This window comes from Electrona antarctica, assembly GCF_951216825.1.
Source record: "Electrona antarctica genome assembly, chromosome: 4".
Lineage (NCBI taxonomy): Eukaryota > Metazoa > Chordata > Actinopteri > Myctophiformes > Myctophidae > Electrona > Electrona antarctica.
The window spans coordinates 43364834-43436583 of record NC_136809.1 but is presented as its reverse complement, the minus strand read 5'-3'; the positions used below and the strand labels follow the sequence as shown (position 1 = coordinate 43436583).

General features: G+C 41.6%; 7 protein-coding genes across 9 annotated transcripts in view; 5 read left to right on the top strand and 2 right to left on the bottom strand.

Moving 5' to 3' along the window:
* tecrb (trans-2,3-enoyl-CoA reductase b) overlaps positions 1-1830 on the bottom strand; it is a 14882-nt gene extending 13052 nt beyond the window's left edge. Inside the window, exon 1 of the mRNA XM_079499650.1 lies at positions 1728-1830. Coding sequence (XP_079355776.1) covers positions 1728-1769 — 42 coding nt within the window. The 5' untranslated portion in view covers positions 1770-1830. The remainder of the gene's footprint in view (positions 1-1727) is intronic.
* Positions 1831-2686: 856 nt separating this feature from the next.
* Positions 2687-6091, top strand: dnajb1b (DnaJ heat shock protein family (Hsp40) member B1b). The gene is made up of 3 exons (XM_079498098.1): positions 2687-3080; positions 3777-4372; positions 4965-6091. Exons 1-3 carry the CDS (start codon positions 2861-2863, stop codon positions 5190-5192), a joined length of 1044 nt encoding a protein of 347 aa, XP_079354224.1. The 5' UTR covers positions 2687-2860; the 3' UTR covers positions 5193-6091.
* Positions 6092-24308: 18217 nt separating this feature from the next.
* On the top strand, positions 24309-30918 carry LOC306921947 (uncharacterized protein). Its single transcript, XM_079499290.1, has 9 exons — positions 24309-24573; positions 25198-25245; positions 26851-27150; positions 27314-27574; positions 27823-27927; positions 28464-28479; positions 28732-28787; positions 28937-28987; positions 29230-30918. The coding sequence occupies exons 1-9, from the start codon at positions 24417-24419 to the stop codon at positions 29304-29306; spliced, it is 1071 nt and encodes a 356-aa protein (XP_079355416.1). The 5' UTR covers positions 24309-24416; the 3' UTR covers positions 29307-30918.
* A 4409-nt stretch (positions 30919-35327) lies between these two features.
* Positions 35328-50161, top strand: LOC306921522 (uncharacterized protein). Of its 3 annotated transcripts, none has more exons than XM_079498679.1 (6): positions 35328-35452; positions 35566-35883; positions 48897-48944; positions 49077-49112; positions 49337-49447; positions 49605-50161. In XM_079498679.1, exons 1-6 carry the CDS (start codon positions 35407-35409, stop codon positions 49919-49921), a joined length of 876 nt encoding a protein of 291 aa, XP_079354805.1. In that variant the 5' UTR covers positions 35328-35406; the 3' UTR covers positions 49922-50161. The 3 variants fall into 3 exon arrangements, with proteins under 3 accessions (XP_079354805.1, XP_079354807.1, XP_079354806.1); XM_079498681.1 differs by lacking the exons at positions 35328-35452; positions 35566-35883 and adding exons at positions 47723-47847; positions 47964-48272; XM_079498680.1 differs by lacking the exons at positions 35328-35452; positions 35566-35883 and adding exons at positions 47723-47847; positions 47964-48272 and having other exon boundaries at positions 49077-49118.
* LOC306922108 (uncharacterized protein) lies at positions 37426-39406 on the top strand (the record flags this gene model as incomplete). Its single annotated transcript, XM_079499501.1, has 5 exons — positions 37426-37714; positions 37878-38138; positions 38431-38550; positions 39087-39102; positions 39289-39406. The coding sequence occupies 5 exons, from the start codon at positions 37426-37428 to the stop codon at positions 39404-39406; spliced, it is 804 nt and encodes a 267-aa protein (XP_079355627.1).
* A 6401-nt stretch (positions 50162-56562) lies between the features above and the next one.
* Positions 56563-57823, bottom strand: LOC306921329 (uncharacterized protein; the record flags this gene model as incomplete). Its single annotated transcript, XM_079498438.1, has 3 exons — positions 57784-57823; positions 57245-57405; positions 56563-56690 (listed from the first exon to the last, which is right to left on the bottom strand). The coding sequence occupies exons 1-3, from the start codon at positions 57801-57803 to the stop codon at positions 56563-56565; spliced, it is 309 nt and encodes a 102-aa protein (XP_079354564.1). The 5' UTR covers positions 57804-57823.
* Positions 57824-63414: 5591 nt separating this feature from the next.
* LOC306921942 (T-complex protein 1 subunit zeta-like) lies at positions 63415-65010 on the top strand (the record flags this gene model as incomplete). Its single annotated transcript, XM_079499285.1, has 1 exon — positions 63415-65010. One exon carries the CDS (start codon positions 63415-63417, stop codon positions 65008-65010), a length of 1596 nt encoding a protein of 531 aa, XP_079355411.1.
* Positions 65011-71750: the final 6740 nt, after the last annotated feature.

The window sequence follows — 71750 nt, the reverse complement described above, 5'->3', positions numbered from 1 at the left end:
ACGGCACACAGTTCCCCAGAAAACATCCAAGGAGATCTGATATCAGACTCTTGAGCTCTTTATTGCCCGTTTGCATGTAATATTAATGATTAAGAAATGTAATCTAGAATGGCTGTAATTCCTTCTGGATAAGGGAAGGACACCAGCTAAACTATCTAAAAATCACACCCGTGTGAACTGAGTGGTGCAAGGTCTTATATAGTCTGATCAGCTATGTCAGTGACGTCACACACTAACCATAGCAACCATGCTCACCTGTGCACGGACACGTACAGGTACACAAACATACAGACAAAGCTGGTTGTTGGAGTGGTTTGCACCACTCAAAAATATCACACTACTGTGAAGTGAGAAATGGCATCACAAATGCCATTTCTCAAAAATGAAGTGAGCGGTGCCTTTTGGGGACCGCATGTAATTCATAATATGATGAAATAATATGATTATGATGTCTGAATGATGATGTATTGATCCACATGACGTGACATCACAGGGGGCGGAATAAAAAGGAATAGTCACATGTTGGAGCGGCTAGCACCGCGCAAACATGGTACATTTAAATGATAGCATTAAGCAATGGCGTCTACATCATGGTGAGGTGTTGGGGTCAGTGGTAGTGTTAAAGCCGAGCTGCTGGGTTAGTAGCAGCAGGTGTCACTTAAAGCCTTAGGCAGCTCTATGGTGACACCACATGTATAGATTGAGAAAATACAACTGGACTGGTCTGACTCTGAATATGAACAGAATACATACTGCCATCACAATTTCAGTAAGATCTTAAAATGTGTTGTTGGGGGCATTTGAAGAACGATGTGTATTCATAGTTTAATAATATAATAATGACAAGCTGTAGCAGCTTGATTTTTGCTATCACCGTATAGTAAAAGTCTACGGTGCTCTCTACTGGTATGCTGTCACTCACAACTATTCTACCAGAGTGGAAAGGCATGACAAGTGGTTGGGGCAGTTTCTGTCAGTTCCTCTGAAATGCTGTCTGGTGGGTTTTTCATCCGTATTAAACTACATTTGTTCCAGTTAAATCATTAATAGCATATCTACAAGCTATTTTCCAATAGCCAAAGTATAAAATAGGGCTTGAGTGGTGAAGAAGAAAGGTGAACAATGAACATCTCATCTTTGTGGAAGTTTATCACCCATTGGTTGCTCAACATGGCCTATTCGCAATCACAAATACACCCTGTTGGGATTGTGCAATGCAAATTTCAAAATCACACCTTTGAAAAGGTAACTATAGGCCTACTGGCTCAAATCAGCGACATGATGTTCAGTGGGGTTGAAGTTGAATCATTAGGCAATAAGTTATTGCTTAATCGTTCAACTTCAACCCCAATCTAAGGTAAGAGTTCATAGGCCGGGGACCGGCCGGGTGATTCACTCTAGCCATCACATAGATAGTGAGCAAAAGCTGCGCAAGTGACATAAACAGTGACTACAGCCTATACATTATTTAACAATTCGATGTATTGTACCATTGTACCGTACAGACAGTATGTCTAAAATTGCAACCATAACACAAAGGCCATAACCGACCATAGCATCCAGCCTGAAAACAGGCGAGGTGGTTATCGCATGACTCACAAGACCATTATCTTTTCATAATTCATAAACACATGTGCACCATACACTACTGATTATTTCGTATTGACAGAAGTAAAGGGAATGTTTATTCCCCATTGACGGTTTAGAGTTACACAGACAATGCTCACCTCGTAGTGCTTCATCTTGGCTGGCAGCTCTCTTCCTATCATCCGTGTTGAGTGACAGCTGGAGTATCCAATCGGAGGGGAGAAGGGGCGGTCACTTTAGCACGCGTGTTCTTAACCCAATCAAATGTCGCGTACCGTCGAAGGAAGCCTTCTTTTTCGCAGTTAAGTGAGCCTGGGACCGAGGCTAGCAAATAGGAACAGATCTACAAGCTGACAACGCGTCGCTATCCGGTCGCGATGCGAAGCTTACTCTTGTATATCTGTTCTTTTTGGATAAGACTTGTTGAAGGATGATGAACTCTTGATGATAGGCAGCATTATAAAAACGTGACTGATAACTGTGTTTTAGTATTTTTAATTTTGTGTGTGTGTGTGTGTGTGTGTGTGGGGGGGGGGGGGGTATTTTTGGATACCCCAGACAGCTGACTTTTTGCATGATGTCATGTCACCAATGACAACCATAATAATCATAATAATAATAGCCCCAGGAAGAATGTACTGTATAGCCCAGTCCTAGAAAGTGACGTTATTTGTCTCTTATTAAATACAATGACAACACTAACTGGATCAACTCGAGAAGGTTTAGAGTACTTTTCACAAAGTTCAAGTCAAGTCTGAACATGCATTAATTTGTAAACAAATCAGACCTGTTTTTTAAGGCAACTGTCAAATTCAATCCCATAGCCTGGAAGAGGGACAGAAACCTTGCTGCTGTGATTGGTTATTTAGTCCTCGCGTCACCAGACTTTCCACAAGTACCGTGTTAGTTCAACTTCAGCAGCAGCTTTAAAGCTAATACAAAAATAGTCTTTATAGTTTAGGGCAGGCCAAGGGTTCACAGAGCAGTAGCCTTAATATTATTATTATTATTATTATTAAACTAAACAATTATTCCCAATCCCTGGTATGTAGTCTAAAATAACCAATCACAGCGAGAGCGTCCCTCTGGCTAATGGGATGTGGACACTGAAGATAGAACCAGACTGTTCGTGGTGCTCATGGAACATGCTGGAACTTTCTACGGTGCGTTATAATAACATGGCCGATGAGCACCTACTGACACTATACATGCCTGCTGCTGAGAGATAGGTGCGCCTTTACAAAGTAACAACTAAACACAGACAGACAACTCGATGGTCAAGATGGGCAAAGACTACTACGTCATATTGGGCATTAAGAAAGGCGCGTCGGAGGACGACATAAAGAAAGCGTATCGCAAACAGGCTCTGCGGTTCCATCCCGACAAGAACAAGTCACCAGGAGCCGAGGAGAAGTTCAAGGAGATCGCAGAGGCTTACGATGTTCTGAGCGACCACAAGAAGAAAGATGTTTATGACCGCTTCGGTGAAGAAGGCAAGTGTTTACATTAGTTTACTGTAAAAGTATAGTAAATTGGAACTTGGACGTTTTAGTATAACTAACTCACTCCTGTTAACTTTTATGGATTGATTGGATACTTTATTAGCAGTTTGGAAAAAAGGCACAGGAAATATTACAAATTGAGTTTGAAATAACAGTCGTCAGTCGCCACTGTAATAGTCGAACAGAGTGACAGTGATACACAGGCTTTTCTGTTTCAACACATTGTAATAGAGACTGAGATCTTCTATAGTACATTATTATAATTTGTTTGAATTCCAAACAGCCAGATTATCAAAGCAAACATGAGATTGAGGGCGAGGCTTTTGGGGTGCGACGTGCGTTCATTCCGGACGGTTCTGCTGGGTGGAGCGGTGTGTCTTATCAAAAGTTTCCACAACAGTCGACTTAACGTGTGTGCATGACACAAAGAACCAATTTAGGCACAGAGATCCACAAGTCATGATTATGAAAGAAATGCCTTAATGTTTAGGGGTTTAAGTGCGTTATATGAATAGCCAATATATTCTTTCTAATCAGACTTAGCTAAATCAGACTTAGCCTCATATTCACATGTATTGCCTCGCAAATTGTGGCAATATAGTGTATTGTATAGGCCTATGCAGGCCTGTGATGTGGATAAGCTGCTTATCTCTCTCTCTTCCTCTCTCCTTCTCTCCCTAACTGCAGGTCTGAAGGGTGGAGGCCCCACAGGCGGTGGTCCCGGTGGTCCTGGCACTTTCAACTACTCTTTCCAGGGTGATCCTCATGTCATCTTTTCAGAGTTCTTTGGTGGCCGCAACCCCTTTGACCAGTTCTTTGGTAATGGGGGCATGGGCGAAAACATGGACACGGATGACCCATTTGCACGCTTTGGGATGGGAAGTGGTGGAATGGGGGGCTTACCCCGTTCATTCAGCACTGGGATGGGAGGTATGGGGGGTCATGGTGGTAGTAGTGTTGTGAAGCGCCAGGACCCTCCTGTGGTGCATGAACTGCGCGTGACCCTGGAAGAAGTGTTCTCGGGCTGCACCAAGAAGATGAAGATCTCCCACAAACGTCTGAATCCTGACAGGCAAACGATAAGAACAGAGGACAAGATCCTTGAGGTGGCGATAAAGAGGGGATGGAAGGAGGGGACCAAAATCACTTTCCCCAAAGAAGGTGACGAGACCCACTCCAACATTCCCGCTGATGTAGTGTTCGTTTTAAAGGACAAGCCTCACCCAGTGTTCCGACGCGACGGCTCCGACATCATTTACCCAGCCAAGGTCTCCCTTAAAGAAGTAAGTTATTATCACATCAGCTTTTCACATATTGTCATCATTCTGTATGCACTATATGCATGGCAAAAACCATGCATATAGTTCATAAATTCAAGCAAATGCTTTTTAGCTACATATTATTGCCCACTTAATTGACTTAAATCATATACTTCATTGATTTGGGTTCTCCAGGGCTGTATATCTATACTAGGTCTGCTATATGTCCTCTACAACAAAACTCTTTGCAGAAATTTGCAGATCTACAAGCTCACAACTGTTATTTTTGACAAATGTTCCCCCCGGAATTAGGACCACACTGTGGTTAAGATATCATTGGAGGCCTGGGCCATGGCTCAGTGGTCCAGGCACCTTGGCTGGTAATCCAGTCTGGCAGTGTGCCGCGGGTTCGGTTTACTGCATGTCTTCCCCCCCATCTCTCTCCCCATTTCCTGTCAGCCTACTGTCTGTCCCTCCATAAAAGATATAAAATAAAGGCGAAAGCCACAAAAAAAAAAAAAAAAAAAAAAGATATCATTGGAAATTGTAATTTGGAATGGATGATGTTACCAAAATGTGAATGAATAACTTTGCTCTTTTCTTTGGCTCCTTTTAGGCCTTGTGTGGCAGCACAGTCATTGCACCCACATTGGATGGCAGGACCATACCTGTGACAACCACTGACATTGTGCGGCCAGGGATGAAACGGCGCATCACAGGGGAAGGGCTGCCATTGTCCAAGTCCCCCAGTCGTCGCGGTGACCTCGTGGTGGAATACGAGGTGACATTTCCTGAGAAGCTTAGTCAGAATGCACGAGACAGGATCGCCCAGGTGCTGCCATAAATGTCAGGACAAGAAGCAACAAGGACTTGCTTATGGGGATTATTATTTAGCTCAATGCTGCCAAGACTTTGACTGAGCTGAAAGAGCCTGGCATGGCCAGAGTAATATCTCTATGTGTGGAACCTGCCTTTCCATGGGACGGATTTTCCCCACACAGTATTTGCATACTGGGCATATTGGTGCCCCATAACTTAGGGGGCAGGGAAATCCAATCACATCCGAGCGAGCGGGGCCAGACTAATCCGCCAAGGGCTTTATTTTTTTATTTCTTTTCCACTGGCAGATTCATATGGTTTCGGGCTGAACATCACATGGGAAAGATTATGAACTATAGGCTAAGGAATGAAAGTGATACTACTGTCAACTTTACTATGCAGCCAAACTGTACATGCTTGTGGCATTTCATAACTTTGGGTGGATGGATTTGGGGTGAATGTTCTATAATTTGAGTGGGGATTGTACTTCATTGCACTTGATCATTTAAAGTGACATCACTTTAAGAGTTTGTGATGTATAGTATGTCTGTATACATTATAAAACAACCTAAATATCCTGAGCATTTGAGACAGCTTGGAATGGTTTAGGAAAAAAATTACCTTTTTTATGGTTTTCTGTCGGTTTGTGTGGAGTGGAGTTTTTTTTGACAGGAGAAAGTTATTCACCAGCTATGTCAACATCTTTTGTAATAAATAAAACGTCTTACTCCAAATAATACAAAGTTAATATATTTTATGTACTGTATCACCATACCGTGTGTGTGTGTGTGTGTGTGTGTGTGTGTGTGCGCGCATATGACGTGGGTGAAAATGACCAGGGTGTTGGGTTTATTGTGTTGAACACAAATTATACTTGAATAAAAATAGTTTTTATAGACTGCCCTAATTGATGTCCCCTGCTGGTGGAGTATGCGGGTGAGATGTATAGATAAAACCTGTGTATAAAAACAACTATATGATTCAAATACATTATTATACCTATAATAGACCTATATATTTTATACTTTTAAATAAATATGAAATGACCATGAACATAATTGATGCAGTTTATTCTCTGGAAAATTAATTATGTCCCCCTTCTAAGCCAAATCTATTTCAGATTCATTGCCTGGACATTGTTCATCATCATAATGTATTTTCTATTCTAATCTATTATTATTGAAATGTCTATCCTTAGTATATGGATCTGTGTAATTGTATACAAATGAATGTACATTCCAATCACATTCCCATCACGGTTAACTAAGATAACTAAGATAATAACTTGGGAGGTTACCCCCTCTAGGGGCAGTGACCTGTTCTACACAGGGTTAACGGGAACCATATGGTTCTATCAAATCATATCATTTGCGCTTCAAGTTAGTGATTAGCCGTGGCATATTCAGCAATGCCTGTGCCTATTCCAGTTTTATGTTCAGAAATCTTTAATTTAAACATCTTTTTAGTTTGGCCAATGTATACCTTTCCACAGGGTAAGCATTCTTATGCTCATTTGGGAGCCCATGGATTACTGGTGTGGTGTGTAAAGCCCAAACCACACCAAAGGGTCACCATGCAACTCCTTGGGTCCAAACGGTTGCAAGGAGTTAACGCTAAAACCGTCTTGACCCTTTGGTGTGGTTTGGGCCATTGAATTCCATGCGTTGATGCGGTCAACGTGCAACAAGACATATCACACAGCAGGGACAACGCTAAAACCGTCTTGACCCTTTTAGTCCATGAGCCAGACCCCCCTAATTTGCGCGTTAATTACGAAATGGGTGGGCAAATTCTTGTTTGAATTTTTGACTAGTTGTACACCTCAACTTCACATTTTTGTATGATAACAATACATGCACCCCTATATTGCCACATGCAAATTGTGACAACACATATATGATCAACTTTTGAACCTTACTTTGTGCAGAGACCAATCAAACCACTTTTCTGCATAATTCAAATATGGGGAATTGATTGGAATGGTTATTTTACTTACACAAAACTTCCATATATGCTTAAATGGGCTTTTAATGCAGTATTTTGCACACACATTACACACAAATTTAAAATAAGGCTTGCAAATATCCCCATTTTGGAAGTGTGTGCTAAGAACCAACATGTTCCTAATGGCTATAGAAAACTGCTCACCATTCTAAGCTTTAATATGAGTGGTAACATGTGTTTGTACGTTTTGTAACTCTAGAGATACAATCAGAAACACTATTATAGTGTGATAACACGAGCCAGGGCCATAGCTATAGAATCAAATCGGTGGGCAAAGCTGGTGTGATTTTTTTGACTTGTTGTGCATCTCTACTTCACAGTTTGGCATGATAACCATCGCATACACATAACTTAGTGGTCGTTATCATGCATTGAATATGTGGCCCCCTATATTACCTGCACACACATTCTTACAAAAATATATGATAAACGTTTGAGCCATTATTGTGTAGAGACCTATAATCACACCATTCTGCATAATTCAAGTATGGGTAATTGATTGGAATAGTCATTTTACTTATTCAATACTTTCATATATGCTTAAATGGCTTTTTAATGCAAAATTCTGCACACAAATGATCCATGCAATAACCAACTCCAAGAAGAGGACCTGATTATCACAGAGGCAGCCTTGACTGACTCGGAAATAAAGGACTGAATTTACCAGTGCTCCCACGGGATCACTGGGCAGGGGCCCTGCCTAGAGCCCGGGCAGAGGACTTTTGTGGCGGTTCTGGACAACCGTGGGTCTGACCGACTCGACACCGGGCTGGCTGAAGAAGTTCCTCATGCAGAAGACCCCAACACGGTGTATGTCTGGCCCTGAGACTTATTGACAGTCATGCCGAAGCAGGGTCTCACTGGAAACTGTTGGTGGGGCAGAGTGAATGGATAGATGATGTTGGTTGGACACAGGGTGATGCGTGGCCGTGGACTGAGAGTGCATCCTGCATTGACACCAACCACAGATCTTGCAGCTTTAGTGCATCTCGTGCTTTGTCTGACCAGCGGATTCGACCGTTATCTCTCTGTGCACGTTGTTGTGCGTCACGCACATCCGGCATGTAAAAAAGGTGATCTGTAACTGCCATCTATTAGCCAATTCATCGTTCTGTTGAGCTGGTCAAGTCATGGTGATGTCAGAAGTGATGTCAGCAGTATCACCTTTTATGCCCATCTTTGTCAGGCATGGCCAAATATGGGGTCTATGCAGATGTCAGAAGTCGGTGGGACGAACCCGTATTTAGGCATGCCCAAATATGGAGTTGCAGAGGCAGAGGCCTTGTGATGTCAGCTGTGGCCCGGGCAGAGGTCTTTTGTGGCGGTTCTGGACAACCATGGGTCCGACCAACTCGACACCGGGCACTGCACTCCCTGTGGGGGTGTAGAACGCGTGTGTCGAATTTGAAGTAGGTGGGGCGAACAGTTTTCGTGTGACATGTATTACAGACGTACAGCTGTACAGACACAGAGACTTTGCATTTATAGTTAGATGATACATTGGCTACTATATGGACATTGAATATTCCCTCATTTAAAACCTTTGACTTTGACATGTTAACAAAATGAAATAAGAATGTTGACTCTGTCAATACAATATTCAATTGACAGAGTCAGGCAAAATCAGGCATATTTTCCTATATAATGCCTAATTTGCATATTTAAATATACAATTTCAGAAAACTTGTAATACAATAAATCATTGTTTTCATGTAATTAATCAACTAGGGAAGTTTCATGGTGATCACTAGTTCTTAATTTTTTTCATCCTATTCACCCTTCATGTATATAGGTGAAAATAACAAAATGTGTGATAAATATGAAAAAGCTGCTCCTGTGGAAGTGTTATCATATATTAATTTACTTATATTGACCTTCTAAACAATTTAATATAGGTATGGTTTTGCCCACTCATTTCGTAATGAAAACTTGTCTGGCTCATGGACTATTTGGTGTGGTTAGGGCTTGATATGTCTTGTTGCATGTTGACCCACATTTACCCACGTTGACCCTAGTGATTCAACGCATGGAATTCAGGGTTGATGTGTGTAGGCCGGTGGTTTTCAAACATTTTCATTGATGCGTTGTGAGCTTGTAGTTCTTCTATTTTCAAATAGCTAATGTTTGGGTTAAGTGGTTAAACTGATTGCCATATATTATATATATTAAACATTCAACATTGCTTTCCCTAGCTAACTCTTTTCACTGTTTTTGAGTGGTGTAAACCACTCCTACGACTGGCTTTGTTAGTTTACGTGTCTGTCTGTCTGTCTGTCTGTCTGTGCTCAAAAAATGAGCATGGTTGCTACGGTCACCCAGTTCACCCGGGTGTGATTTCATTACGTCAGACATTACGTCAGATCAGAGCTGATCAGGCTATATAATACCTTACACCACTCAGTTCACACGGGTGTGATTTTTAATGTATTTATAGCATTTAGTGTTTATTTCTTTTTTCTAATAAAGTTGTTTTAGCGTATTTGGGTACTCAGAAAAGCGCTATATAAGTTTGAGATATTATTATGTATTAACGTATATTAACACATTTTGCTGCAGACCCTCTGGAACCCCCTCAAGGACCCCTGGACACCACTTTGAGGACCACTGTGGTATGATGAAGCTAGATGGTTTAAACAAGCTTCTGTTGTTGTCCTGGATGGGGTGTAATTTCCACTGGTGATGGTGAACAATTAAGGGTCAGTCCACATTACTCTATTGACAGGAGAGAATAATTTCAAATATATCTGTCTCATGACTTTAAAGGTGAATCATGTTAACAATTTGGCATGCCTGCCAACATTTCAGAGACTCAAGGAGATTTGGGAGGTTATATATTATTATATATTGTATGCTTACCTTTATAGATAGTTGTTTGTTTGTTTGTTTGTTTGATTGATTGATTGATTGAATACATTATTAACAGATTGCAAATATAGCACAGAAGAGTAACTTTAAAAAGAAATACAATGCTAAAAGGATTGAACCCAAGAGAGAGCATATGGCTTGTTTCCATTGGGGTCAAATTCATTGAAACATTTTGTGACAGACAAATATACAACTAGAAAAAGTGCCCTTCTGGGCACAGGTCTCCACCAGGAGGATAGGAGTGTGTGTGTGATGTTTGGCAAAATGTTTAGGAGCAATATAAACGTGTGTGTGTGTGTGTGTGTGTGTGTGTGTGTGTGTGTGTGTGTGTGTGTGTGTGTGTGTGACGAGGCTTGGCCAGTTATAGCGCCACCATGAGGCTGAGTTGAAAATGTTCACGTGGCATTTCTTCCAAAGCCTAGTGGGAATATATGCACAGTTTCACCACAATCGGACGCTGCGTTGAGTAGTTGTGGCGATTTGTACAAAACGGGTACAAAGCGGGCTACTCCTGAAAAGTTTAGAAGCCATACAATGAGGGTGGATTATGAGAAATCAAACAAACCCGTCTTGATCACATGACTATGGAGAGCATGTGTACCGATTTGCGTGAAATTTGGATAAAATCTGAAGGAGTAATATTAGAAAATGTGTTTTACATATGTCGGCCTCCTGGTGGCGCTATAAAGAGCAGATGTGAAAAACTCCAGGCAAAGGTTTTTCCTTGGCCTCTAGGGAGTTGGCATACAAAGTTATAAAATGTTGAAAATGTTCATGTGGCATTTCTTCCTCGGCCTAGTGGGAATGTGCGTGCACAATTTCACGGAAATCACACAATGTGTTCATGATTTGCAGCATTTTGTTTGAAACTGAGCACTCCTGCGAACTTTGGAAGCCAATCTTAGCCAATCAGGATGGAGTCTGAGAAATCTGAAAGACCCGTTTCGTTGAATGGCTCTAGAGAGACTGTGTACCAATTTGCGTGATGTTTGGACAAAATCTGTAGGTGTACGGTCCAAAAACTTGTTTTGCACAAAGCGGCCTCCTGGTGGCGCTATAACAGGACGTTCTGGAAATTCTGGGGCAGAGGTTCATCGTTGGCATCCAGGGAGTGTGACGGACGGACGGACACACAGACACACGGACACACGGACACACGGACGGACGGACGGAGTGCAAAACATACTCTTTCCCCATGCCTTTGGCCTGGTAAAGACAACAAGGGGTGTAACTAGGGGACCTGCCAATACCCATGATGCTGTCAGGAGACTTATTTTTTCCTTATTTTTTGCAGATGCAGATGAGCATTCATACATTAGACTAGAGCCTTGTGCGCATGCAGACTGATTCTCAGTAAACTTGAGGAGAAGCAGCAGTGAATGAATCAACCTGAGGCCCGAACTGACCTGAATTAGAGATGGGGTTGGAGATAGGGAGAAAGCAGGATGTGTTCATGCTTATATCCTGAAGAAAACCGTTTAATATAGTGACTGCAGGGGAACGTTTAATGGTTAGATAGGGAGCCAGGGGAACGTTGAATAGTTTTCATTTCATGATCTAACCCCGAAAGGCAGGACGAATCCACTTCATTTGCTTCGTGTACAATCAGATTATTGTACTTGTGATATCTTTTATCAGATCACCCATCTTCTCCATGAAGCCCTGGAATTAAGTTCTTCTTAGAGCATTCTGTTTTCACTCTCTACTAAAAAACACACCACAGTCTTCTTCAGAATCGTAAATTGCTTTTCCATTTTCCTTGGGAGGTCTGCTGGTTTACAGGATAAAGCATGAGGATCCTACATACTGGCATCCTTTGCTTCTTCTTCTCAGGTTTTGTTGTATTTCACCTTTAACCATTCATGTCAAGTATTTTATGTTATTTTCAAATAACAAACGGAAAACAGTGATTTGGTTTCTGATGTGCTCTGTATTTGTTTTATTGATTGCCATTTGTATTGAGAAAATTGCATATACAGTAAATATTTGCCTTTAAATTGATCGAGCATCAGGGTGTAAACATGCCTCCTTGGCAAATATATTTTATTTTTATTTTTTAATACAATTTGAATTAAAGCATAATGTAATCATTAAGCATACTACATACAATGTATCCATTTGAAACTCCTAGAGTGTACATATCCTTCCTCTCAGTCTTTCCGACATGATTAGTCAAGAACATACAACAATTAAATGTGACAATGTCTTTGTTCTATAGCTGCGTGTGTGGAGGCCTCCACGGCGTTGGAAGCTAGTGGGTTTGTTGGAAGAGAGGTGTCCATCCAGTGTTTACATGAATGGACCACAAACACCAGCTATGACAACTACAATAAATACTTCTGTAGGGACATGTGCTCCAGCCAAGACATTCTTCTTCAGAGCGAGGGGAAGGAGTCCATTGTTACAGAGCAAGGGCGATACCGCATGGAACACAACAGAGGTGATGGAGTCTTCACTGTATCCATAAGGAGTCTGGAGAAGACGGATGCAGGGAGATATCACTGCGGAGTGGACACACTCTTTGACCAAGAGGTTCATCTCAAAGTTCTCCATGGTAATTTATTTATTTATCAAAGCTTAAACCTTTTTTCATTATTTTATTCAGTAGTTTCTATACCTCTAAAGTTTAAACTCAACTTACTCCTCCCCTTGCAGGTACAATCTAACACCAGCTGCCTGTTATCTTGAGGGCAGCAAAGTAATATAACACAAAACTATAACATAACTGTTCACTTAATTCAGGGGTGGGCAACTGGCGGCCCGGGGGCCACATGTGGCCCCCACCTTCACTTAATGTGGCCCTCAGGTTAATGTCAGCTGGATAATGATATAATATTGGTTTCAGCTGTTTACAATTCCACAACATGCAAACATGACCCGCTTTAATTACTTCAGTCTAAATTAGTAGCTCATTGCTCAACACAAGTATAATTAAAAGGCATTTGAAATTACATAAAAATGTTAATTTTCAGGATTCCAATTCAAAAATAGTAAAAAATAATTCAACATTTCAATTCGAATATAGCAAAAATAGCCGATCTACAAGCTCAAAACGCGTCGCAGCGCGACGCGTTTTGAGCTTGTAGATCGGCAATTTTTGCGACGACAGTAATATATGGCCCTAGGGAGTGAGTGTGGAAATATAGTGGCCCTCTCCATCGTCAAAGTTGCCCACCCCTGACTTAATTAGACTTTTATTAAATTCTTCAAAAGCATACCCTGTGCTGCAGCCTCTGAGCTGTTTGTGTTTCATCATGACTGATGACATGACATGATTCTATTTTGCGCGTCCAGGCTAGAGCACTAATCTAATCTAAGTATAATGTTGACCTGTCACAGCATCTATTCTAAAGGATCCAGATCATTTACTTAGTTAATGAAGCATGAGGCAGTTTTTCTTAAGCTATTCAAATAAAATGAAAAAATTACAACCAAATATTTAATAAAATAGGGATAGCAGTGACTTGTATAAAATCAAAATGTCAATAGTGGAAACACAAGGACAGGCTATGTATTGTAGATAATTTCACAGTAGCCTAACCAAACTTGATCTTGTGATGTCTCCCTCTTACATCAAACATTACAATGGTCGCACACTCGAGCGTCGCACACACACACACACGCACGCACGCACGCACGCACGCACGCACGCACGCACGCACGCACGCACACACACACACATGCTCTCCCTCATTCATTGGTACTAACTCTTTGTTGGTGCTTTCAAAGCTTCTTTCAGAGTTTCCCCTAGTCCACATTTCTTCAATGTAAGTCTGCAAACCACAACTGATGCAATGTACGCATGGAGCTATCTGTCAATGGGTGGATCGGCACCAGCAGCAGTAACAGTAACACATCCATCCACAAAACGCCCTAAATCAACGTACCTTACAGGTAAACTAGCTACAGCTTTCTTAGGACGTCTCAGAAAATGATTTAGTTGGAGCCCTGTTCCTGTTGAATACACTGATACAGCTAATTAATTCTATTGAAGATTTAACAGCCAACAACAGCCAATCATTCAGAAATTCAGATATTTGATGATAATAAATCAAAACTGTCCAAATAAAGTGTAACATATGTTTAATTTAACCACCATGTGTCCAGGCACCACAGTGATCTTCATTGTTTTTGTGAGTTTGGCTGCCCTGGTGTGTGCTCTCATCCCTTTTATATTCTGCATACGCTTGAAGAGCCATAACGGTATGTGACACATGAGGGCCCAGTATAGGGTTTCACTTTCAGGCTGTTCTGAACGTTCTTTGTAACTGTTTCCCAGGGAAATTACATCATACAAGCTGTTAGTTCACTTGTATTTCAGTATGCTTTGGGCATACCCCTTCTAAAGAGCAAGAGAAACAGTTATAAACATTAAACATGCATGCTCTTACAATAACGCCTTGTCTTTACTACAGGTCCATGTGGACTTGATGCAGAGAAAGGTGGAAAAGTGAGTAACCATCATCTACTACCTATTAAGTATAAATATGAACTGATTTATCTCAATTGTTATGACTTGTGTTCATCAACATTTAGGGTTAAAAAGGAATATGTCTTAGAGATAATTATTTGATTATAGGATGATTACAATGATGTCAGCGAAGAACAAGAAAGTGTCCCAACCCAACGTGCAGTAAGGCTACAGCGTGTTGTAACATATGTTGACTCCAAAGCCACGGATGCCAACCAGTATGACGCCATCTACCAGGCACTGGACCCCAAACCTCTGAAGTGAGGTTTGGGGTTTTGCTCTGAACAGTGTACAAAGACAAGATGATTATATTATACACACTGATATCATTCAGTTCTGATGTATGTTTCTTTATACTTACACATTTTATACTTATACTTACACTCCTGATGTCATTATCTTCCATGACAAGCAAGCATGTATAAAAAGAATACTGCTACTAGATATTTCATCCTCCTAATAGGAGTATGGGGTATCTTTTAGAATGATCATGATGATATTTGTTTTTGTAATAATCTAATAATGATTTAGAATGTATGGTTAGTTAAGACATTTATATTATTGACTTATTTACACATGATATAAGGCCCAGATGTGAGTTTATGATCATTTTTTAATCCTTTATTATGGGGTCAATAATTCTTGATTCCGCCTTGGCCAGTGTTTAGAGTGGTAGGGTCCATTGATCTATCATACAATGCTTACCAATAATGTTTAACACCTTAAAGGTTTGCCTTAAAGGGGGTCAAGGTGATATTCTTTCCTAAAATAAGCGTTAGATACTGTAGCTTAATATTCCGACATCATTGCTATACTGTAGTGTTTGTTCAGTAACAGGGGTCTCTCTGTCTCTCCAAATGCATCTCTGTCTCAGAAAATACTTTTTTAGGTCTGGACTCAGGACACCAATATTATCCAAACAGGAACTCTTTGCTACCTATCTAATATACAAAGTCAGTGGAAGTAATTAGGGAATTAAGAGAATGTAAATGTGAATCTCCGTCATGCCAGTGTGTTAGGTGTAGCCATGAGGTATTCAAGCCAGCAAACAGACCAGCACAGCATGTTATCTAATTTGGTGGCCAGGTTTGGGAAAGAATTTTGTACAACTACATTTTGTGCTCTGCTTAAAATAGTCAAACTACCCCAACTATATTGGAGATGACCATTCTCCCTGACCCTGTCCTCCTGTGGTGTGCATATAGTATGTTTGTGTTTTTCTTTTCTTTTTTTTATCCTATTGTCATTAGTTACTGCTATAGTACTGAATTCTGATTGGAAAAAGAAAACTCAGTATTTTGTGTTGCTCGCCAGTGTACAGCTGCGAAGAAAATCATTCTGGTTAACTGGAAATCTGAAAACTCACCTTCACAGAGGCACTGGCTGAATGAACTTTCATCATACTGTACTCCAGAAAAGATACTGTACAATGTAAGGAGAAAGCCTGCTACTTATGAAAAGATCTGGGGTAGGTTCTTTGAGGTTCTACCTTCAATATCTCCTCTGGGTTGATTTTACTATACAAGTTGATGTTGTGAAAGGGTCTTATGGACAATACGGAGTGTGTAGTTTACCTTTCTGGGGTTGGGGTGGGTGGGGGGGGGTCCCTTTTCCAGCTTTGTTTTTCCTGTTGCTGTTTGTTTTTGTTTTTCCTGTTGTTTGCTTTCTTGTTTTAGTTTGTCTTGTTTTTAAAAAAAAGTGATTCTGTAAAGTGATCTGATGATAATGTCTCCATTAATTGTCAATAAACAAATCTTTAAAAAAAAGAGGGAAAAGAAAGAAAAGAAAGAAAGAAAAAAAGTCTGCACAAGTCTAGGCTGGGGAATGGGGACACTGTTGAGGATTCATAAAGGTCTAGCTTTTAAGTTCCACTATACAACTAGAAAAAGTGCCCTTCTGGGCACAGGTCTCCACCAGGAGGATGTGGTGTGTGTGTGTGTGTGTGTGTGTGTGTGTGTGTGTGTGTGTGTGTGTGTGTGTGTGTGTGTGTGTGTGTGTGTGTGTGTGTGTGTGTGTGTGTGATGTTTGGCAAAATGTTTAGGAGCAATATAAACGACGCGGCTTGGCCTGTTGTAGCGCCACCATGAGGCTGATTTTAAAACTGTCAAGTGGCATTTCTTCCAAAGCCTAGTGGGAATATGCATGCACAGTTTCACCACAATCGGACGCTGCGTTGAGTAGTTGTGGCGATTTGTACAAAACGGGTACAAAGCGGGCTACTCCTGAAAAGTTTAGAAGCCAATTGTAGCCAATGAGGGTGGATTATGAGAAATCAAACAAACCCGTCTTGATCACATGACTATGGAGAGCATGTGTACCGATTTGCGGGAAATTTGGATAAAATCTGAAGGAGTAATATTAGAAAATGTGTTTTACATATGTCGGCCTCCTGGTGGCGCTATAAAGAGCAGATGTGAAAAATTCCAGGCAAAGGTTTTTCCTTGGCCTCTAGGGAGTTGGCATACAAAGTTATCCACAGATCCGTGCAGTTAGAGGTAAAAACACCTTTCGGCCAGTTATAGCGCCACCATGAGGCTGAGTTGAAAATGTTCATGTGGCATTTCTTCCTCGGCCTAGTGGGAATGTGCGTGCACAATTTCACGGAAATCACACGATGTGTTAATGATTTGCAGCATTTTGTTTGAAACTAAGCACTCCTGCGAACTTTGGAAGCCAATCTTAGCCAATCAGGATGGAGTCTGAGAAATCTGAAACACCCGTTTCGTTGAATGGCCCTAGAGAGACTGTGTACCAACTTGCGTGATGTTTGGACAAAATATGTAGGTGTACTGTCCAAAAACTTGTTTTGCACAAAGCGGCCTCCTGGTGGCGCTATAACAGGCCGTTCTGGAAATTGGGGCAGAGGTTCATCGTTGGCATCCAGGGAGTGTGTGTGTAAAATTTGGCATCGACCGGGTTAACAGTGCCGGAGATTAGCTGTTCACAGACGGAAGGACGGACGAACGGACGGACGGACACACGGACGGACGGAGTGCAAAACATATAGTCCATGAGCCAGACAAGTTTTCATTACGAAATGAGTGGGCAAAACCATACCTATATTAAATTGTTTAGAAGGTCAATATAAGTAAATTAATATATGATAACACTTCCACAGGAGCAGCTTTTTCATATTTATCACACATTTTGTTATTTTCACCTATATACATGATGGGTGAATAGGATGAAAAAAATTAAGAACTAGTGATCACCATGAAACTTCCCTAGTTGATTAATTACATGAAAACAATGATTTATTGTATTACAAGTTTTCTGAAATTGTATATTTAAATATGCAAATTAGGCATTATATAGGAGAATATGCCTGATTTTGCCTGACTCTGTCAATTGAATATTGTATTGACAGAGTCAACATTCTTATTTCATTTTGTTAACATGTCAAAGTCAAAGGTTTTAAATGAGGGAATATTCAATGTCCATATAGTAGCCAATGTATCATCTAACTATAAATGCAAAGTCTCTGTGTCTGTACAGCTGTACGTCTGTAATACATGTCACACGAAAACCGTTCGCCCCACTTACTTCAAATTCGACACACGCGTTCTACACCCCCACAGGGAGTGCAGTGCCCGGTGTCGAGTTGGTCGGACCCATGGTTGTCCAGAACCGCCACAAAAGGCCTCTGCCCGGGCCACAGCTGACATCACAAGGCCTCTGCCTCTGCAACTCCATATTTGGGCATGCCTAAATACGGGTTCGTCCCACCGACTTCTGACATCTGCATAGACCCCATATTTGGCCATGCCTGACAAAGATGGGCATAAAAGGTGATACTGCTGACATCACTTCTGACATCACCATGACTTGACCAGCTCAACAGAACGATGAATTGGCTAATAGATGGCAGTTACAGATCACCTTTTTTACATGCCGGATGTGCGTGACGCACAACAACGTGCACAGAGAGATAACGGTCGAATCCGCTGGTCAGACAAAGCACGAGATCTGTGGTTGGTGTCAATGCAGGGTGCACTCTCAGTCCACGGCCACGCATCACCCTGTGTCCAACCAACATCATCTATCCATTCACTCTGCCCCACCAACAGTTTCCAGTGAGACCCTGCTTCGGCATGACTGTCAATAAGTCTCAGGGCCAGACACTACACCGTGTTGGGGTCTTCTGCATGTGGAACTTCTTCAGCCAGCCCGGTGTCGAGTCGGTCAGACCCACGGTTGTCCAGAACCGCCACAAAAGTCCTCTGCCCGGGCTAGGCAGGGCCCCTGCCCAGTGATCCCCGTGGGAGCACTGGTAAATTCAGTCCTTTATTTCCGAGTCAGTCAAGGCTGCCTCTGTGATAATCAGGTCCTCTTCTTGGGGTTGGTTATTGCATGGATCATTTGTGTGCAGAATTTTGCATTAAAAATCCATTTAAGCATATATGAAAGTATTGAATAAGTAAAATCACCCATACTTGAATTATGCAGAAAGGTGTGATTATAGGTCTCTACACAATAATGGCTCAAACGTTTATCATATATTTTTGTAAGAATGTGTGTGCAGGTAATATAGGGGGCCACATATTCAATGCATGATAACGACCACTAAGCTATGTGTATGCAATGGTTATCATGCCAAACTGTGAAGTAGAGATGCACAACAAGTCAAAAAAATCACACCAGCTTTGCCCACCGATTTGATTCTATAGCTATGGCCCTGGCTCGTGTTATCACACTATAATAGTGTTTCTGATTGTATCTCTAGAGTTACAAAACGTACAAACACATGTTACCACTCATATTAAAGCTTAGAATGGTGAGCAGTTTTCTATAGCCATTAGGAACATGTTGGTTCTTAGCACACACTTCCAAAATGGGGATATTTGCAAGCCTTATTTTAAATTTGTGTGTAATGTGTGTGCAAAATACTGCATTAAAAGCCCATTTAAGCATATATGGAAGTTTTGTGGAAGTAAAATAACCATTCCAATCAATTCCCCATATTTGAATTATGCAGAAAAGTGGTTTGATTGGTCTCTGCACAAAGTAAGGTTCAAAAGTTGATCATATATGTGTTCACAATTTGCATGTGGCAATATAGAGGTGCATGTACTCAATGCATGATAACTACCACTAAGCTGCTAGTCTGCGATTGTGAAGTAGAGATGTACAGCTAGTCAAAAATTCAAACAAGAATTTGCCCACCCATTTCGTAATTAACGCGCAAATTAGGGGGGTCTGGCTCATGGACTAATACTCTCTCCCCATGCCTTCGGCCTGGTGGAGACAATAAAAGAAATCCAAAGAAAAACAGCTTGACAAACAGTACAAGGCAAGGCAGGGAACAGCAGGAGACATGACTCATAATATACAGCAGATATATAACATTAATTGTCACAAGCCCGGCCTGCATCCAGCCCTTGCTCGCACCCCGAGGAGACAGAAGCTCCGGTGACTCCCAGCCCGCCACCAAGTGACTGGCCAGAGGCCCCCGGATCCCCCGCCCCCCAGCCCACGGCCGGCTACAGACCGGGCACCTGCAACTTCTTCAAAGCATTTTTATAGACACAACAACCACTACTCGGCACTTTTAGACCTCTACACATAGGCTACACTGAAAGTAAATTTCTTATATGAGGTTTGTGATTTACTAACTGATGAAAGAGGAAGAGGTTTACATGAAATGTTGTGCACGCACACATTCACACGCACACTAACCCATTTAAGACGAAACCTTTACTACTGAAGGTCACAGATTCATGCTGCCGCTGCAACGTTTACACTGTGTGGATTAATAGTAGTGGCTGGGAGTGATGGGAACAAACTGGAATTACCTCAAGATTTTCATTATCACTATAATAAATATCACAGGTAAGCATAAGTGCTATTATAGAACTATTGTGACTGTGAGCAATCAGACATGACCCAAGCTAAACTGTCCTGCGAGTCACCTATACTCTGTAAAGGGTTTTACAGTATATTTGATGGCCACTGTAGGGGCGGCGGTGGCTGGATGGACTGGATGGATGGTGGCTGGATGGTAACCGCAAGGTAGCCAGTTCGAACCCGGGCTCCCCCAGAGTTAGTGTCGAAGTGTCCTTGAGCAAGACACTGAACCCCTAATTGCTCCTGATGTGCTGGTTGGTGCCTTGCATGGTTTCCGCCGCCATCAGTGTATGAATGTGTGTGTGTGTGAATGGGTGAATGTAATGCACAATCTATGTAAAGCACCTTGGATAAAGGCGCTATATAAATGCACCATTTACCACTTTCATCTACGTCATGCTTAGCATTATGATGCGCTCTCTGATCCAACACAGCATTGTTATTTTCTACATGATTAGGCAGGCTGCTTAATGTGTCGTTCTGTCTGACAGCTCTGAGTCATGGTACAGTTGTGACAGGGGCAGAAGACCAGCGTTTAGAGTTCAGATGTGAGTACCCGCCAAGCCAGCGGAACAACACCAAGTACTTATGCCGTGTAGACGACCGTCTGTCCTGCGAGCATCTGATCAGCACCAATAAACATGACCAGTGGGTGAAAGAGGGACGACTTTCACTGTACGACGACATCACCGGAGGGTTCTTCATCATCAGTGTGGATAGACTCACTCCAAAGGACAGTGGGAGGTACTGGTGTGGGGTGGATATCCCCTCCGACGCTGATTACCTTCGTGAGATACAGCTGCATGTTTCCCCTGGTAGGGGTCCAGTTTTCATTCATTCAAATCTTTATTTATTCTAGAAGGGATACTGAGGTTGCCCTTGGTACTTGTTCAGCTTATAAGACAGAATATAAATAACTGTACCATTCCTTAGTTTATACATACAGTACATGGATTCATATAATGCTACATAAGGTACATATTACTTCTAGTTAAAATGTCTGTGTGGTGGTCACTATGGTGTTCTTTTCTTGTAAATGCACGTGAGAGCACTTTTGCTAAAAGAGAACCGTGTATAGTTTACTGTCCTCATGGCTGTTCCTCTTTACAGAACTTTCTGTTCATAGACAACTGAACTGTGCTATAATATGTAGGCCTACTGTACATAAATATCACCATTTCTATTTTTGTTACCTCTGACTACCAACTAACTAATTCACATTTTGCTGCATTTACCTAGAAACTACAACTCCAATAGCTGTGTCACTGTCTACAGTGGACGTCACACGTGAGAGTGAGTAGTGAATGTGTGGAGTGTGTGTGTTTGTGTTTTTTTGCCATGGGTGTATTTATTTGTGTACATGTGGGTAGGTTTATGGCCATGTGTATGTGCCTGCGTGGTGTCTTACAGTGTATATGCATGCATGCTTGTGTATCTGTGTGTGAAAATCAGAAATGCCAGGTGGACTGAAGTTGTTGCTCTCTTTTCCAGAGTCTCTGCTGCCACTGGTCCTTGTCGCAGTGATGTGTGCGGCTGCACTGCTGTTTGTGTGTGTTTTCACACTCTCTCTCCAGCAGGTTTTCAAACACAGAAACTCAGGTGTACACCACAATAAGGAGGTTAGTTTCGTTTGTTTTCTCCATGTGCCAGATTCCCCCCACCCCATTGTGAAGGTAAAATCTCCTCACTTTGAAAACAGAAGAATTATTACATGTGCCATATTAGCCATAGGTGTGTAAATATACCTGAGAGGATATTTAGTTTTTTACTTTGATAATGGATAGGATGATGATGCCGCCCACACTGGCAGCACAGAAGTAGGCCCTAGCTGCCCTACCCATATGAAGGCTTAGACAGTGAATGTGACGTACACCGTTGAAAGTAAAAGGGACTTACCTCTCAACATCTCTGGCCCGTACTTTGAGTTCAATGGACAGGTGGCGGAATCAGGTCCACTTCTCTATACCTAAATTATGGCCATCCGCGCGTTGACTATACTGATACTCAGTTTCCTTATCTGAAACTACACTGTAAAATGTGAATGTATCCATTTGTAACCCTGAGAGTGTACACATACACATACATACTAGTACTACTGGTTCATTTGGTTACATTCAATTACACTCAGAGTCAAATGAACACTCTGGGTTTTAAATTGTACCTGTCCTGTTTTATGATTTGCATACCTGCTCAGATCTCATGTGACTATGAGACCATGAACCCCTCTGGAAGCGTTGGACTTGAGCTCTCAGACTGCACAGGCACAAGAGCAGCAGTGTCATTACCTCCTCCACCACCTCCTCCACCACCTCCTCCACCACCACCACCACCACCTCCTCCACCTCCACCACCACCACCTGCTTTCTACTCCAATGTTATCCTGAAGAATGGGGAGCCTGCTGACAGTACTAGTGTCAGTCTGGGTTTCAGTGACCATGGGCATGTGGATGTGTCAGGACAGTACCAAAACCTTGGCTTGCAAGACGAGCACATCTACCACCATCTCAATCCAACAATTAAAGTGGATTTTAGATTTGAATAGTATTTTAGCTCTCTTTTAACTAGCATACTAAAAGCCAGTGGAACGACATTTCGTTCTCTTATGCATTTTATGTATCTGCTGAATGACAATAAAGCTATCTATCTATCTATCTATCTATCTATCTATCTATCTATCTATCTATCTATCTATCTATCTATCTATCTATCTATCTATCTATCTATCTATCTATCTATCTATCTATCTATCTATCTATCTATCGATCATAATGATTGAGAGGCAATACCTCTCGTTTAACCTCTTATCATAAGTGTAAGTTAAAGTACATTCAGATAAATAAATTGACTTGTGATATCATATCAGTGAGTGTGTCATGTATATGTGTTCATTTATTAGCAGAGATACACGAAAGAATAAGAAGATAACGGTCCTGAGGTAAAACAGAAAATGTCAGTGCAAGAGCTCTCAAAGAGCACAATAGCACTTACTGTATGGGTGGCTACAATTCGAAAACCCAATTAAAAGCCAAAGCCCCCCCCCCCCCCCCCTTACTGTACACTATTATTTATTTTGATTTCTAACCATTTATATGACGTTTATGCAGGACTGTATCATTTTTATGCCATTAAATGTTATGATTAATTTAATATGGAGGACCCCAATGGAAACAAGCCATGGGCTTTCTTGGGTTTTAAAACCTCTTAGCAGACCTTGTATTTTCTGTACTTTCCTGTGCTTTTTTGCATAAAGTATTCTATCAATCAATCAGCAAAGCCAAGAGAAAAAGGCAGCCATGAGTGTCATAATGCGCTGGTTGGCACATGGTTAGAGCTACATTCTGAGAAGTGGAGGGAGGCCTTGAATGGTTTTGCACAGGCAAATACTACTGCTCATGTCCATAACCTATTTTATGTAGCTAATTTCCTTATTTTATTACATATTGTGACTTGTCACTTGATTATTATGGTGCCATGCGTCCCCCATCCTTTGTTTCACCCTGAGAGCCAGGGTAGCCAAGATCTTTTAAATATGCCTTGAAAGATAAAGTGATGACAATATTGCCACATAAGTTGACACAACCTAGAGGAAACTGGCTTGGCAGACTGAGAGAAAAAGAGGAGTTAATTATGAGGAACCTGCAACATATACAGTAATACAACTCATACTCCCTTTGCATTTGTAAATGAGTGTGAGATACAGGGACACTCTGGGTAATATACAATAAGGATTGTATCGTGTGTGAATGATATGAACATGGAGATGGTTTTCCTTGCCATAGTCATTCTTCTGAGAGGTAAGTTTATTGATTATATTACACCACGCCTCCCAAACACATACAATCTCTCTTGTCACAATTACTCATTGTTAACAGAAAATATCTGCTGACCCTTGTCCATTACCTTCCGACAGTGTTCTGTGGCGTTGAATCTGTGGATGTGGAAGGGACGGAGGGAAGCCCGGTCACAATAAAATGCTCTCACAGCGATGCATTTACTAATGCCAAATACTTCTGCAAGAATCCATGTAATTATGCAGATGTCCTAATCAATACTGAAGGAAAAAAAATGGTTTCAAAAGGGAAATACAGCATTGAGGATTATGGAAACACGTTCTTCGTGACCATAAATAAACTGATAAAGAGTGATTCAGGCCGGTACTGGTGTGGAATACAGAGAAGTGGTGTTGACACATACAATGAAGTATTTCTCAGCGTTTTAGATGGTGAGTTTATAACAACAATATTATTATTTTAGTTAAGTAATGGCAGTTTCGTTTTAGTTTAATGTTTTAGTTTAGTTTTTAAGTTAGTTAAGATATTGTCATGTTCCTTTCATATTAGCATCACCATAATTGCACAATACAATTTGCATTCAGCTTCTGTATTTCTTGTATAATTTTGTTGGGTGCCAAATTACACAGAGAAGATTTTAACTAGGCCGTGGTTGACATCTGAACCTATTCGAAACAAACACAATTAAGTAATCTGTTGTAGGAACTGCGTTTCACCAGGTCTTCCTCAGCTGAGGAAGAACTGTTAGGTTGAAATGTGTCCGTTGCTCTATCTGGGGGAGGTAAACAATGGGACATTTATGGGTGTTGGGCCGTGCAGCCGTACACCTTGTGACTTTTGTTTAATCTGGAGTGTTGTAGGCATTCTGCTTTGCAGTGCTTTCTCGTAGAATAATAATACTACAATTATTATCTTGTAGCATGAATGTAGTACCGTAAGTGAAACATGATGACTCATTGAACTTATGACCTTGAGTTGTGCATATGTGTCCATTTCTATGACATGTCTCATGCTCCACCTTTTCCCTCTTACTCACGTACAACACCATTACAAAGCACCCACTACTACTACTACTACTATCACTGATGCCAGCACAACAGCAGGTAAGACATGGTGGTGGCATGAGACAACATATGAATGGTGAGTTTATAACAACAATATTATTATTTTAGTTAAGTAATGGCAGTTTCGTTTTAGTTTAATGTTTTTGTTTAGTTTTTAAGTTAGTTAAGATATTGTCATGTTCCTTGCATATTAGCATCACCATAATTGCACAATACAATTTGCATTCAGATTTTAACTAGGCCGTGGTTGACATCTGAACCTATTCGAAACAAACACAACTAGAAAAAGTGCCCCTCGGGGCACAGGTCTCCACCAGGGCAGGTCAGGTTGTGGCCTCCTGGTGGCGCTATAATAGGCCAATGTGAAAAGGGTACAATTTCTTCTTACAACTTGGATGGCAATTGAATGATTTGAGGCATTTTGTTCCAAAAATGTGTTTTGCAAAAATCCACTTGTTGGTGGCGCTATAACAGGCCAATGTGAAAAGGTGGGATATATTCCTCAGCCTAGTAGGAACGTCTGTGAAAGATTAAACATAAATTGCATGCTGCGTTCATGATTTGAGGCTTTTTGTTGAAATCGGGCCAATCCTGCAAATTTTGAAAGTCACTGTTAGCCAATCAGGATGGAATATGCAATATCGGACAGATGTGACTTGATCACATGACTATAGAGATACTGTGTAACGATTTGCGGGATTTTTGGACAAAATATGGAGGAGTAATATCAAAAAATGTGTTTTACAAAAGTCGGCCTCCTGGTGGCGCTATATTTGGCCTTATGGGTCACCTTCAGCAGACCCCGACATGATGATCAGGTCGATGATAAATTAAGGTCAAAGGTCATAGGTCAAAAAAAAATTCAAAATTGCACAGAGTCCAGAGATTTTTAATTTGTGTGAATTTCAGCCTCTGTGGGGGGGTATTTATATGCAAATATCATGACCAATGGCATTGCAATGGCATTGCAATGAACATCAATGATGATGTTTAGGTGAAAAAATAACTTTAAAAATTAATTAATTAAAATATGTTGTATTATTGCAACGCTGGGTGTTACAGGGTTAAGGTACATAATATTCTACCATGTTGTATGTATAGGGTCAGGGCTTTCTTTCCACATTAATTAACGTGGAAGTGAATTAATTAATTAATTGCATGGCAGTTGATCATTGGATGATGAGTAAAGGCCTATATTCATACTCCAGTTGTAGGTGAGAGATGTGTAAAACAGATGTGTGAAGTAAAAATCACACCCGTGTGAAGTGAGGGGCGCTAATGTTTTAAAGTCTAACTCATGTTGATTGGGTGACGTAATGGTGATGTAAAACAAACGGTGCCAACACAAACATTAAATGCCATTAACAATAAAGAGACAATATGACGTGATGAGGCACACTATGTAAATGTTCCCGTCATTGTCAATTTGTGTTTTTAAAACAAACATTGAACTAAAAACAAACATTAAACCTATAGAGAGATGCGTTTGGGGTGAGCCACCTTATCTGGAGTATAGGCCTTTACTTGTATTATTTTACTTTTGTATTACTTAAATTTGAGATGGAAGTATAAGCAACTCTCTCTCTCTCTCTCTCTCTCTCTCTCTCTCTCTCTCTCTCTCTCTCTCTCTCTCTCTCTCTCTAGTGGTCAGTTCCATGTCCTCTCTCAGACTCAGCCCTGACAGATCTCAGTTCTTTAAAAATGAGTCTGTCTTTCTGAGCTGTGAGGACAGACTGTCTGACTCCACTGTGTGGAGACTGAAGAGGACCAACACCCAGGACATCACCTCAGAGTGTGGAAGGGATGGTAGTGGTGATCGCTGGGGGAGGAGGGTGAACAACACAGGATGTCTTGTCAGTTCCATGCTGTTATATTTTGACAGTGGAGTTTACTGGTGTGAATCCTCAAAGGGAAAGAGTAACACTGTGAATATGACTGTGACTGGTACGTTCAGCAAATCAACAACTTTGTTCAGTGTACTTGTCTGTTGATGATGTGATTGTGAAAAGACCATTACATATCAAAACCTCATCATGGTAGTGTTGTTCAGAGTGATGTAACCTCAGTCTAACGTTCTTCTATTCTGATGTTATTTATCATTGTTCAGCTGGAGCTGTGATCCTGGTGATGCCTGTACTTCCTGTGATGGAAGGAAGTGATGTCACTCTGCGCTGCTGGTACAGAACCAAGACGACCACTAAACCGTCCTCTGGCCGCCCAGCTGATTTCTATAAAGACGGATCCCTCATCGGCACTGAGTCTACAGGACAGATCACCATCCACAGTGTTTACAAGTCTGGTGAAGGACTCTACAAGTGTAACGTCTCTGGCCTTGGAGAGTCACCACAGAGCTGGATGCATGTGACAGGTGAGATTGTTGTATCACGTTTTCTATCCCTGTGCGTGCGTGTGTGTGTGTGTGTGTGTGTGTGTGTGTGTGTGTGTGTGTGTGTGTGTGTGTGTGTGTGTGTGTGTGTGTGTGTGTGTGTGTGTCTCTCTACTTTTAGCATGAATAGAAGCCTATTGAGGCTGAAATTGAAATGACTGACATTAAAATAGATTCACAGCTCTTAATGTGCGTTTAAGAGGAATATGTGTCTCATTCTTCTGCTGCAGACAACAACCATCCGGACACTCCATATTTCTATTTCGCTCTGATATCAGTTGGAATCTCCATCTTTCTGCTGATCCTGGGCCTGTGTCTCTGGAAGAAGTGCAAAGGTATGTCATTAATGTCCAGGCAGCCATTTAGAGAAGCAGTAAAGGCTTCCCATACACAAGGAATAATCAATGGGGAGCAGGTCATTATTGATAATGATCAATGGGGAGCAGGTCATTATTGATAATAATCAATGGGGAGCAGGTCATTATTGATAATGATCAATGGGGAGCAGGTCATTATTGATAATAATCAATGGGGAGCAGGTCAATATTGATAATAATCAATGGGGAGCAGGTCATTATTGATAATAATCAATGGGGAGCAGGTCATTATTGATAATAATCAATGGGGAGCAGGTCATTATTGATAATAATCAATGGGGAGCAGGTCATTATTGACAAATAAACCCTGACATGGTGATTATTAGATCCCAACGGGAAACAGTTTATTTCTCAACTAGAAAGGTGCACTCCTCAGAGTGCAGATCCCTGCCAGGCATGGCTTTTGGAGTTCGGCTGTGAGCAATGTGAAGCATTAAAGATGTACATACTACTTACTGAAGATGGCCTTTTTCTTCTGCTTTTTTTCTTAACAGATCCATGTTGTGTCAAGTAAGTAAAGTATTGATCTTTGTATATTGAACATGGCTTTAGATTCCATATACTGTGTGTGTGTGTGTGTGTGTGTGTGTGTGTGTGTGTGTGTGTGTGTGTGTGTGTGTGTGTGTGTGTGTGTGTGTGTGTGTGTGTGTGTGTGTGCGCGTGCGCGCGCGCGTGCGTGCGTGCGTGCGTGCGTGCGTATATATATATATATATATATATATATATATATATATAAAATTCTTCTTTTTTTTCTTCTTACAGACCCATTCAGCCTCAGGGAACCAATCAGGATGACATGTACTGCCCACTGCGACACGGTCAGTCTTTGAACCAATCATGTTGCTTATTAAGAACACTTTTTAAAATTAAAATAGTTTAATTTCTAACATTAGCTGGCAATAAGTGCAATAAGTCCATCACCGTAATGTTTGAAATAAAATAAAAAATAAACAATGTGTCCACTTAGGCAACACGAGCGTCTATGAAGTACTGGATCGATCTCATCACGTTCCAAAGGGTACAGTATACTGTTTAAATATATTATCATGTTATTCATTCATACAGTTATTCATATATTGGGGACATGTGCCAGTAAACAGATAATCACTGTATATGTGATTTATTAAGCTGGAATGAGAATTGAACCCAATGAACAACACAACTCTGGCACAACCAATTGAGAGATAAAAACACCAACGCATTCATCAAACTGTTGGCCCACATGCAAAGCTTCTAATCATCTTTCAACTCATGTTTCAGTCACAGACTCATCAAGACCCCAACGTACAGCTGATGCACTTTATGCAAATGTCAGAAACATCAAAGAATCAACATAAGATGAAACTCTTTGATAATGGAAGTGGAGGTATAATGCTGTATTTTATTTGCATGTCTCAATTAGACAATTCCCCCCATCTTTTGGGGCTTAGGCACCTGCTCTTTTGCCTAAGTGCCCCTTTACCCTAGCCTGGCTAATAAGCCAGACTAATATCACACAACACTGTCGCGGTATATTAGTCTGGGCTGGCTCCACTTGGATTTCATTTCCCGGGGGGCGGGTTCAAACATTTTCTCTTTGACGCAATTGGTCAGAGCTACTGTCAGTCAAAAGTCTCAAGCATTGAACGTCACTGTACCAAAGCCCGCCCATATTGCATACCGTGTCCCGATTGGCCCGACCTGTTCTCGGTTGTAGGAAAGAGGCGTGCTACTGAGCCTCGCCAGACCCTAATCCGCTGGCAGGCAATTATTTTTTTGCCAACGGCTGATTCGGTCTGGTTTATTAACCAGGCTACCTTTACCCCCCCAAAAAAACAAATGCCAGGCTGTAAAAATAGCTGTTATCAATATATTTTAATGTTTACATTGTCTTTTTTTTGGAGTTTGGGCCTCTGCCCTCTCAGTGCTCTCTGCACAGCCCTGGGACAGAGTCACATAGACATCTTAACTCACACTTGATGATGGCATTAGCCTAATGGTGGTGTGATACTAAGTGAGTTGTTTTTATAGCGTGAATCTCGTTTGTGTCCGAGCATATATAGGCATGGCTGAGGCATGGTAACGCCCCGCCTGCCTGTGATTGGTCTACTGACACTGCCCGTCTACTCTGTGGTGAGTTTGAGAAATAAATAATAGGCTACAAGAGAATGACAGCTTGGCACGAGTGACAGAAGGCAGCCTTGTAACTAACTTGTAAGAGCCAAATTAATATTGTTTATGCCGTTTGCTTTGATTGAATAATTGATTGAACACATATGTTGTACTATGATTTGATTTGGGTGTGTTCTAAATAAAGTGTTAAGTTTTGATTATCGTGCATTCATCTAATTATAGTAAACTAATACTATTACACTAAAAAGGAAAAAAGATGAAGGGAAAATAGACCTTTTTATATTAGGCTGCAATAATGTTTCAAGTTTACACATACAAACAAATTACACAATAATCAACAAATTATTCTATCAAAGCAAACGGCATAAACAATATTAGTTTGCCTCTTCTACAAAAATAAAACTTACAAGTTAGCGTTCTCTTGTATCATACCATAGGCCTACTACTTGTATTATTTATTTCCCACCTCGGAGGACTGAAGGCCACTAGGACAGTCAAGACGGGCAGTGTCGGTAGGCCAATCACAGGCAGGCGGGGCGTTACCATGCCTATGCTCGGACACAAACGGAATTCACGCGTTTTTCACCTGCTGTTCATGGCCACTATAGTTTCTCATTGTCTAGATCTAGTTGACATTGACTGGTTAATTTTTGTGTGATGTTTGCCAACTTGATGTTCTCATAGTACTTGATGTATTACATTTCAAATGTATGCTTGAGACTTTCACCTGATTGGACATGTTGCATTGTTGTTTATTACGTAGCAACAGGTGCGATGCCTTTTCTGTGAATTTCCACATCTTGTCACTGCACGCACACACGCATGCACGTACAAGTCTAATTGATATGGCACTGTAGTTAAATAAAATGGTTATAATGTGATCCATTTGTATGTGACTTTGTTATAATCAGTATGACAGGAGGTGCAGTTGGCCCTTGGTACCCTTTGAAAAAGGTTTGGACACCCCTGGTCTAGACTAGAGGAACACAACTGACTGACGTCACGTCACAGGCTCGATTCCCGTTCCTTACGACCTCCGCTGAATGTCTCACCCCATCTCTCTCTCCCTTTTTCCTGTTCATCTCTCCTGTTCGCTATCAATTAAAGGCAGAAAAGCCCCCCAAAATATCTTTAAAAAATGTAATAAACTACTGCGACATAGTAGAATGTGCGTCTAATTTTTAAGGTTTTGTTCAGAGATTAGACGGCCAATACTGTCAAAATAGCATTGTCTTTTGTTACTCAACTCCTACCTCAACATCCCCATCTTCAAATGAGTCCAGTAGGCTACAGTGACTCTGCTTGGTCCATGGCTGAGTGTGTATGCACTTTTAACTTTTTTTATAAAAACCGCAAAGGAGTTGAAGGCAGGAAGCAGGCAGTTGAACAGGAACCATCAGAATGACGAAAGTAGTCAAAAACAAGAACAGAGAACCAGGAACGGCATCAACAACAACAAGCTTTGAACTAACAGTGAGTGTTTGCAAAGAGTCCAGTCTTATAGGGAGCAGGTTGATTAGCAAAGAGTTCACAGGTTGGCTGATGAGGGAGTTGGACACAGGTGTGAAAACACCTGTCCCCCCCACCCCCCAAATAGTCATATTTAAACCGGGGACCCCGTCTCTTTCTGAGTCTCTCTCTCTCTCTCTCTCTCTCTCTCTCTCTCTCTCTCTCTCTCATGCTATTTTATATTTTGCACCTGTTCTTTTGAGTCACTTAAATATAATTTTACAGTATTTTGTGATGATATTGTATTATACGGTTGTTATTATAAGGTTAATATTTTTAATCCAGACTTAAAACACCCGATGGCCATTTATAGTGAGTTATAATAATTAGAAATGTGAGTTATGATCACACTATAATGCATTGCAACACTGATCATAATCGTCCAACATAATTCCAGCAATTATGAAGTATTATAAATAATACGTAACCGTATAAGTCCTCATATAATGCTTTATAATGTGTTAGCAATATTTTTCTGAAGCATGTTCAATATATATGAGTTCTGCTTATGAGCAGATTAAGTATGTATAATGTGCATTATAGACATGGGATGCATACTGGAGTAGTTACCGCAATTTATGTCTGTTTTGTTTCTTTGTACAATGAATAGTACTTCCTATACTGTTACTTTTGATGCCCTTAACCACTGATAGATTTATTGATTGATTGATTGATTGATTGATTGATTGAATACTGTATCAACACGATTACTAACAGTACTGGTGGTAGTCAAAGGTTTAAACCCTATAATTAACACCAGATGCTTTTGATACTTACACGTTTAATTAAAGGGAGCTTCTAGGACTTTGAAGACTTCCAGAACAAGGAAGAAAACTGTCTTCCTGCCCTAAATTCATCTTAACCGCAGTGCATATTTATCTGAACACAACAGCACAGTACAGTAGGCCTACAGTACATTTCAATAATCCCTGAGGTGACATTATTTCTTTGTATTGACCCAGCAGTGTGCTGCTCCAAGTTGGGCGTAAAGTGTGTCGAGAGCCGCACAACAGCTCTGATTGATTGAAATGAAATGAAATGAAATGATTACTATATTTACCCAGGGTATCTGGGTAAATAACTTCAATGAAATGTGTGAAATATATGAAATATGTGACATATTTGTCATATAGTACTTACTGTTTACAATGCCAGCATTGAGTACAAAGTATCAAAAAGTATAGTGCAAAGTTTTCATCAAAAAATAAATAAAATAAAAATGGTGCACAATCTATGTAAAGTGCTTTTATCCAAAGCGCTTTACATTGTGCATTACATTCACCCACACATTCATACACCGGTGGGGCGGAGGAAACCATGCAAGGCAGGGTGAGGCACCAACCTGCACATCATATCAGGAGCAATTAGGGGTTCAGCGTCTTGCTCAAGGACACTTGGACACTAACTCTGGGGGAGCCCGGAATCAAACTGGGAACCTTCCATCCCCGCGGTTCCCATCCGTCTGCTCTACCAGCCTCTACCCCTGAGCACAGGCTGCCACTCTTTCAAATAAATAAACAATTTATTTTTTAACATGGTGGAATTATGGTTTTGAACAGCAACGTCTTGGGGGCAACAGATAGCTCTGAGCTTTGGTAACTGAGGAAGTGCAGCATGTGGAGTAATAGATGTTCAATCAACGTTACACCTTCAGACCTGGTTTGTTGACACTCCGTTCATCTGACTGACCTCAAAGACACCTTCCATAGGCCTGGACAGAAGATGGGAGAGAGAGATTGTATTGAACTGGAGCGCTATAGGAGATGGTTTTCTGTCTTGTACAGTCTGACTGTACAACTCCTCATCTGGCTGGCTTGATCAGGTTGATTAGGATGATCAGGATGGGGGATGTGAGATGCAGTTAAGCAGTGAATGTGAATGTGACGTACAGTGAATGTGACGTACACCGTTGAAAGTAAAAGGGACTTACCTCTCAACATCTCTGGCCCGTACTTTGAGTTCAATGGACAGGTGGCGGAATCAGGTCCACTTCTCTATACCTAAATTAGGGCCATCCGCGCGTTGACTATACTGATACTCAGTTTCCTTATCTGAAACTACACTGTAAAATGTGAATGTATCCATTTGTAACCCTGAGAGTGTACACATACACATACATACTAGTACTACTGGTTCATTTGGTTACATTCAATTACACTCAGAGTCAAATGAACACTCTGGGTTTTACATTGTACCTGTCCTGTTTTATGATTTGCATACCTGCTCAGATCTCATGTGACTATGAGACCATGAACCCCTCTGGAAGCGTTGGACTTGAGCTCTCAGACTGCACAGGCACAAGAGCAGCAGTGTCATTACCTCCTCCACCACCACCACCACCACCACCACCTCCTCCTCCACCACCACCACCACCACCACCTGCTCCACCTCCTCCACCTCCTCCACCACCACCTGCTCTCTACTCCAATGTTATCCTGAAGAATGGGGAGCCTGCTGACAGTACTAGTGTCAGTCTGGGTTTCAGTGACCATGGGCATGTGGATGTGTCAGGACAGTACCAAAACCTTGGCTTGCAAGACGAGCACATCTACCACCATCTCAATCCAACAATTAAAGTGGATTTTAGATTGTAATAGTATTTTAGCTCTCTTTTAACTAGCATACTAAAAGCCAGTGAAACGACATTTCGTTCTCTTATGCATTTTATGTATCTGCTGAATGACAATAAAGCTATCTATCTATCTATCTATCTATCTATCTATCTATCTATCTATCTATCTATCTATCTATCTATCTATCTATCTATCTATCTATCTATCTATCTATCTATCTATCTATCTATCTATCTATCTATCTATCTATCTATCTATCTATTGATCATAATGATTGAGAGGCATACCTCTCGTTTAACCTCTTATCATAAGTGTAAGTTAAAGTACATTCAGATAAATAAATTGACTTGTGATATCATATCAGTGAGTGTGTCATGTATATGTGTTCATTTATTAGCAGAAATACACGAAAGAAGAAGAAGATAACGGTCCTGAGGTAAAACAGAAAATGTCAGTGCAAGAGCTCTCAAAGAGCCCAATAGCACTTACTGTATGGGTGGCTACAATTCGAAAACCCAATTAAAAGCCAAAGTATTTTGATTTCTAACCATTTATATGACGTTTATGCAGGACTGTATAATTTTAATGCCATTAAATGTTATGATTAATTGAATATGGAGGACCCCAATGGAAACAAGCCATGGGCTTTCTTGGGTTTTAAAACCTCTTAGCAGACCTTGTATTGAACTGTACTTTCCTGTGCTTTTTTTGCATAAAGTATTCTATCAATCAATCAAGAAAAAGGCAGCCATGAGTGACATAATGCGCTGGCGCAAGAAACATGGTTAGAGCTAGATTCTGAGAAGTGGAGGGAGGCCTTGAATGGTTTTGCACAGGCAAATAAAAACAGCTAACTGTGCCTACTCCTGCTCATGTCCATAACCTATTTTATGTAGCTAATGTCCTTATTTTATTACATATTGTGACTTGTCTACTTGATTATTATGGTGCCATGCGTCCCCCATCCTTTGTTGCACCCTGAGAGCCAGGGTAGCCAAGATCTTTTAAATATGCCTTGAAAGATAAAGTGATGACAATATTGCTAACCACATAAGTTGACACAACCTAGAGGAAACTGGCTTGGCACACTGAGAGAAAAAGAGGAAATGCAGATAGTTAATTATGAGGAACCTGCAACATATACAGTAATACAACTCATACTCCCTTTGCATTTGTAAATGAGTGTGAGATACAGGGAAACTCTGGGTAATATACAATAAGGATTGTATCGTGTGTGAATGATATGAACATGGAGATGGTTTTCCTTGCCATAGTCATTCTTCTGAGAGGTAAGTTTATTGATTATACACCACGCCTCCCAAACACATACAATCTCTCTTGTCACAATTACTCATTGTTAACAGAAAATATCTGCTGACCCTTGTCCATTACCTTCCGACAGTGTTCTATGGCGTTGAATCTGTGGATGTGCTAGCGGAAGGGACGGAGGGAAGCCTGGTCACAATAAAATGCTCTAGCAGCAATGCATTTACTAAGGCCAAATACTTCTGCAAGAATCCATGTAATTATGCAGATGTCCTAATCAATACTGAAGGGAAAAAAATGGTTTCAAAAGGGAGATACAGCATTGAGGATAAGGGAAACACGTTCTTCGTGACCATAAATGAACTGATAAAGAGTGATTCAGGCCGGTACTGGTGTGGAATACAGAGAAGTGGTGTTGACACATACAATGAAGTACTTCTCAGCGTTTTAGATGGTGAGTTTATAACAACAATATTATTATTTTAGTTAAGTAATGGCAGTTTCGTTTTAGTTTAATGTTTTTGTTTAGTTTTTAAGTTAGTTAAGATATTGTCATGTTCCTTGCATATTAGCATCACCATAATTGCACAATACAATTTGCATTCAGATTTTAACTAGGCCGTGGTTGACATCTGAACCTATTCGAAACAAAACACAACTAGAAAAAGTGCCCCTCGGGGCCAGGTCTCCACCAGGGCAGGTCAGGTTGTGGCCTCCTGGTGGCGCTATAATAGGCCAATGTGAAAAGGGTACAATTTCTTCTTACAACTTGGATGGCAATTGAATGATTTGAGGCATTTTGTTCCAAAAATGTGTTTTGCAAACATCCACATGTTGGTGGCGCTATAACAGGCCAATGTGAAAAGGTGGGATATATTCCTCAGCCTAGTAGGAACGTCTGTGAAAGATTAAACATAAATTGCACGCTGCGTTCATGATTTGAGGCTTTTTGTTGAAATCGGGCCAATCCTGCAAATTTTGAAAGTCACTGTCACAGCCAATCAGGATGGAATATGCAATATCGGACAGATGTGACTTGATCACATGACTATAGAGAGATACTGTGTAACGATTTGCGGGATTTTTGGACAAAATATGGAGGAGTAATATAAAAAAATGTGTTTTACAAAAGTCGGCCTCCTGGTGGTGCTATATTTGGCCTTATGGGTCACCTTCAGTAGACCCCGACACGATGATCAGGTCGATGATAAATTAAGGTCAAAGGTCATAGGTCCAAAAAAAAATTCAAAATTGCACAGAGTCCAGAGATTTTTAATTTGTGTGAATTTCAGCCTCTGTGGGGGGGTATTTATATGCAAATATCATGACCAATGGCATTGCAATGGCATTGCAATGAACATCAATGATGATGTTTAGGTGAAAAAATGAATTAATTAAAATATGTTGTATTATTGCAACGCTGGGTGTTACAGGGTTAAGGTACATAATATTCTACCATGTTGTATGTATAGGGTCAGGGCTTTCTTTCCACATTAATTAACGTGGAAGTGAATTAATTAATTAATTGCATGGCAGTTGATCATTGGATGATGAGTAAAGGCCTATATTCATACTCCAGTTGTAGGTGAGAGATGTGTAAAACAGATGTGTAAAGTAAAAATCACACCCGTGTGAAGTGAGGGGCGCTAATGTTTTAAAGTCTAACTCATGTTGATTGGGTGACGTAATGGTGATGTAAAACAAACGGTGCCAACACAAACATTAAATGCCATTAACAATAAAGAGACAATATGACGTGATGAGGCACACTATGTAAATGTTCCCGTCATTGTCAATTTGCGTTTTTAAAACAAACATTGAACTAAAAACAAACATTAAACCTGTATAGAGAGATGCGTTTGGGGTGAGCCACCTTATCTGGAGTATAGGCCTTTACTTGTTTATTATTTTACTTTTGTATTACTTAAATTTGAGATGGAAGTATAAGCAACTCTCTCTCTCTCTCTCTCTCTCTCTCTCTCTAGTGGTCAGTTCCATGTCCACAGCCTCTCTCAGACTCAGCCCTGACAGATCTCAGTTCTTTAAAAATGAGTCTGTCTTTCTGAGCTGTGAGGACAGACTGTCTGACTCCACTGTGTGGAGACTGAAGAGGACCAACACCCAGAACATCACCTCAGAGTGTGGAAGGGATGGTAGTGGTGGTCGCTGGGGGAGGATGAACAACACAGGATGTCTTGTCAGTTCCATGCTGTTATTTGACAGTGGAGTTTACTGGTGTGAATCCTCAAAGGGAAAGAGTAACACTGTGAATATGACTGTGACTGGTACGTTCAGCAAATCAACAACTTTGTTCAGTGTACTTGTCTGTTGATGATGTGATTGTGAAAAGACCATTACATATCAAAACCTCATCATGGTAGTGTTGTTCAGAGTGATGTAACCTCAGTCTAACGTTCTTCTATTCTGATGTTATTTATCATTGTTCAGCTGGAGCTGTGATCCTGGGGATGCCTGTACTTCCTGTGATGGAAGGAAGTGATGTCACTCTGCGCTGCTGGTACAGAACCAAGACGACCACTAAACCGTCCTCTGGCCGCCCAGCTGATTTCTATAAAGACGGATCCCTCATCGGCACTGAGTCTACAGGACAGATCACCATCCACAGTGTTTACAAGTCTGGTGAAGGACTCTACAAGTGTAACGTCTCTGGCCTTGGAGAGTCACCACAGAGCTGGATGCATGTGACAGGTGAGATTGTTGTATCACGTTTTCTATCCCTGTGCGTGCGTGTGTGTGTGTGTGTGTGTGTGTGTGTGTGTGTGTGTGTGTGTGTGTGTGTGTGTGTGTGTGTGTGTGTGTGTGTGTGTGTGTGTGTGTGTGTGTGTCTCTCTACTTTTAGCATGAATTAAAATTATTGACATTCATGGTTCACAGCTCTAGAAGCCTATTGAGGCTGAAATTGAAATGAATGACATTAAAATAGATTCACAGCTCTTAATGTGCGTTTAAGAGGAATATGTGTCTCATTCTTCTGCTGCAGACAACAACCATCCGGACACTCCCTCCACCACGCCTCCATATTTCTATTTCGCTCCGATATCAGTTGGAATCTCCATCTTTCTGCTGATCCTGGGCCTGTGTCTCTGGAAGAAGTGCAAAGGTATGTCATTAATGTCCAGGCAGCCATTTAGAGAAGCAGTAAAGGCTTCCCATACACAAGGAATAATCAATGGGGAGCAGGTCATTATTGATAATGATCAATGGGGAGCAGGTCATTATTGATAATAATCAATGGGGAGCAGGTCATTATTGATAATGATCAATGGGGAGCAGGTCATTATTGATAATAATCAATGGGGAGCAGGTCAATATTGATAATAATCAATGGGGAGCAGGTCATTATTGATAATAATCAATGGGGAGCAGGTCATTATTGATAATAATCAATGGGGAGCAGGTCATTATTGATAATAATCAATGGGGAGCAGGTCATTATTGACAAATAAACCCTGACATGGTGATTATTAGATCCCAACGGGAAACAGTTTATTTCTCAACTAGAAAGGTGCACTCCTCAGAGTGCAGATCCCTGCCAGGCATGGCTTTTGGAGTTCGGCTGTGAGCAATGTGAAGCATTAAAGATGTACATACTACTTACTGAATGTGGCCTTTTTCTTCTGCTTTTTTTCTTAACAGATCCATGTTGTGTCAAGTAAGTAAAGTATTGATCTTTGTATATCGAACATGGCTTTAGATTCCATATACTGTGTGTGTGTGTGTGTGTGTGTGTGTGTGTGTGTGTGTGTGTGTGTGTGTGCGCGCGTGCGTGCGTATATATATATATATATATATATATATATATATATATATAAAATTCTTCTTTTTTTTCTTCTTACAGACCCATTCAGCCTCAGGGAACCAATCAGGATGACATGTACTGCCAGCTGCAACACGGTCAGTCTTTGAACCAATCATGTTGCTTATTAAGAACACTTTTTAAAATTAAAATAGTTTAATTTCTAACATTAGCTGGCAATAAGTGCAATAAGTCCATCACCGTAATGTTTGAAATAAAATAAAAAATAAACAATGTGTCCACTTAGGCAACACGAGCGTCTATGAAGTACTGGATCGATCTCATCACGTTCCAAAGGGTACAGTATACTGTTTAAATATATTATCATGTTATTCATTCATACAGTTATTCATATATTGGGGACATGTGCCAGTAAACAGATTATCACTGTATATGTGATTTATTAAGCTGGAATGAGAATTGAACCCAATGAACAACACAACTCTGGCACAACCAATTGAGAGATAAAAACACCAACGCATTCATCAAACTGTTGGCCCACATTCTGCAAAGCTTCTAATCATCTTTCAACTCATGTTTCAGTCACAGACTCATCAAGACCCCAACGTGCAGCTGATGCACTTTATGCAAATGTCAGAAACATCAAAGAATCAACATAAGATGAAACTCTTTGATAATGGAAGTGGAGGTATAATGCTGTATTTTATTTGCATGTCTCAATTAGACAATTCCCCCCATCTTTTGGGGCTTAGGCACCTGCTCTTTTGCCTAAGTGCCCCTTTACCCCCCCAAAAAAACAAATGCCAGGCTGTAAAAATAGCTGTTATCAATATATTTTAATGTTTACATTGTCTTTTTTTCTCAGTGCTCTCTGCACAGCCCTGGGACAGAGTCACATAGACATCTTAACTCACACTTGATGATGGCATTAGCCTAATGGTGGTGTGATACTAAGTGAGTTGTTTTTATAGCGTGAATCTCGTTTGTGTCCGAGCATATATAGGCATGGCTGAGGCATGGTAACGCCCCGCCTGCCTGTGATTGGTCTACTGACACTGCCCGTCTACTCTGTGGTGAGTTTGAGAAATAAATAATAGGCTACAAGAGAATGACAGCTTGGCACGAGTGACAGAAGGCAGCCTTGTAACTAACTTGTAAGAGCCAAATTAATATTGTTTATGCCGTTTGCTTTGATTGAATAATTGATTGAACACATGTTGTACTATGATTTGATTTGGGTGTGTTCTAAATAAAGTGTTAAGTGTTGATTATCGTGTATTCATCTAATTATAGTAAACTAATACTATTACACTAAAAAGGAAAAAATATGAAGGGAAAATAGACCTTTTTATATTAGGCTGCAATAATGTTTCAAGTTTACACATACAAACAAATTACACAATAATCAACAAATTATTCTATCAAAGCAAACGGCATAAACAATATTAGTTTGCCTCTTCTACAAAAATAAAACGTACAAGTTAGCGTTCTCTTGTATCATACCATAGGCCTACTACTTGTATTATTTATTTCCCACCTCGGAGGACTGAAGGCCACTAGGACAGTCAAGACGGGCAGTGTCGGTAGGCCAATCACAGGCAGGCGGGGCGTTACCATGCCTATGCTCGGACACAAACGGAATTCACGCGTTTTTCACCTGCTGTTCATGGCCACTATAGTTTCTCATTGTCTAGATCTAGTTGACATTGACTGGTTAATTTTTGTGTGATGTTTGCCAACTTGATGTTCTCATAGTACTTGATGTATTACATTTCAAATGTATGCTTGAGACTTTCACCTGATTGGACATGTTGCATTGTTGTTTATTACGTAGCAACAGGTGCGATGCCTTTTCTGTGAATTTCCACATCTTGTCACTGCACGCACACACGCATGCACGTACAAGTCTAATTGATATGGCACTGTAGTTAAATAAAATGGTTATAATGTGATCCATTTGTATGTGACTTTGTTATAATCAGTATGACAGGAGGTGCAGTTGGCCCTTGGTACCCTTTGAAAAAGGTTTGGACACCCCTGGTCTAGACTAGAGGAACACAACTGCCTGACGTCACGTCACAGGCTCGATTCCCGTTCCTTACGACCTCCGCTGAATGTCTCACCCCATCTCTCTCTCCCTTTTTCCTGTTCATCTCTCCTGTTCGCTATCAATTAAAGGCAGAAAAGCCCCCCAAAATATCTTTAAAAAATGTAATAAACTACTGCGACATAGTAGAATGTGCGTCTAATTTTTAAGGTTTTGTTCAGAGATTAGACGGCCAATACTGTCAATATAGCATTGTCTTTTGTTACTCAACTCCTACCTCAACATCCCCATCTTCAAATGAGTCCAGTAGGCTACAGTGACTGCTTGGTCCATGGCTGAGTGTGTATGCACTTTTAACTTATTTTATAAAAACCGCAAAGGAGTTGAAGGCAGGAAGCAGGCAGTTGAACAGGAACCATCAGAATGACGAAAGTAGTCAAAAACAAGAACAGATAACCAGGAACGGCATCAACAACAACAAGCTTTGAACTAACAGTGAGTGTTTGCAAAGAGTCCAGTCTTATAGGGAGCAGGTTGATTAGCAAAGAGTTCACAGGTTGGCTGATGAGGGAGTTGGACACAGGTGTGAAAACACCTGTCCCCCCCACCCCCCAAATAGTCATATTTAAACCGGGGACCCCCGTCTCTTTCTGAGTCTCTCTCTCTCTCTCTCATGCTATTTTATATTATGTTGTTCTTTTGAGTCACTTAAATATAATTTTACAGTATTTTGTGATGATATTGTATTATACGGTTGTTATTATAAGAATATATTTTTAATCCAGACTTAAAACACCCGATGGCCATTTATAGTGAGTTATAATAATTAGAAATGTGAGTTATGATCACACTATAATGCATTGCAACACTGATCATAATAGTCCAACATAATTCCAGCAATTATGAACTATTATAAATAATACGTAACCGTATAAGTCCTCATATAATGCTTTATAATGTGTTAGCAATATTTTTCTGAAGCATGTTCAATATATATGAGTTCTGCTTATGAGCAGATTAAGTATGTATAATGTGCATTATAGACATGGGATGCATACTGGAGTAGTTACCGCAATTTATGTCTGTTTTGTTTCTTTGTACAATGAATAGTACTTCCTATACTGTTACTTTTGATGCCCTTAACCACTGATAGATTTATTGATTGATTGATTGATTGAATACTGTATCAACACGATTACTAACAGTACTGGTGGTAGTCAAAGGTTTAAACCCTATAATTAACACCAGATGCTTTTGATACTTACACGTTTAATTAAAGGGAGCTTCTAGGACTTTGAAGACTTCCAGAACAAGGAAGAAAACTGTCTTCCTGCCCTAAATTCATCTTAACCGCAGTGCATATTTATCTGAACACAACAGCACAGTACAGTAGGCCTACAGTACATTTCAATAATCCCTGAGGTGACATTATTTCTTTGTATTGACCCAGCAGTGTGCTGCTCCAAGTTGGGCGTAAAGTGTGTCGAGAGCCGCACAACAGCTCTGATTGATTGAATTGAAATGAAATGAAATGATTACTATATTTACCCAGGGTATCTGGGTATCAAGAACTTGTTTCCAGCAAGGCCCTGCTCATAGAACACATTTCATCGTAGTGGTTCAATGCCTTGTTCAAGGGCACTTCAGCGGTGGTCATTTTAACGTGTCGGACAGCTGATTCGAACTGGCGACCTTCCGGTATCAAGACCGCTCCGCTATCCGTTCGGCCACCGCTGCCACGAATGTTCAGTTCAGTTCAGTTCAGTTCAGTTCAGTTCAGTTCATCTATCTGTACATTGTGTGAGTTGCAATGTTAGCCAAGCTAATCGTTTTAAAATCACAACTTCAATGAAATGTGTGAAATATATGAAATATGTGACATATTTGTCATATAGTACTTACTGTTTACAATGCCAGCATTGAGTACAAAGTATCAAAAAGTATAGTGCAAAGTTTTCATCAAAAAATAAATAAAATAAAAATGGTGCACAATCTATGTAAAGTGCTTTTATCCAAAGCGCTTTACATTGTGCATTACATTCACCCACACATTCATACACCGGTGGGGCGGAGGAAACCACGCAAGGCAGGGTGAGGCACCAACCTGCACATCATATCAGGAGCAATTAGGGGTTCAGCGTCTTGCTCAAGGACACTTGGACACTAACTCTGGGGGAGCCCGGAATCAAACTGGGAACCTTCCATCCCCGCGGTTCCCATCCGTCTGCTCTACCAGCCTCTACCCCTGAGCACAGGCTGCCACTCTTTCAAATAAATAAACAATTTATTTTTTAACATGGTGGAATTATGGTTTTGAACAGCAACGTCTTGGGGGCAACAGATAGCTCTGAGCTTTGGTAACTGAGGAAGTGCAGCATGTGGAGTAATAGATGTTCAATCAACGTTACACCTTCAGACCTGGTTTGTTGACACTCTGTTCATCTGACTGACCTCAGAGACCTTCCATAGGCCTGGACAGAAGATGGGAGAGAGAGATTGTATTGAACTGGAGCGCTATAGGAGATGGTTTTCTGTCTTGTACAGTCTGACTGTACAACTCCTCATCTGGCTGGCTTGATCAGGTTGATTAGGATGATCAGGATGGGGGATGTGAGATGCAGTTAAGCAGTGAATGTGAATGTGACGTACACCGTTGAAAGTAAAAGGGACTTACCTCTCAACATCTCTGGCCCGTACTTTGAGTTCAATGGACAGGTGGCGGAATCAGGTCCACTTCTCTATACCTAAATTATGGCCATCCGCGCGTTGACTATACTGATACTCAGTTTCCTTATCTGAAACTACACTGTAAAATGTGAATGTATCCATTTGTAACCCTGAGAGTGTACACATACACATACATACTAGTACTACTGGTTCATTTGGTTACATTCAATTACACTCAGAGTCAAATGAACACTCTGGGTTTTACATTGTACCTGTCCTGTTTTATGATTTGCATACCTGCTCAGATCTCATGTGACTATGAGACCATGAACCCCTCTGGAAGCGTTGGACTTGAGCTCTCAGACTGCACAGGCACAAGAGCAGCAGTGTCATTGCCTCCTCCACCTCCACCACCACCACCTCCTCCTCCTCCACCTCCACCACCACCACCTGCTCTCTACTCCAATGTTATCCTGAAGAATGGGGAGCCTGCTGACAGTACTAGTGTCAGTCTGGGTTTCAGTGACCATGGGCATGTGGATGTGTCAGGACAGTACCAAAACCTTGGCTTGCAAGACGAGCACATCTACCACCATCTCAATCCAACAATTAAAGTGGATTTTAGATTTTAATAGTATTTTAGCTCTCTTTTAACTAGCATACTAAAAGCCAGTGGAACGACATTTCGTTCTCTTATGCATTTTATGTATCTGCTGAATGACAATAAAGCTATCTATCTATCTATCTATCTATCTATCTATCTATCTATCTATCTATCTATCTATCTATCTATCTATCTATCTATCTATCTATCTATCTATCTATCTATCTATCTATCTATCTATCTATCGATCATAATGATTGAGAGGCAGTACCTCTCGTTTAACCTCTTATCATAAGTGTAAGTTAAAGTACATTCAGATAACGAACTGATTGACACGTTTACATCCTATCTGTTGTTTAATGAAAGTAAAATCATGCGAACTAAATCTGTCAAAATATTCCCTAATAACAACTTATGGATGTCTAGTGATCTGAAGGGTTGCATTCGTGAGAAGAAACATGCATTAAAAATGGTAATGTTGAGTTAGTTCGAGAAAAAAGATGTGAATTAAGATCTAAACTGAAACAAGCAAAAATAGATTACAAAGATAAAGTTGAGTACCAATACTTTGCAGGGAATGCCAAGAAAGCATGGGAAGGTTTAAATGTGATGATGGGCAGGGAAACTAAGCAAAAGCGTACCCCCCTGTCGCACCCCTCTCCATCTTTTGCTAACGATCTAAATATCTTTTTCAGCCGTTTTGATAAGAATGACTTCAGTGCTGAGCGTGATAGTGTGTGTATGTCCATTCCGGAGTATGTCCCTATCACACTCAGTGAAAATGAAATTGTAGCTAGCCTTTCCTGTATTAAGCCCAACTCGGCCCCTGGGCCTGATGGCCTTAGAGGTAGAGTGTTGAAAGAAAATGTTCATGAACTTAAAGGTATTGTGTTGATGCTATTCCAGTATTTGCTTGACTCTCTAACAATGCCCAATTTATGGAAAATATCTTGTATTGTGCCTCTCCCCAAGAAGCCTGGAGCCACTGAACTAAAAGACTTCAGGCCCATTGCTCTTACTTCCATTTTGGGAAAATGTTTTGAAAGAGTTATAAGCAGACAAATCACAGCGATGGTTTCTAACAGCTTAGATCATCTCCAATTTGCTTATAAAAGTCAGAGAGGAACTGATGATGCAACTATCAGCCTGTTTAACACCCTGTCAAAGCATCTCCAAGTCCCCTCCCACTTTGCCAGGGTCCTTTTTATTGATTTTACCTCTGCTTTCAACAGCATGCAGATACACACCCTTCTGCAGAGACTCATTGACATAGGGGTAAATGGAGGTATTATCCATCTTGTCAGAGACTTCCTCTCTGACCGTCCTCAACAGGTCCGTGTTAATGATACTCTGTCCAACATCACTGTGCTTAACACCGGTGCTCCACAGGGGACTATCTTATCCCCCTTACTTTTCTCCTTATATACAAATGAATTCCAGTTAGACCAGGATATGTTTCATTTGTTCAAATATGCGGATGATATGGCCCTGGTTGCCTTACTGAAGAAGGGGGACACAGCGGGGGAGGAAGCATACAGAGTACATGTGTCATCTCTTCAGAACTGGTGCGAGAAAAGCTCCTTAGGGATCAATGTGACAAAAACAAAAGAACTTGTCATTCATGAAAAGGAACCTGTGCAGTCCATTACAATTGGTGGACAAATAGTGGAGATAGTAGACACTTTTAAATACTTAGGCACATATATTGACAGCAAACTCAATTTCAGTGAAAATACTGACCAGATTTTTAAAACTTGTAACCAACGCCTCCATCTACTACGCAAGCTCAACTCATTTGGAGTGAGTAAGCATATTATGGAGACGGTCTATAAAAACCTGATAGAGGGAATTTTGACTTTTAACATGGCTATGTGGTATGGAAATCTAAATGTAAAAGGAAGAGGCAAGCTGCAGCGAATAGTAAACCTAGCATCAAAAATCATTGGGAAGAGACAGCAACAAATAGGCTGTATCTACAAGGAGGTACTTCGTAGAAAAGCTATCAAGATAGCAAACGACCCCTCTCATCCACTCTGCAGGGAGTTCGAGCTACTTCCCTCTGGTAGACGGTACAAAGTGCCAAGAGCTAACCGTAACATTTTTAAAAATTCCTTCATACCAAATGCCATTAAGGCACTAAATGATACCATGTCTCGCTAGATTTGTTTGTTTTTTCAATGTATTTGCCACTGTTGTCCTGCACTTTTTGTTTTGCCATGAGAAAATAATTGTGTTACGTGTTTGTTGCTGTTGTTGTAACTGTTTGTTTTTTTACTGTTGAGACCGAAGACAAATTTCCATACGTGGACAAATAAATGAAACTAACTAACTAACTAACTAAATTGACTTGTGATATCATATCAGTGAGTGTGTCTTGTATAATGTGTTCATTTATTAGCAGAGATACACAAAAGAAGAAGAAGATAACGGTCCTGAGGTAAAACAGAAAATGTCAGTGCAAGAGCTCTCAAAGAGCACAATAGCACTTACTGTATGGGTGGCTACAATTCGAAAACCCAATTAAAAGCCAAAGCCCCCCCCCCCCCCCCTTACTGTACACTATTATTTCTTTTGATTTCTAACCATTTATATGACGTTTATGCAGGACTGTATCATTTTTATGCCATTAAATGTTATGATTAATTGAATATGGAGGACCCCAATGGAAACAAGCCATGGGCTTTTCTTGGGTTTTAAAACCTCTTAGCAGACCTTGTATTGAACTGTACTTTCCTGTGCTTTTTTTGCATAAAGTATTCTATCAATCAGTCAGCAAAGCCAAGAGAAAAAGGCAGCCATGAGTGTCATAATGCGCTGGCGCAAGAAACATGGTTAGAGCTAGATTCTGAGAAGTGGAGGGAGGCCTTGAATGGTTTTGCACAGGCAAATACTACTGCTCATGTCCATAACCTATTTTATGTAGCTAATTTCCTTATTTTATTACATATTGTGACTTGTCTACTTGATTATTATGGTGCCATGCGTCCCCCATCCTTTGTTGCACCCTGAGAGCCAGGGTAGCCAAGATCTTTTAAATATGCCTTGAAAGATAAAGTGATGACAATATTGCTAACCACATAAGTTGACACAACCTAGAGGAAACTGGCTTGGCAGACTGAGAGAAAAAGAGGAAATGCAGAGAGTGAATTATGAGGAACCTGCAACATATACAGTAATACAACTTGAACTCATACTCCCTTTGCATTTGTAAATGAGTGTGAGATACAGGGACACTCTGGGTAATATACAATAAGGATTGTATCGTGTGTGAATGATATGAACATGGAGATGGTTTTCCTTGCCATAGTCATTCTTCTGAGAGGTAAGTTTATTGATTATATTACACCACGCCTCCCAAACACATACAATCTCTCTTGTCACAATTACTCATTGTTAACAGAAAATATCTGCTGACCCTTGTCCATTACCTTCCGACAGTGTTCTGTGGCGTTGAATCTGTGGATGTGGAAGGGACGGAGGGAAGCACGGTCACAATAAAATGCGCTCACAGCAATGCATTTTATCATTTCAAATACTTCTGCAAGAATCCATGTAATTATGCAGATGTCCTAATCAATACTGAAGGAAAAAAAATATACAGCAACAAATACAGCATTGAGGATAAGGGAAACACGTTCTACGTGACCATAAATAAACTGATAAAGAGTGATTCAGGCCGGTACTGGTGTGGAATACAGAGACGTGGTGTTGACACATACAATGAAGTACTTCTCAGCGTTTTAGATGGTGAGTTTATAACAACAATATTATTATTTTAGTTAAGTAATGGCAGTTTCGTTTTAGTTTAATGTTTTTGTTTAGTTTTTAAGTTAGTTAAGATATTGTCATGTTCCTTTCATATTAGCATCACCATAATTGCACAATACAATTTGCATTCAGCTTCTGTATTTCTTGTATAATTTTGTTGGGTGCCAAATTACACAGAGAAGATTTTAACTAGGCCGTGGTTGACATCTGAACCTATTCGAAACAAACACAATTAAGTAATCTGTTGTAGGAACTGCGTTTCACAAGGTCTTCCTCAGCTGAGGAAGAACTGTTAGGTTGAAATGTGTCCGTTGCTCTATCTGGGGGAGGTAAACAATGGGACATTTATGGGTGTTGGGCAGTGCAGTCGTACACCTTGTGACTTTTGTTTAATCTGGAGTGTTGTAGGCATTCTGCTTTGCAGTGCTTTCTCGTAGAATAATAATACTACAATTATTATCTTGTAGCATGAATGTAGTACCGTAAGTGAAACATGATGACTCATTGAACTTATGACCTTGAGTTGTGCATATGTGTCCATTTCTATGACATGTCTCATGCTCCACCTTTTCCCTCTGACTCACGTACAACACCATTACAAAGCACCCACTACTACTACTACTACTATCACTGATGCCAGCACAACAGCAGGTAAGACATGGTGGTGGCATGAGACAACATATGAATGAACATAACTCAACTAATTTAATGTCTCTTGTCCATTCATTATTTTTTCTTTCTTTCTTTCACTCTTTATTTGTGTTAATCTCCTCCACTTTTAAGTTACACTGGGAGAAAATGAAAGTGGTTCAACCCAAGGTAAGTGTGTGTGTGTGTGTGTGTGTGTGTGTGTGTGTGTGTGTGTGTGTGTGTGTGTGTGTGTGTGTGTGTGTGTGTGTGTGTCCGCGTGCGTGCGTGCGTGCGTGCGTGCGTGCGTGTGTGTGAGAGAGTGAGATAGAGATAGATAGAGGGGGGGGAGAGAGAGAGAAAGAGAGAGAGAGAGATCATAACTGACATGTGTGCCCTTGTCCTTTCCTGCCCAGGTCAACTGAAATATATTGGAGCAGGACTCGGAGTTGCTGCTGTGGTACTGCTTGCACTCGTTATCATAGTATTCATCAGACTACGAAACAGAGGAACCAAGACATCCAGTGGTATGACACAAACAGACTCATGGGCATATTTGCACAACAGAGGAAGTTACAATAGAGAGGGATATGACACATTATGAAACATCATTTGGGGAGGGTGTTTGTGTAGTTCCTTGCTGAAATGAATAAGCTTAACTTCATTGTGTACCTTACATCTTAGACCTTTGTTGTGACATCGGTGCCATCCTCTCAACTTTGAATGGGAATCGAGAAACAGAAGTCATGACACCACCACCCATTCAGCACCAGGAAACTACTACTCCAAACATCTACTCCAACAAGATCACGCCTTTGGATTCTCAAGTCAAACTGGATGGTGGCATCTCTATGCCCGTAAGCAATGAGACTGATGCCGATGGCCTCTTGTACTCCTCTGTCACCTTTGAAAAAACAGCACACCACAGGCGCAGTGCTGTCACAGTGACACTGGATGAAGAATCTGCTGTATATGCTACTGTTAAAGATGGAGTGCCATAGTTTTGTACTTTTTCTGTTTTGGATGTGCCTATGGAGTTAACATTACTCTAATAGACCCCTGGGTTTGGTTATAATATTCAAATGTCTTCCCTGTGTATTTTTGGTTTCTTCCTGAAAGCCGAAAGCCTTTGAGTTAAAAGGCCCAATCAAAATACACCATTTTAGTGACACACTAAAATCATCCCCTCCCCTAAACCTGTCTGTCCCCAATTATCATACCAGTAAGACGCCCTGAGAAGTGCACGCATCGGCCTGGGTGACGGCAGACAGGCGTCCCCCACACGCCTGTCTGCCGTCACCCAGGCCTACCCCCTGTTATGATTTGCCCATGTCTGTGTACTCCAACTTGAGATACAGTGTACTTGATATGTATTGTGTACTGCCTGTACTGTAGCATACTTTATAGATAGGCTACGAGAGACATCTCGGCGGCAGCAAGGTCAGCTTGCTGCAGTAGGCACGTTCTTCTGTCTCATATCTTATTGTCACGTCATTATGATCCAGCACTATATATGTTTCCTGTTAGCGTGATACTGTCTCGTGTCCGTTAATTTGTTCTCCCGGGCCCGCCGCCGCAGTCGCCGTACCAAAGGAATACTTCAACAGGATTGTCACACACCACCCAGCCTGCACACACTACCTGTCTGTCAGAACCAGACGAGGGTCCAGTACTTAGAGATTACAACACCCCCCGTAGGGCATGGGGGGGTCAGATCAACATATGTAATGAATTCTGTACTGGCCATATATGGAGCGTGTCTTGAGTGTACAGGGTCAGATCAACATATGGAATGTCAGAACAGGTCAGCTCCATATGGAGATCTAAGGGTGGCAGCGGGGGCAGTGTCTTACTCTTGAGTGTGGGTTGAGGGGCCAGGCTGGGCCTTAAAGTCTTCTTTTTGTTACTTTATTTTATTTATTTTTGTCTTTTAGAAAGTTAAAGCATATGTTTCTATATATGTTTTCAAATGCTCAATAAATAATTAATCTTAAAATGTAAAATCTCAGAACTCAGAACTACACACACACACACACACACACACACACACACACACACACACACACACCCTAGAGGAAATAGGCTGGGCAGAGAGACAAAAGGGGAACCGCAGAAAAAAGACAATTAAAGAACCTGAAACTGTAATACAACTTATACTCACTTCACTTTTCATTTGCAAGCAAGAAACAAGGAAAGTCTGGGTAATTTACAGTAATTAGGGGTTTTGAGTGGATGGTATGAGCAACATGGAGATGGTTTACCTTACCATAGTCGGTAAGTATTACACCATATACTCATCCAACACACACACACTCTGTCGTTCTCCCTCCATTTTTGTTACTATATCAATGAATGATTGTTAACAGAAAATACCTGCTGACTATTGTCCATCATCTGTTGATAGTGTTATGTAGCATTGACTCTGTGGGTGTGATGGAGGAAGGGAAGGAGGGAAGCATTGTCACAATAAAATGCGCTCACAGCAATGCATTTTATAATTTCAAATCCTTCTGCAAGATACCATGTGAAAACGAAGATGTCCTAATGAATAATAAAGGGGTAAAAGGTAGAAATGTTTAAAATGGGAGATACCACATTCATGATGAAGGAAACATATTCTTCGTGACGATTACTGATCTGACAGGGAAAGATTCAGGCCGATACAGGTGCGGAATAGACAGACTTGGTGTCGACACGTATACTGCAGTAGAACTGCAGAAGAATGTTTTAAATGGTGAGTTTATTTACAACAATATTACTATAATTTGCACTGAGTGTCCCTATTTCTTAGCATACACACTGTTTAGGTTATGATATTAAGCTTATAAGTTATTGTATTTGTTGTGCTGTAAGTATTTTATCCCTGCTAACTACATTATGCATCTGATAGATTTAAAATGGAGATAATAAGATAAATACTTTAATAGTTACATAATAGTTATAAAGGACTGTAAGTTGAAGAACCATGAGACCAAAGTTAGACCCAAATGTAGCGCTGTCACTTTAAGACAGGACACCATGAAATACCTTAGAGCGAGGTTAAAAATGTACCCAACTGAATTGAAAATGAATTAATATCTTTTACCTTTTGAGTGAAATGCCCTTTAAATGCATTCCAGGAGATGGATAGAAACCTTTTATAAAAAACCCTTAATAGTACTTTGAAGTCAGACGCAAGAAACGAGGAGCGTTGATAATTATGGTTTTAACAATTTACTTTAAGATAGATCGATTTACAATAAATGTGTTGGAATTCGGATAATACCAGTTAGACAGTTCACTGTTTAACTGGCTCCGTCCAGGAACAAGGTCAAGTTATCTCGAATGGTATTTGATAACACGGCAGCTGCGTGCAAACTGAATTAAAAGGGTTAGGCCTATAACTAAAAAATACATCGCATGGATGCACCTGGGACGTATCTTCAGTGATATTTCCTGAGGTCAACGGGGTTTCGGGTCTTCCAACATCATACCCCTCACTCAGGCGACCCAGCCGGGGTTGATCAAATCCCGACTTACGTCCCAGTAGCTACCCTTGATCAGTCCATCAGGGAATGAGCAAGGCCACACAATCCGTTGCTCCGGAACTACTCTGCCGGTACTGGGAGAACCAAAATCTGGCGTGTGGAAGGACTAGGCTCTGTGGGTTGACTCCTGTCCGGGCCCCTCCTACGTCTCACCAGGTCCACTCCGGCTCTCACCAGGCCCAGGGAGGCCCAGCCCTACAGTATTGCAAGTTACTGGAGTAGGGAGGGAGACAGTGGGTGAATCTGGCGACAGAAATATATCATATAAATGATAAAATAGGGCCGTGAAATGGACAACAGGATGGGACAACGTGACATGACATAAAACAGGGCCTAGGCCAAAGTTAAAGATGATTAGGGATGTGCATGGTGACAAATATGAGTGATATGGAGAAAACCTTGACATTAATTGTGGGCAAATTCAAATCTATCCATCAGCATCTATATATAGTGGGTGAAACAAGACGACTCACTGAACGTATGACCTAGAGTTATTCATAATGTCCTGCTCCACCATTTCCCTCCTCTGACACCAACACCACCACAAAGCTGCGGAGCAGAGTACTCCTATCACTGATGCTACTATGACAGAAGGTAAGGCCTGGTGGTGGCATGAGACAACATGTGAACACAGTCTTTCTAGTCAGCCGACGCAGGGAAGCTGGAAGTACCTTCGCTAAAAACGCTGGGACAACGCTCCACACGTCCCAAACTCTTCTCCCTTCTGGCTCCAAAACTATGGAATCCCAATCTTCCACTGCAGTCTGAAAACCCACCTCTTCAGACTCCATCTTAGCCCTTAGCACTTGCCGTAGTACTTGCCCTAGCCTTGACCTCCTCCAGGTGTACTGTATGCATAGGCTCAAATACAAATAACTCAACCCACAGTAAGCACTAGTGTGCCTGCGTGTGTGTGTGTGTGTGTGTGTGTGTGTGTGTGTGTGTGTGTGTGTGTGTGTGTGTGTGTGTGTGTGTGTGTGTGTGCGTGCGTGCGTGCGTGGGGGGGGGTGTGTAAATTCATGCGTGCAAGTGAAAGTGCAATTGCAAGTGAAAGTGCATGAGAGAGAGACGGAGAGAACAGTCATAGAACGATAGTAAGCACTGTCCCATTATAACTGCCATGTGAGCCCTGTGCTCTGCTGCCCAGGTCAAATGAGTAGGACTGGGAGTAGCTGTGGTACTGCTTGCACTCATTCTCATATTATTCATCAGACTACGAAACAGAGGAACCAGGACATCCAATGGTATGACAGACTCACATTAAGATATGGATGTGAGAGTGAGAGCAGTATGTGTAAGAGGAGTTCAGCTAATCGCTAGAAGGCCAGTAGTATATGCAAAACATTCAACAGAGGTAATAAAGCATAATAAAGTGGAAATGGTCATGGAAACATGACATTTGTTAATTTCATCCAGCTTCTACAGTACATCAGTGGTTCTTAATCTTGATACTTACTGAAATGTTAATGTAGGTATGGTAAAGTCCTGACCCACATGACATCACAGGGACCCTAAAATGTTTTTACTGAATAAATAAATTGTCAGGAAATTACTATAGTCTGGGTCCCAGACTATAGTAATTTCCATGAGGGTATGCGCATGCATAAAGTGAATGGCAAATCGAGTGGCACATTGAGTGGCAAGGTGAGTGGCAAAGTGATTTTAACGTCGTTTAATGCAATCAAATAGGACTTTTCTTTTTGGATGTATGCCTGTCAAGGCCAGAAAGTAGCATTTTTGCCACGTTCTCCCGGGTATGATGATGATGTCATGCGCATAGCCTCTATAGGTTTCCCAGATCGACTCTGGGAAACCACACTAATAATATAATTTAGAATAGATTAGAAGTTGAAAAGTAGTATATTGTGGTCACTTGGGCTTTTTGATGCGTATGCCGTGGTATTGATTTTGAGTGTGACGTAATGAAGATATGTATCAATGCCGGGATATAACTGGCTTTCGTAATAAAGGTAAGTTTCAGATTACATACATGTATACATAGAGACAACACACACACACACACACACACACACACACACACAAACACACACACACACACACACACACACACACACACACACACACACACACACACACACACACACACACACACACACACACACACACACACACACACACACACTAAAAGTTGCTGTCAAGAAGGATTGTGCATGCGTCAGTTTTACATTTTTCACTCAATAGGGAAACTCAATAGTGCAAACATGACAGCTTAATTCAGTGTTAAACATTCAGTTGCCAAACAGACAAGCTGACAAAACCCAGTGTTCAAAAACAGTGGTTTGAAATTGTAAAAAAAAAGAAAGAAAAGAAAACAGTAACATACAAAATAATCAACAATAATCAACAATATTGAATCTATAATTAACTAATAAGTAGACGATAGGGAAACTCCTGTCGCAAGTTGACGATGTCATTTGCCCATGTGTGGTCCAGGTTAGTGGGATCCCTAATCACACCACATGCAAATGACATCATCAACTTGTGACAGGGGACGTCAATGAAAAACTCCAGGTCCAGGGATCTGTGCCTCAGGATCAGGGGTGCCAAAGTTGAGGTGTCACATGGATCACTGGTACGGACTTGGACGAGGCACCCAGGTATTTGGATCGTAATCCTAGATGTTCTGATTCAATTAGAAAGAAGAGTTTTTCATGTTATAAAAGTGGTTTAATTACCCATAATAACCTATTTATATCACATGTTTGTGAGGAGTTTAACACTGTAGTGCTGTTAATTAATGGATACTATTTAACTTTTTGGCCCCATCTTGCACCACCCCTTACCCCTTATCCCTAAACGTATTCGCCATTTCTTTACAATTTTAAAACATTTTAAAATAGTTCAACTTGCAAATCTACATAGACACATTAGTTCAGCTATTTGAACAATTTAAAAATGTTTTAAAATAGTAAAAAATGGCAAATAAGTTTAGCGATGAGGGATGGTGCAAGATATAGCTGATGTCTAATTACCATGGTTGTGCTATTGTTTGCTGTCCAAGACTAGTTTACCTTCTATAATCCTACCAGACCACCATACCTCCTAGACCAGCAATTCCTAACCTATGGGCCACGATTGCAAATAGTCTCTCAAATCATTAATCAAAACTCTAAGATTTATGATAATATAGCATTTATATAAAATAAGTAATGTTAAAAAAAAAATCTTTAAAACCTTGTGTGTGTTTTTTCCTTATTACTGTGGGAGAGTGCAATCATCCAATCCACTGTGACTAAGACACTCAAAGCAAGGGTCAATACCAACCATGTGCCATTTTGGCAAATGTTTTGGAGGCGCTACCCACACGCCAGATCAGTGGCCTTGTGGTTAGAGTGTCCGCCCTGAAACTGGGAGGTCGGGGTTCGATCCCCGGCCGGGTCATACCAAAGACTCTAAAAATGGGACCCAATGCCTCCCTGCTTGACACTCAGCATCAAGGGTTGGATTGGGGGTAAGTCGCTGCGACATACTAGCGTCATGTCCAGGGGGTGTACTTGTACATCAAGCTGCCTCACGCTACAGAAACAGGAGATAGGCTCCTGCCCTATGGGCCTCATGGCTCGGCAAGGCTACTTACTTACCCACACGTTTAGCTGTGTTGCTCATTCCACGAATGCCTGGTTCTTACAAGCTACCTCATTGTAAAGGTGACTAATCAATGATACAAATGATATTAAATACAATACCAATTGGTATTATTAAAGGGGAGAAATAACCGACCAGAGTTAAGTTTCCAAACGTTTTGTGAGGAGTTCTCTGTCTGTCTGATCCGGACGGCTTAGGTTTCTGCCCGAGCTGGTCTCTTTGTATGCTCTCACATCTCTACTTTACGTTTAGAGTAGGAGTACCGTTTAGGGGTACGGTATTCACTTCATAAACAACCTCCTTACATTCCAATGTGTTGCAGTTAGGCCATAAAGTAAATAAACAAACTGTATTCAGGAAGTGTGTGTGTGTGTGTGTGATATTATATTAATGATGTTCTGCTATATCATTCCCCCAACTTGCATGTTAACATGTGATCAAGAGATCATTACAGGCTACAGACGACATGGGTCGCAGGGCCAAACCACATGACCGTCTCATCTGCTTTGTCATTTTACCTCTTGCAGTGCCAGATTGGCAGCAGAGTTCTGCCCAAGGAGGGCCATCTGTTCTTGGGCTTGGTTTTGGACCCTCTCCTGAGCTCTGGAGCAGTGACTGCCGTTGCGTTCTCCGAGGCCTGTTGGGGTGCACAGGCACGACAGTGAACAAACACTAGAATGAAGTAAACATGATGCCATTCTGTCCTTTTGTTATGAGTCATATAGCTCTATTCTTTGCTATAGTGAGTCTACCATGATCCATCTCTCTAGCACTTTAGAGAAATTACATGTTTAGGTCAGGATACAAATTTTATCCAATCAGATAACTCTAGGGAAAATAAACATTACATTGAAGCTGATAAGTCTCTCCCCTTTCAGGATGAAATTGGCAACTCACTTCAAAGGTTTCTGCCAATGTGGCCCCCTGAACAATTTAGAATAGCCCTGCTCTACTTGATCATACTACAGCGTCACACAAGCGAAGCATGAAAACCGTTTGAACTTGTATGTCAGCTACTTTTCTGAGTCTATAACAGGACATGAGGTTTCCAGTTCCACCCGGCAGATATATAGAAACATACATTTAGTCATTTCCAGAATCAGAAAGCATATGCAGGATTTAGGAGTTTATTTTTTTTTAGGTATAAAAACTATAAATGGTTACGATGAGCACATCAGTCAGAGGTCCTACCAGTGAGGGAGCGGTGTAGGAGCGAGCAGTAGCCTGTACTCTCCTCCAGGGCCTCTTCAGACTCCTGGGCAGTGTGGCGGATATCGGCGGCCAGGGAGGGGACGGTGGAGGACAGGAGGTCTGCCTGGACCGCTACACGCTTCTCCGCTTCACTGCAACATCTGGACAGAGAGGGTCGATTGCGTTTGGGCTTGGATTGATAATAAGCATGGATCCAGTCACAGTGGTTGCCAAACGTTTATAGCTCAAGACAAGACTCAAGAAGTCTTCCCGGGACCAAAGAGTGAAAATGGCATCAACAGGCTCACAAACGAAGTATTGTGAGCTTTTAGATCTGCCTTGAGGTTTTTTTAATTAATTTATGGAAATATTCAAATTGCTGTAATAGATGAAAAGTTGTGATTATTTTTTACATCTTTTGAAAAAGAAAATAGACTGGAAAAGGTTTCTCATTTCAATATATTTCCAGGAATTTCATGACCGTGGCAACCCTGTGTAGTGCGATTGTATGGTTGGAGTGAAGGTGGTGGTCTACTCACGTTGAAATAAGTGCCTTCATGTTTTGCACAGGCGCCTGCAAGGCTCAAAAAGGCATTCATAGAAAATGAGTTAAGGCTTAAAAATGTGTGTGGCATACCAGCTGTTGGGTTTCTGACTTTCTGACTTTGTTGGATCCGTTGAGACAGACTGTCATGTTCGGCCTCCAATGAACAGAGAGCATCCAGGGAGGATGTCCTCAGCTCAGCCAGTGCCTGAACATGACTGGTCAGAAACACATTGACCTCCTTCATTGCCTCCACCTGATTGGATGACAGGGAGTGAAGCCAGACATCAAGTGAGTGCAGTACGAATGCACGTGTATGCTCGGAGGTATATATAATACTGATGTTGATGGTGACGTAATTAAGATATGTTTCAGTGTCAGGTGAATTAAAGGTAATGTCTGTATGTATACATGTATGTAATCTGAAACCTATTACGTCACCATCGACAGCCAGTTATAACCCGACATTGAAACATATCTTAACTAGAAAAAGTGCCCTTCTGGGCACAGGTCTCCACCAGGAGGATAGGAGTGTGTGTGTGATGTTTGGCAAAATGTTTAGGAGCAATATAAACGTGTGTGTGTGTGTGTGTGTGACACGGCTTGGCCTGTTGTAGCGCCACCATGAGGCTGATTTGAAAACTGTCAAGTGGCATTTCTTCCAAAGCTTAGTGGGAATATGCATGCACAGTTTCACCACAATCGGACGCTGCGTTGAGTAGTTGTGGCGATTTGTACAAAACGGGTACAAAGCGGGCTACTCCTGAAAAGTTTAGAAGCCAATCGTAGCCAATGAGGGTGGATGATGAGAAATCAAACAAACCCGTCTTGATTACATGACTATGAAGAAGATGTGTACCGACTTGCGTGAAATTTGGATAAATTCTGAAGGAGTAATATTAGAAAATGTGTTTTACATATGTCGGCCTCCTGGTGGCGCTATAAAGAGCAGATGTGAAAAAATCCAGGCAAAGGTTTTTCCTTGGCCTGTAGGGAGTTGGCATACAAAGTTATCCACAGATCCGTGCAGTTAGAGGTCAAAACACTTTTCGGCCAGTTATAGCGCCACCATGAGGCTGAGTTGAAAATGTTCATGTGGCATTTCTTCCTCGGCCTAGTGGGAATGTGCGTGCACAATTTCACGGAAATCACACGATGTGTTCATGATTTGCAGCATTTTGTTTGAAACTGAGCACTCCTGCGAACTTTGGAAGGCAATCTTAGCCAATCAGGATGGAGTCTGAGAAATCTGAAAGACCCGTTTCGTTGAATGGCTCTAGAGAGACTGTGTACCAATTTGCGTGATGTTTGGACAAAATCTGTAGGTGTACTGTCCAAAAACTTGTTTTGCACAAAGCGGCCTCCTGGTGGCGCTATAACAGGCCGTTCTGGAAATTTTGGGGTAGAGGTTCATCGTTGGCATCCAGGGAGTGTGTGTGCAATATTTGGCATCGACCGGGTTAACGGTGCCGGAGATTAGCTGGTCACAGACGGAAGGACGGACGGACACACACACACACACACACACGGACGGACGGACGGAGTGCAAAACATACTCTCTCCCCATGCCTTCGGCCTGGTGGAGACAATTATGTCACCATCAACATCAGTATATACCTACCAAGCATACGCACATAAAAAAGCCAGCCGACCACAGTATAGTACTTTCAACTTACATACATGTATAGTACATACATACGTTAACTGTTACCCAACCAATATTGAAACATATCTTAACTAGAAAAAGTGCCCTTCTGGGCACAGGTCTCCACCAGGAGGATAGGAGTGTGTGTGTGATGTTTGGCAAAATGTTTAGGAGCAATATAAACGTGTGTGTGTGTGACACGGCTTGGCCTGTTGTAGCGCCACCATGAGGCTGATTTGAAAACTGTCAAGTGGCATTTCTTCCAAAGCTTAGTGGGAATATGCATGCACAGTTTCACCACAATCGGACGCTGCGTTGAGTAGTTGTGGCGATTTGTACAAAACGGGTACAAAGCGGGCTACTCCTGAAAAGTTTAGAAGCCAATCGTAGCCAACTAGAATTTCGCGGGCCTTCGGCCCGCTCATCCCAGAGTTGCGTTGCCCCGCGTTGCGATACAGAAGTCCCCAGATACAGAAGTCCACAGTGACACGCGTTGTATGTAGCTGTTTTGTGCTGCTGCGCTTGCGCGCGCGCGCGTGTAGTGTTGTTGTTCTTATCCATATATGCGCCTCGGTTCGTCCTGATTGTACGACGTCAGGTGTCGACAGGTGTTTGCATTATTGTAACTGTGTATGTAATCGCGGTGCTCTCCGGCCAAGTTAGAATCAGTGTCGAACCTGTGTTGTTGTTGTTCTTCTTCTACGTTTGGTTTCCGGCAGGCTGTACACTGTGTGTGTGTGCACGCGTGTGTGTGTGTGTGTACTGTGTAACTTCCGGTAGTGTTTCCGGAAGTGTGAAAGGTATCACGAAAAACACGTGGGTCACGTCAGTGGCGGCTGGTGACTTTTGTCCTAGAGAGGGCGCGATGAAAATATCAAGAAAACATGCACTATAGGTATCATCACATTCAATGGAAGGCTTTTAAAAATACAAAATAAACATGGCATTGCCAAACATGGCTAATTTCACTGCATTTTCCATGTAGATTGAGGCTACATTTTTTTTTTGTCATTGTCTTGTTGTTCCATTATGAAAATTAATTATTATCTTTACCTGGCTCCATGTGGCTCATCATTCATGTTTTTCTAGCGTCTGTGTTGACTGTGTGTTAAACTATATGTCAAACTGTGTTGTGATGTTTATGCTGCCCCCAAGTGGTTTGTGGTGTGAATAACATTGATCGCACACATTTTTCGACCCAGTGGCTTTCTATCGTTTGTATTGAAGTCTGAATCATAGCCACGTTGACAACGTTTGTAATAAACCAACCCGTTTGTAAATCCGTCAAGATTTGAGCGAGTTATGACTGTTTCTGTTTGAGCTGCCATTGAACATACTGTACTGTAGGCCCGAAGTAAGATGGCTGCCGGGTGAACGACGTCAGAAACTCCGCCTTGAGCCATCTAGTGTTTGTATATATCTATGCTCCAGATGAACGCGCAGCAACATGTGACACTCAGTAACCAATCAGAAACGTCACACAACGTAAACAACATGTGACATTTCATGGCAGCAGAATACAACGTGGCAGCATAATACAACTTGTAATCACTGCCTTTGGTTAGTGGTTCCTTATATTATATAATATTGACGTTTCTGGATTGCTAATTTTAAATAAATTACAGGCTGCAGATGTCATTTCTCCGTCATTCTTATTCACGTTTTATTCAGGGGTTGTGCATGGTGGTGCGGCGCACCAGCGCCCCCTATGGACCGGCCGCCACTGGGTCACGTGGTGGGGTTGTGAGCCATTGGGAAGGGGTGATGTAGTGTTGCCAGGTCCACGTATTGTAAGCGAGTGGTAGTGTGTGTAAGTATAGGCTGTAGGCTGTAGGAAGTCAGGGTTTGCGGTGTTGTTTACATAGTGGCATCAATGTTGGCGGTGCAGCCAATGAAAAGAGGGGAATCACGGGATGCAGTGTTGCCAGGTCCGCGAATTGTAAGCGAGTTGTAAGTAGCGTGTTGAATGGCATTTTTTCTGGGCTTGTTTTAATAGACCTGGCAACATGTGAGTGTGTGCGTGCGGGGGTGTGGGTGCTTGGGGAGATATTGTTTGTTGTGAAGAGATACAATGCCGGCGTGGGTGTGGAAGGGAGGCAACGTTGGTGTCAGTGCAATGAGTGATGTTCCGCGGTTGGTGTTGAGGGGCGGCGTTCGGCGCGATATGAGGAGATAGCGGCCGAACGACGCGGAGGGTAAGTGTGTGACGTGACTGCCGTGTGAGTGTAGTGTGTTGCAGTGTGTCAGTGACGTGTCAGTGATGTATGCAGTGTGTGACTTTGGGTCCCTTTTCCTGGGTTGGGTACAACTTCTCACTTGTATATATAGATGAGGGTGGATGATGAGAAATCAAACAAACCCGTCTTGATTACATGACTATGAAGAAGATGTGTACCGACTTGCGTGAAATTTGGATAAATTCTGAAGGAGTAATATTAGAAAATGTGTTTTACATATGTCGGCCTCCTGGTGGCGCTATAAAGAGCAGATGTGAAAAATGCCAGGCAAAGGTTTTTCCTTGGCCTCTAGGGAGTTGGCATACAAAGTTATCCACAGATCCGTGCAGTTAGAGGTCAAAACACTTTTCGGCCAGTTATAGCGCCACCATGAGGCTGAGTTGAAAATGTTCATGTGGCATTTCTTCCTCGGCCTAGTGGGAATGTGCGTGCACAATTTCACGGAAATCACACGATGTGTTCATGATTTGCAGCATTTTGTTTGAAACTGAGCACTCCTGCGAACTTTGGAAGCCAATCTTAGCCAATCAGGATGGAGTCTGAGAAATCTGAAAGACCCGTTTCGTTGAATGGCTCTAGAGAGACTGTGTACCAATTTGCGTGATGTTTGGACAAAATCTGTAGGTGTACTGTCCAAAAACTTGTTTTGCACAAAGCGGCCTCCTGGTGGCGCTATAACAGGCCGTTCTGGACATTTTGGGGTAGAGGTTCATCGTTGGCATCCAGGGAGTGTGTGTGCAATATTTGGCATCGACCGGGTTAACGGTGCCGGAGATTAGCTGGTCACAGACGGAAGGACGGACGGACGGACACACACACACACACACACACACGGACGGACGGACGGAGTGCAAAACATACTCTCTCCCCATGCCTTCGGCCTGGTGGAGACAATTACATCACCATTGACAGCCAGTTATAACCCGACTTTTCTAGTTGTTATAATGATCATTAGACTATAACCCAGCAATACGCAATAATTTGGGAAAGCCATGCATTGGCCCTCAAAAATGAGTGCAACCAAGTTCATTTAAGAAAAAGTCACACTCGTGACTTGTGTGAAGTGAGGCATGCCTTTGTTTGCTATTGTATGTTGGGGGAGGGGGGGGGGGGGGCATGAATAAGACAAGCCAACCCACCGTCCATAGACTTCGCTGCCACATGATGTCACGTCACACATGAAAGCTAGCAGTTAGAGGGGCTAGCGCCCCTCAAAATGTATTGAACTGAGGAATATATTAGAGTTTTTCTTGTATTCATTCACCTATAACATGATGGCCAGGAAATTAAAATAATTAAAATTAAAATAATTACTAAACTGTAGTGGCACTGCAGCTTACGATGCTTAAGAAGACACCACCCAGGCTAAATAAAAAATAAAAAATCACACCTGTGTGAAGTGAGGGGTGCTCTTATCATCGTATATCATCATACATCATCTCATACCAGCCAATCACAATTTGCGTCCTCACCTTCGTCATCAATGTTTGTGTCACACAATGTTTGTGTTTACACTATAAATTGTCCATTCATTGTCAATGGCATTTTAACGTTTGTGCACAGACACACCAAAAGCTGGACATAGGAGGGGCTAGCGGGCCTCAATAATGACAGTGGACACACGTGCACATATGCACAGTTTGTGCAGTATGATGTCAGACGAGAGCTCATTCAGGCTTTATAAGACGAGAAGAGACGCAGTCAGTTAATTATTTATTTAGGCTGAACAGACCATTCTGACACCATGACTGCCGTAAAAGCTCTGAACCCAAACGCCGAGGTGGCCAGGGCACGAGACGCGCTGTCCGTGAATATCAGCGCTGCCCGTGGACTTCAGGATGTGTTGAGAAGTAACCTGGGACCCAAAGGGACCTTGAAGATGCTCGTGTCAGGTTCCGGGGACATAAAGTTGACCAAAGACGGCAACGTCCTGTTGCAAGAGATGCAGATCAAGCATCCCACTGCGTCGCTCATCGCCAAAGTGGCCACAGCGCAGGATGACGTGGCGGGAGACGGGACCACCTCTACCGTTCTCCTCATCGGCGAACTCCTGAAGCAGGCCGACGTGTTCGTGTCGGAGGGCCTCCATCCCAGGATCATCGCCGAGGGCTTTGAGGCCGCGAAGGAGAAGGCCCTTGTGCTCCTGGAGGAGCTGAAGGTGACCAAGGAAATGGACAGGGAGACCCTCATCACCGTAGCGCGCACCTCCCTTAGAACCAAGGTCCACGCGGAGCTGGCAGATCTCCTCACAGAAGCTGTTGTAGACGCTGTGCTGGCCATCACCAAACCCAACGAGCCCATCGACCTGTTCATGGTGGAGATCGCGGACATGAGGCACAAGACGGACAACGACACACAGCTGGTCAGAGGTCTGGTCTTGGACCACGGCGCCAGGCACCCGAACATGAAGAAGAGGGTGGAGGATGCCTACATACTGACCTGCAATGTCTCCCTGGAGTACGAGAAGACGGAGGTCAACTCCGGCTTCTTCTACAACAGCGCAGTCGAGAGGGAGAAGCTGGTGGCCGCCGAGAAGAGGTTCATCCAAGACCGCGTGCAGAAGATCGTCGCCCTGAAGAACGCTGTCTGTCCCGATGGGGACAAGGGCTTTGTCGTCATCAACCAGAAGGGTATCGACCCAAACTCCCTGGACACCCTCGCTAAGGAAGGCATCGTGGCTCTGCGCAGGGCCAAGAGGAGGAACATGGAGCGTCTCACCTTGGCTTGTGGTGGCCATCCTATGAACTGTTTGGATGACCTGTCCCCAGACTGCCTGGGACACGCTGGGCTGGTGTACGAACAAACACTGGGAGAGGAGAAGTACACGTTCCTCGAGAATTGCAGGAACCCTCGCTCCGTGACACTGCTGGTAAAGGGACCCGACACGCACACCCTCACGCAGATCAAAGACGCCGTCAGGGACGGCCTGCGGGCGGTCAAGAACGCCATCGAAGACGGTAGCGTAGTGTCGGGAGCGGGTGCGTTCGAGGTGGCAGTAGCGGATGCCCTGGTCGCTTACAAGCCCAAGGTGAAGGGCAGGGCCCAGCTCGGCGTCCAGGCCTTCGCCGAAGCTCTCCTGATCATTCCCAAGGTGCTGGCCCAGAACGCAGGCTACGACCCGATGGAGACGCTGGTCAAGCTGCAGATTGAGCACAAGGAGTCGGGGCAGCTGGTGGGGGTGGACCTGGACACGGGCGAGCCAATGGTTTCAGGGGAGGCAGGCGTGTGGGACAACTATAACGTCAAGAGACAGCTCCTCCATTCATGCACCGTAATCGCTACCAATATCCTGCTAGTGGATGAGATCATGAGAGCCGGACTGTCGTCTCTCAGAGGTTAATGGTTGTTCTCGAAGCTTAACGGCCGTGAAAAAAAAAAAAAAAATAGTATTTTAAAAGGCATCTTGGAATTCATTGCTGAAGGACTTGCCGAGGTGGCAGAAGTAGGACCCAGCGGCCCTATATCAATTAACTTAATGATTAAGGGGTCGGCAAGCCACACAAACAAATAAAACAGATACTCGCCAAAACCGAGACCACCGAACGGCCTGCTCGTTCCATTCAAGTGTACTCTCTGGACTCTGGCCAAGAAAGTGTAGAGGCCACTCACAAGGGCGAGCGACAACTATAGAGGTCACATGGTTTTCACGCATCCGCTGTGTAGCGGCCTGCCCCCCTTACCCGTGCCTCCCCTTCTCCCCCAGCAGCGTATCCGGCACGTTGCCGCACACAAATCTGTGGGTGGCCCCTAGGCCTCAAACCAGGGAGCCACTCCGTTCCCTCTGACCTTTTTTTGTTTGTTTGTATATTTTATTCTGACAAAAAAAACCTCAAGCACAGAACACATATCTAACAATATAACAAGAAAATAAAACAGTTTTTAAAAGGGACACGTGGGGGGAACCATAGTGACCAGTAAGAACGAGAAGTGGAGTCTATGGTTGAAATGAATCCAGCAGCAGCAGCAGAACATCTCTATATCTACAATGATTTTCAGGCCAAGGACCCCTTGATATAAGGGAACCCCACTATATATTGTATAAAATTGTGTTGCAGATTAAACTTTTTCATAGATTTCATAGATAACTTCATAGGCCGTGGTAACTTCATGGTAACCGCAAGGTTGCCAGTTCGAACCCAGGCTCCCCCAGAGTTAGTATTGAAGTGTCCTTGGACTCCTTGAGCAAGATACTGAACCCCTAATTGCTCCTGATGTGCTGGTTGTTGCCTTGGTTTCCGCCGCCATCGGTGTATGAATGTGTGTGTGAATGTAATGCACAATCTATGTAAAAGCGCCTTGGATAAAGGGGACATTGCTTGATTGTTTTTATCTAACCGTTTTTTGGTGAGAGCGATTGTGAGGGCCCTTGTGCCGACCCAGCAACCAAATATTGCCAGCCAGGGTACAGTCTGGCTGGATGTTACCTTCAGTTGTTTGGAGAACCAATTGTATAAATGACCACACTGAATATTAACAAAAAACTAAAGGATAATATAATGGCAGTGGTCAAAGTCATAATCAAACCTGTGTATATAGTTAGTTACTTCAGTGGTTCTCAGGCCCATCACTCCCCCGTCCCGTCCCATCCTGGGCATTTCAAAATGTTTTACCTCTTATGATATTATGCCAATTCTTGACCAGTTTTTGTTAATTACTTTTGATTCGGTTATGCTTTATTTTTAGGTATTATTACAAAGGTCTTAAAAGTCCTGAAATTCTTAATTTGTCTTTTACTCTTTTTTACACGCCATTAAAATATTCTTATTGAATGTCAAGACTCAAGACTCTTCAGAATATGTATGACCAACTAGTACTAGTGGTTCTCAAATGTTTTATTTTTTTGCAAGGACCCCCTTAACTCTGAGAGTGTACTTTTGTACACTCTCAGAGTTACAGACCTGTTATGGTCATTCAGGGCTAGCTGTTTATGTCTTTCTTTCTGGTAATATTATTGTCATTTGGCAGAAATGGAATCACAGATTCATTTCCAAAGTGATCAAATTATTTTGTGCAAATTAAATGGTCAGCTAGATAATGATAAAAAGGTAAGGTATGTGAATACCAATGATAAGTAGGCTTACCATTTCAGGATATTATTTACTAATTAATTCATTGTTTCTGTACTTTGGTGTTTTGGTGTTTCTCTAGTGTTAACTCTAAACAACTATCCTCTCTCTCTCTCTCTCTCTCTCAATTCAATGCAATTTAAATGAAGGTGAAGTAAAACTAAAATGCACTAAATCTCGGAGTTGGTAAACTGGCGGGTTCTCCGACTACCAAGCCGGTATGGTGATGGCCTCTGGTGCGTATGCGAGCGTGTGTGTGTGTGTGTGTGTGTGTGTGTGTGTTTGTGCGTGCGTGCGTACATGCGTGTGCTTGTGTGTGCTTGTGTGTGTGTGTGTGTGTGTGATTTAGAGTTCTGTCCTCCTCTCCATCATCTCTTCCTCTTTGTGGAAGACCTCTCCATCAGGCTGTGTCTTCCATGTCAGCTTGACTGACCTCATCTCCACTCACCCCTTTGTCCTTCAGCTGCTGTTTCACCTGAGAGACACACACTATACCTTGTGATTGTCCTCATCAGATATGAACTCAAAAGTGAGTTTCCGGAAGTAAAAAAAACAAATAAACAATTCCTTTTATTCATATGGCATTTTATTTGATTTTATTATCAGCTATGATTTTGTAGCAGTCCAGTGTAGAGTCCGATGATATACTACGGTCATGTAATAATCAAATGCAGTGGTGGAAAAGGTACTCAATTGTCACTAAAATAACTACCAGTCAGGTAGGCAGCGGCTGTGTGAGCCAGTATTGGTAGATCAGATTATAGCACTGCGTGAATTGTTACTGTGTACTTCCCCGTTTTGAAGATTTTACTTTCGTTATTGGCTCAGCAAAGGTTTTGTTTTGCCAACGTTGAGCAAAGTATTACTATAGTAAAAGTAGTACATACAGTAGTGTAAAACACAAGCTGTGGTGGACAGTAATGAATTATATCCTACTTAGTAGGAGCTACTACACATTTTTTGAGTGTCTATAGCCTACTTTACTTAAAGTATTTGTGTTGGGATACTTGACTTTGACTCTACTATATTTCAAAGACAAATATTGTAGTTTAGAATGCACTACATTTGCACTACATTCATAGACGTGTATTTCAAATATAGGGAACATGCAGGACAAGAGTTATTTAAAAGTTCTATACCTTTGAATCAGTCAAGATCAATGTGTTGAAGGAGGTAAGTAGTAAAGGTGGTGAACTTTAAAGAGGATCCAAGGCAGCTCTGTACAGTTGAGGTAGAAAAACCCTTTATTTCATTCTATTAAAAAAACAAGGGTTAAAAAAACAACTAAGGCGTTTGGGGCCTGGGGCCTTCATCAGGGTCAACTCCAATAGTGAACATGCAGAGCTGCTATTTTCACTATTATTGATATATTTTGATATAACCAGATATAACCAGCTTTGTCTGTATGTTTGTGTACCTGTGTACGTGTCCGTGTACCTGTGTACGTGTCCGTGCACAGGTGAGCATGGTTGCTATGGTTAGTGTGTGACGTCACTGACATAGCTGATCAGACTATATAAGACCTTGCACCACTCAGTTCACACGGGTGTGATTTTTTAAAACTATATTAGACTTTATTTTCATGCAGCTGGTGATGTATTTTTACAACGTAAATATGTTGCTGGATAAAATACACATATTTTTAGGAATAAGATAAATCTGTAAAGTAACTAATAGGAGAGTAAAATAGTAATACAACCGGAATCTCTATGAAATGTGGTGGAAGAAGTAAACTTGAACTTGGCTGACCACTTGGGTACTGTATACAGTATGTTTTATATGTCATTATGTTGCAGTGTATAGCTCCACATAAGACCATTGCTGAAGTTAAATTATAAATGTGAAATTACTGCTGGGATTATTTATTCATAGAAATATGAAAATTCAATTTGACTGAAATTCAACAAAACCTAGTTGAATTTACTATAAGGTCACACCTGTGTGAAGTGAGGGGCGCTCTTATCATCATACTGTACACCATCTCATTCTGGCCAATAACAATTTGCATCCTCACTTTTGTCATCAATGTTTGTGTTGAAACTAGCAAAACAATGTTTGTATTTAGACTCTAGTTTTTGAGGGGTGCTATAGCTGCTCCTATGTCCAGCTTTGAGGGTGTGTGTAAACACAAACATTGTCCTAACACAAAACTTAAATGCCATTGACAATGAATGGCCAGTTTTGAGTGTTTGCGTAAACACAAACATTGCGTAAACACAAACACCGAAGACGAAGGTGAGGACGCAAATTCTGATTGAGATGATGTACGATGATAAGACAGTCGAATGGGGTGGATAAGAGCACCCCTCACTTCACACAGGTGTGATTTTTTTTACAGTCAAAACTAGTCATAGGAAACAGTAGCAAAAAAATGTTTATGTTTACTTTACACAAACCCTCAAAGCTGCTCAAAAGAATGAGAATAAAATAATGTATTACAAGATGTATCCATAGACTTGGCTTTCATAAAATGACATCATAATTTACCCTAAACAAATATTAAAGTCGCTAAACTTGTCTGACACGAATTACAGCATAATTTAGCCTAAACAATCATTAAAGTGAAGAGACTTGGCTGGTACGAATTACATCATAATTTATCCTATATAATCAACAAACAAAGTCCATATAGAGCCCCCAAAGAATGGGATTATAAATAAATAAAGTAATTAGTTAATTACGTTTTTATGCTGTTGTTTATGCTTCTTTTTTGACAGGCGTATATTCAGCTATTAGTGTAGATTTTCATCTTATACAAATATTAAATTCCCATTGACAATGAAAGGTTTACATCATATGTGTCTGAGCAAATCAGTATTTTTGTCCTACACAAAGATTACATTCCCATTGACAATGAATGAATGGAGAATTTACGTCATATGTATCTGCGCAAATCAGTATTTTTGTAATACACAAGGATTAAATTCCCATTGACAATGAATGAAGAATTTACGTCATATGTGTCTGAGCAAATAGACATGTTACGCCCCCACTTCACACGGTTGTGATTTTTTTTATATTTTATTCTTATTTTTATGTTTACATAGTGGGTGTAAAGCACTTTTAGTTTAACTTTATGCATGGAAAGGTGCTATATAATTCAAGAAATAATAAAGATCATTATAATCTAGTAAATTGTCAAAAAAGCACCCACAGTAAGCTTGCACTCATATCCAGGCCATCCAGCTGCCGCTGAATCACCTCCGTACAAATACAAACTTACTATGAACACCTTTTTTGATTTGTTGGTTGTTGTGCAGCTGTGCCTGGTTGCCCTTCCGCAGCCTCGGCCATACAACCTCAGTTATACAGTCTCTGCAGCAGCTAAACCACCACTCACAACCACACAACTGTAAGCCTGCAGAAACAGATATTTATGGGTCTTTATCTGGACAGTACTGTCGGTCATGGTGTCAATTGGGAAAACAAAATGTGAAAAGGATTTAGTGTAAATCCAGGCAAGATTTTCCACATTATTGCATTGTTGAGGAAACAGCATTTGATAATTAAAAAAAGAAAGAAAATACAAAAAAGTTAGTAATGCACAAATGCATGTTGGGTAAATGGGTAGGCATTGTGTGAGTGAGGATTGGTGGAACAGATTACAGCACTTCCTGCCTGGCTCCCCACCCACCTCTTGAAGAGTTTACTTTCATTATTGGCCCAGTAACTGTTTTGCGACCGTTGAATGAAGTAATCCTTAAGACTACCCCAGTTACATTGTTGTTGTTGTTGTTATCTACGCTGCCGCATTGCTAAAGGAAGCCAAAAATAGGTTTTACTCTTATGTACCTGCATGTACACAATAAAGTACAACCTTGACCTTGAATCTTGAAGTAAAAGTAGCAATAACACAGTGTAAAAATACCAAGTTAAAGTTCTGCATTCTACATTTCAATTCAAACTACAAAAGTATTTAGCATTATGCAGAATCATAATGAAGAGTCAGTGGGCACTTTGGGGGGACAAGATTGCGGGCGCTGGGCACCAGGAAGACCGGGCATCATAATGCATAAATGTTGGCAGTTGCTGGAGTGCTATTTTTATTTTATTTATTTTGTATTACCTGCCTGTGAGTCTGTCACACGTACACTCACTATAGTCCGATGTAGTATCCTATACTGCTATAGCATGCTGCTATGTTGTCATTGGAAAGTGATTGATTGATTGATTGAACCAAATCAATGGACCACAATGGAAACAAGCTTCTGCTTTTTTGTGTATAGTCCATGTTGGCGTTTTAGAAAAAATGACGTCACTGTAATTTCTTAAACTGCCAATAAAGTATTCTATCTATCTATCTATCTATCTATCTATCTATCTATCTATCTATTGAATACTTTATTAACAGTTTGCATGGGCAGACAGACACACGGAAGTACAGTAGTCTGCGAAAAGGATGAATCCAAGTAAGCCCATTGGCTTGTTTCCATTGGGGTCCTCGACGTGTACTCAATTTATACAAAATCACACCTGTGTGAACAAAGTGAGTTGTGCAATTCCGTGTTGGGGTTCCCAGAAGTTCCAGACTCACAGGATCGCGGCCAGTGTGCCGGCCTGGTTCCGGCGAGCCGCCCTGCGTCCGAAACGGCTGAGAAATGACAGAGTTACCGCGTGGGGGTCCCCGGAACATCCAGACTCCCAGGAACACCCCCAGGGGGTCGGCCCGGTTCCGGCGATCTGCTCCGCGTCTGAAATGGTTGAAAAATGACAGAGTTACCGTGTGGTAACTCTGGGGGTCCCTCTACTGTACTGTACTGGCACTGTACTGTAGGCTACTGTCACACCCGAAATCATATACAGTTAATATGTGTCTGTGTGTTAGGCTGCGCAACAGTGAAAACCAACCAAACACTATTTTCGTGGTTGGACACGGCCAGCCAGCCAGCCAGCTAGGGACACAGCCAGCCAGGGACACACATACCTGTAGCTGTCTATAGGAGTGGTTGCACCACTCAAAAATATTAATGACAGACAAATATACACAATACGTAGTAGGAAAGTAGGAAACTAA

What these genes read in the sequence shown, in the direction of transcription:
- dnajb1b (XM_079498098.1), top strand. Translation starts at nt 2,861, where the DNA reads ATGGTCAAGATGGGCAAAGACTACTACGTCATATTGGGCATTAAGAAA. An exon ending in TGACCGCTTCGGTGAAGAAG is followed by an intron (nt 3,081 to 3,776) that starts GCAAGTGTTTAC and finishes CCCTAACTGCAG; the next exon opens with GTCTGAAGGGTGGAGGCCCC. An exon ending in CCAAGGTCTCCCTTAAAGAA is followed by an intron (nt 4,373 to 4,964) that starts GTAAGTTATTAT and finishes GGCTCCTTTTAG; the next exon opens with GCCTTGTGTGGCAGCACAGT.
- LOC306921947 (XM_079499290.1), top strand. Translation starts at nt 24,417, where the DNA reads ATGGTTTCAAAAGGGAAATACAGCATTGAGGATTATGGAAACACGTTC. An exon ending in TGATGCCAGCACAACAGCAG is followed by an intron (nt 25,246 to 26,850) that starts GTAAGACATGGT and finishes CTCTCTCTCTAG; the next exon opens with TGGTCAGTTCCATGTCCTCT. An exon ending in ATCTCATCACGTTCCAAAGG is followed by an intron (nt 28,988 to 29,229) that starts GTACAGTATACT and finishes CTCATGTTTCAG; the next exon opens with TCACAGACTCATCAAGACCC.
- LOC306921522 (XM_079498679.1), top strand. Translation starts at nt 35,407, where the DNA reads ATGAACATGGAGATGGTTTTCCTTGCCATAGTCATTCTTCTGAGAG. An exon ending in CATAGTCATTCTTCTGAGAG is followed by an intron (nt 35,453 to 35,565) that starts GTAAGTTTATTG and finishes ACCTTCCGACAG; the next exon opens with TGTTCTATGGCGTTGAATCT. An exon ending in ACTTCTCAGCGTTTTAGATG is followed by an intron (nt 35,884 to 48,896) that starts GTGAGTTTATAA and finishes ACCATTACAAAG; the next exon opens with CACCCACTACTACTACTACT.